Source organism: Macadamia integrifolia, chromosome 4, assembly GCF_013358625.1.
Source record: "Macadamia integrifolia cultivar HAES 741 chromosome 4, SCU_Mint_v3, whole genome shotgun sequence".
NCBI lineage: Eukaryota > Viridiplantae > Streptophyta > Magnoliopsida > Proteales > Proteaceae > Macadamia > Macadamia integrifolia.
This window is the reverse complement of record NC_056560.1, coordinates 23333108-23404938: the sequence shown is the minus strand read 5'-3', so window position 1 is coordinate 23404938 and position 71831 is coordinate 23333108. Positions and strand designations below refer to the sequence as shown.

At 36.8% G+C, this 71831-nt stretch overlaps 4 protein-coding genes across 7 annotated transcripts; 3 read left to right on the top strand and 1 right to left on the bottom strand.

The window, feature by feature from the left end:
* The first annotated feature begins 6716 nt into the window (after positions 1–6716).
* Positions 6717–15231, top strand: LOC122075793 (protein RETICULATA-RELATED 1, chloroplastic-like). The gene is made up of 8 exons (XM_042640960.1): positions 6717–7294; positions 10391–10555; positions 10664–10756; positions 10833–10948; positions 12566–12664; positions 12755–13057; positions 13180–13344; positions 14664–15231. Exons 1-8 carry the CDS (start codon positions 6872–6874, stop codon positions 14950–14952), a joined length of 1653 nt encoding a protein of 550 aa, XP_042496894.1. The 5' UTR covers positions 6717–6871; the 3' UTR covers positions 14953–15231.
* Positions 15232–16342: 1111 nt separating this feature from the next.
* On the bottom strand, positions 16343–23811 carry LOC122077041. The gene is made up of 7 exons (XM_042642789.1): positions 23389–23811; positions 23143–23184; positions 21066–21148; positions 20857–20958; positions 20530–20744; positions 17021–17115; positions 16343–16946 (listed from the first exon to the last, which is right to left on the bottom strand). Exons 1-7 carry the CDS (start codon positions 23528–23530, stop codon positions 16693–16695), a joined length of 933 nt encoding a protein of 310 aa, XP_042498723.1. The 5' UTR covers positions 23531–23811; the 3' UTR covers positions 16343–16692.
* A 2574-nt stretch (positions 23812–26385) lies between these two features.
* LOC122076901 (pentatricopeptide repeat-containing protein At4g35850, mitochondrial) lies at positions 26386–47575 on the top strand. 3 transcript variants are annotated; one of them, XR_006139610.1, is made up of 14 exons: positions 26386–26541; positions 26660–26795; positions 26870–27032; positions 27770–27835; positions 27967–28064; positions 30158–30275; positions 30418–30624; positions 36282–36358; positions 37943–38036; positions 42007–42072; positions 42178–42255; positions 42452–42553; positions 46786–47027; positions 47131–47575. XR_006139610.1 is itself a non-coding variant. In XM_042642522.1 (14 exons), exons 1-13 carry the CDS (start codon positions 26517–26519, stop codon positions 46879–46881), a joined length of 1326 nt encoding a protein of 441 aa, XP_042498456.1. In that variant the 5' UTR covers positions 26386–26516; the 3' UTR covers positions 46882–46911; positions 47131–47575. The 3 variants fall into 3 exon arrangements, 2 of the variants coding, with proteins under 2 accessions (XP_042498456.1, XP_042498455.1); XM_042642522.1 differs by having other exon boundaries at positions 46786–46911; XM_042642521.1 differs by having other exon boundaries at positions 46786–47575.
* A 10446-nt stretch (positions 47576–58021) lies between these two features.
* On the top strand, positions 58022–60546 carry LOC122075663 (junctophilin-3-like). 2 transcript variants are annotated; one of them, XM_042640781.1, is made up of 4 exons: positions 58022–58235; positions 58268–59179; positions 59868–60096; positions 60179–60546. In XM_042640781.1, exons 2-4 carry the CDS (start codon positions 58311–58313, stop codon positions 60341–60343), a joined length of 1263 nt encoding a protein of 420 aa, XP_042496715.1. In that variant the 5' UTR covers positions 58022–58235; positions 58268–58310; the 3' UTR covers positions 60344–60546. The 2 variants fall into 2 exon arrangements, with proteins under 2 accessions (XP_042496715.1, XP_042496714.1); XM_042640780.1 differs by having other exon boundaries at positions 58022–59179.
* Positions 60547–71831: the final 11285 nt, after the last annotated feature.

Sequence of the window (71831 nt, the reverse complement as noted above, 5' to 3'; positions counted from 1 at the left end):
ATTGGCCCAACCCCTCTGCTTCCATCACAGATCTCATAAAATTTCTCATTCGGGTCACCACCAAAATATGTCGGATCGGGTCAATCTTCAAAACGGGTCAAGAATTCGAGACAAACTTAACAAATCTTCACCTTGCCTTGAATTATCCTCCAACAGATAAACAAATAGCTAATATCTTCATCTTCTCCAATAGCCCTCCAAAGGGCTGAACTCAAACACGACAAACACCAAGTAAGTTCAAGCAATGCTCGAACTTACCAACACATAAAGGCTTAGTCAACATATCAGTTGTATTGTCTTCAGTACCAATCTTCAACACTTGAATATTACCTTGAGCAATTATCTCTTTTATGAAATGTACCGAACATCAATGTGCTTTGTATTCTCATGATACATTGGATCTTTAGTCAAGTGAATAGCACTCTGGCTATCACAATGGACAACAGTCACCCCATGATCCATGCTGAGTTCTTCAAACAAACCTCTAAGCCAAATAGCTTATTTAATTGCCTCAGTCACTGCCATATACTCTGCTTCAGTAGTAGATAATGCAACTGTAGCCTGTAAAGTAGCTTTCCAACTAACCGTACTTCCTCCAAGAGTAAATGCATAGCCTGTGAGTGACCTCCTCTTGTCAAGATCACCTGCATAATCTGAATCAACATAATCAGATAAACTATCACCATTCCTCCCAAACTCTAAACAAACACCAGAGGTCCCTTTCAAGTACCTAAGTATCCACTTCACTACTTCTCAATGAGCTTTACCTGGACATGACAAATATCTGCTCACCACACTGACAGCTTGTGAAATGTCAGGACGAGTGCAAACCATATCATACATAACGGAACCAACTGCACTAGAGTATGGAACATGTGACATGTACTTCACCTCTTCATCTGTCTTAGGTGATAGAGCAGTTGAAAGTCTAAAATGAGATGCAAGAGGAGTAGTTATAGGTTTGGCATCTTTCATGCCAAAACGATTCAATACCTTCTCAGTGTACTTTTGTTGAGATAGCCACAGTTTCCCTGCTTTTCTATCCCTCTTGATCTCCATACTAAGGATCTTCCTTGCTGCCCCTAAATCTTTCATCTTAAATTCAGAACTTAATTGTTCCTTCAACCTATTGACCTCATTCATATATTTTGCTGAAATCAACATATCATCAACATAAAGCAACAAATATATGAATGACCCGTCAGAGAGCTTTCTGAAATAAACACAACAGTCATATTTACACTTGGAGTATCCAAAACTAGCCATAACTGAATCAAACCTTTTATACCACTATCTAGGAGGCTGTTTCAAACCATATAGGGACTTCTTCAACAAGCATACATGGTCCTCCTTACCTTCAATAACAAATCCTTCAGGTTTATGCATATAAATCTGTTCTTATAGTTCACCATGTAAGAATGTTATTTTCACAACAAGTTGCTCAAACTCCAAATTATGCATAGCAACTAAAGCAAGTAGGACACAAATAGAACTATGCTTAATAACAGGTGAGAAAACATCATTAAAATCAATTCCTTGTACCTGATTGTAGCCCTTTGCAACCAAACGTGCCTTGTATCTAGCATCTTTAACACCTGAGGCAGATTCCTTCTTCTTGAAGACCCATTTGCAACCAATAATTTTCTTCCCTGTTCTCGGCTTCACAAGCTCCCAAGTCTGATTTTTATAAAGAGATTACATCTCCCCATTCATGGCAATCAACCATTTTGTATAATCAATTGAAGTAACAGCTTCACAATATGTTGCAGGCTCACTATTTTCAATTGTATATGCAACAGATAATGCATAAGCAACAAATTCAGTATGCCCATACTTTTGTGATTGTCTAATATTCCTCCTTGGTCTATCCTTGGCAATGTTGTACTGCTCTTCTTCTTGATTCTCTTGAGCATCATCTCCTTCAGTAAAAGTAGGCAGCTAGGCTAAAGTAGATTGTGCTTTGTTTGAAGATGAACCACCAATTTCAAACTCCACCTTCTCTCTAGATTTTTCTTGACCTTTATCACAATGAATAGGAGCTTCTTTCTTAGGATGCAACATAGCAGATTCATCAAAAGTAACATCTCTGCTAATAAGAAATTTTGGAGACTTTGAATCAGGACACCACAACCTGTATCCTTTCACTCCAGATCCATACCCAAGAAAAATGCATTTCTTATCCCTAGGTTTCAACTTTCCTTCATTTACATGTGCATAAGCAGGACATCCAAATACTTTTAAATTTGAGTAGTCTGCAGGTTTACCTGACCAAACTTCTTCTGGAGTCTTGCACTCAATAGTTGTGCAAGGAGATCGATTCACCAACAAGGTTGGTGTGTTAACTGCTTCTGCCCAAAACTCCTTGCCCAATCCTACATTTGATAACATACACCTCGCCTTTTCTAACAAGGTTTTATTCATACGCTCTGTCACTTAATTCTGCTGGGGTGTTTTAATAACTGTATGATGTCTTGCAATACCTTCATTTTTGCAGAACTCATTAAAGTCACATTCACAAAACTCTAGGCCATTATCGTTCTCAACCTTTTTAATTTGTTTCATGGTTTGCTTTTCAAGCAAATTCTTCCACTGTTTGAAAGTGACAAATACTTCATTTTTGTGCTTCAAGAAATAGACCCAAACCTTCATAGAGAAATCATCAATGAAAGTAAGTAAGTATCTTGCACCAGCCCCCTTTGAAGCAACTCTGGAGGGCCCCCATAGGTCTGAATGAATGTAGTCCAAAGTTCCCTTGGTCCTATGAATAACAGTACTGAAACTAACTATTTTCTGCTTCCCAAACACACAATGCTCACAGAACTCCATTGCTCCTGTACTCTGACCACACAACAAGCCCCTTTTACTTAATGATGCCATCCCTCTTTCACTCATATGGCCTAACCTCATGTGCCATAAATTTGTGATATCTTATTCAGACATAGATGATGAAGCTGCTGCAACAGACCCAGTGATTGTAGTACCCTGCAACACATACAAACTGCTAACCTTGATTCCTTTCATCAATAAGAGAACACCCTTGCTGATCTTCATGACTCCACCTTTAGCTGTATCCTTGCACCCATTTGAATCAAGAGTGCCTAAACTGATGAGATTCTTCTTCAAATCAGGGACATGCCTGACATTAGACAAGGTTCTGACAATGCCATCATACATCTTGATATTGATCGTTCACATTCCAATAGTCTTACAAGAAGCATTATTTCCCTATCAACACAACTCCACCTCGAACTAATTCGTATGTGGAGAACCATTCACGATTGGGACACATATGGTAGGAACAACCAGAGTTAAGAATCCATTCATCCTGTGATCTAACTTTATCATCAGTCACCAAAAGCATATCACACTCATTCTCATCTTCAGTAACACTAGCTTCTGCAGAATCATCTCTTTTCTGTTGATTTTGAGCACCACCACCTGCCTTCTGCTTATTTAAAAGCTTATAGCATTCAGATTTAATATGCCCATTTTTCTTACAGTAATTATAGATTAAATTCTTGTGCTTAGATTTTGATCTAGCCTTCCTTTTGTCACCATCTGGACCCCTTTCATTCGTTCTCCCTCTAGCTACCAAACCAACACCATCAGATTTATTGGTAGATGTCAACTCATCATCAATCTTCTGTTTGCTTTGCAAATTCATTTTGACATCCTCAATAGAGATTGTCTCTCTACCATAAATCATGGTATCCCTAAAATGCTTATAAGATGGACGCAGAGAACATAACAATAATAGGGCCAAATCTTCATCGTCTATTTTAACATCTATCATTTTCAAATCAGTAACAATAGAATTGAACTCAGATATATGGGATTTAATAGAAGTACCTTCACCCATATGAAGGGTATACAGTTGTTGCTTCAATATCAACCTATTGGTGAGGGATTTGGTGAGGTAGAGGTTCTCTAACTTCACCCATAACTTTGCAACCGTTTTTTCTGAGAGAACTTCATGTAGAACATCATTCGAAAGACACAACTGAATAGCTGAAAGGGCTTTATCATTCAAATTGTTCCAATCATCATCGGACATAGTTGCAGGTTTCTTCACCTTCCCAAATAGGGTTCTCTTCAAACCCTACTGTGTGAGAACAACCATCATGCGAACCTGCTATAAACTAAAACCGATGTTGCCATCGAACCTATCAATATCGTATTTCGTTGAAGCCATTGATCAAAGTAACCCAGAGCTCTGATACCAGTTTGTTAGATCAAACACCAAGAAACACGAATAATAAAGAAACAATAGATCCGTACGACACATAAATTTAATGAGGTTCACACACCGGGGTGGTGTGCTACATCCTTGGGAGAAGAAGAAGATGATTCACTATACAAAAGAGAAATTACACCTTAGCAGCGGCGATGAAAAACTCGCACTGAAACCCTAGCTGCGTGAAAACCCTGGAATACAATATCTTTCTCAACAAGCAAAAGTACATTATATATACTCCAAATCGTGGGTTGACCCATCAGATCGCGGTCGAACCATACCACGGGGGCGTAGCCCCCGCACCCCCATACGAGATCAGTGATGGGCTTCGGGCTTGGGCCTATCGGCCCAATCCCTCTGCTTCCATCACAGATCTCAGAAAATTTTCCATTTGGGTCACCACCAAAATATGTTGGATCGGGTCAATCTTCAAAATGGGTCAAGAATTCGAGACAAACTTAACACCAGTAAATGACTGTTGTGATTTTGTATATATGAAATCCTTAAAAATTGAGAACCTTCTTTTAAGAATTGTCTATATTTCACAATCGAGGAGAATAATTTCTTTCTTACTTTGCTTCTTTCCATTGTTTGGGCTAGGATTCACATCTATAGAAGAGTATTTACTATTCATGATTGAATTATCATTCGGTTGAAGTTGAAGAAAATCTCTCATTTGTAGTTTCTTTTCATACACTATGAAATTTCTATTTTAACTTTTTAAGAGTCACATCTAGATACTTGAATTAATATTTGAATATGTGAGCTATTCATGATAATGGTTAACTTGTTGAGACATGAAGCCTTCTTTCCTTCTATGCACAAAAGTATAAGAAATGTCAGAGAAATTCTTCGGATGAACTTCCTAAGAATCCAACATTTAACCTCCCTACTGAGATACCATATTTGTTATCATTTCACCTGAAAGCTTGAACTGTTAAACACGCAATGACATACCCACATGTAAATTTACTATATGTGTCAAACACTATATGGGAGAAAGAATCCTATCAGTTTGGTGTTGCCTCAAACCAAACATAAACGAGTGCAAAAACACCACGCTGCCTTACACTTTGTGGATTGAAGATGCTCCCACATATCCTCTCATTAGCTTGCGTTGATATTGCCTACACCCAATTGACAAGATTCTTTATTGCATATTATATATATATATATATATATTTATATATATATATATTTATATATATATATATATATATTTTTTTTATAAGTAACTTTGTGTATTGAATAAGATAAAGAATTACAAAAAGAGACAACCTCACCCACCGCCTTTAGACAGACCTAAAGAGGGGTAGATAAATCCCTTAACAAGCAGGACAGACCCTGCATACTGCCATGTAAAAAATTATACAATCATCTCTTCATTACATTACTTCCTAAAATAAATAGTGCGGTTGGCATCCAAGTCCACAAGACTTTGTAAGTCTTGAGGAAAATCTTTAGGCCGAATATTAGTTTCACCATCTCCTGTATCATATGAAGCCATAAAGTCAGTTGGACTATTGCTCTCCCTCCACACATTTATGATCACTTTCCTTCCAAATTCCCTTAGCAAATGTAGAATCTTGCTTTCAAGGGTTTGGATTTCCCATGGTTCTTCAACCTAACCATTTATGATAACCACAACTACCTTTGAGTCCGATCTAACTGATATGTGTAAAAGATTCAATTTTTTACATAAATCAGCCCCCTTTAGCATTGCCATGAGCTCCATATATAAAACTGACCTTACTACCCCCTTTCCTACAAAAGCCAGAATCAGTTGTCCACTGCTATCCCTTATAATTCCACCATAACCTACCCTATCATGTGTTAGAGAACCATCACAATGGAGTGCCCACATTTTATCTGATGGAGGTACCCATTGACAGGTTCGTGGGGATATACTAGTCCATGTAACACCCAATCTCCAATTGTTCACCAAAAACTGATTTCTGCCATTGCAAATAGCTTTGAACCCAATAGCCTTACACCTATTTGTCACATCATCCATAATACAAGATACAATCTGATCCTTAGTCTTACCTTTCTTTTAAATATTATTGCATTCCTTTCCTGCCATACATGCTGAATTGTAGCACATATGGCTAACCTTCCAACAACCTTAAGGTCATCTTCATTATAAAACTCATACTTCATCCAAACAACAATGCTGGCAATGGATAAATATTGAATCCCATTTTGAGAGCATAAGGCCATAATGCTCCGCTAGATGAAGGAAGAAAAGTTAGAAACAAGAAATGTTGGATATTGGAGTTTTGTTCTATCGCATATTATATAGTGTATATAGATATAGTATTCCTGAAAAAGTTATGGGATTGAGTTTCATTTATGGCTGTGTGCCCTCTTTTTTGGCCCATGACAGGGCAGATATGTCATTTCATAGAGGGAGGAAGAGTTGATTGAGAGGGAGATTCGGATAGTTTCCAAAACCGTTTTTTCTTGTATTCTACTTTTAAATCCCTATTATCAAGAAGGCCAGGATCCATCTCAACGAACCCTTCGCTGCATTTCCATAATTTTACCCTCTTAACTGCCTTCTCCGAAGTCCAAACTTTCAGCTCAGAATGAAAATTGAAGAAGAAAAATCTCCCTGAAGACCAAGAACAGAGAGAGATGTCTCGTGCGGTCCTTCAAACCGCTCAAATTATGTCTCTCAGCTCTCAAATCCCCAACAAGAACATCCCTTCTCAAATCCCCACCAAAAGCCTCCCTTTTCAGCATTGCCCTCCTCTCTTATGCCCAATGCGATGCTCTGCTCGATCGATTTCCGTCGGAAAATCCCGGAAGCTTGTCGTGGTTGCCGGATGTTCTTCTCCAGCTCTAGTAGATGGAGACCTCGCGGCACAGCTTGAACGCTGCTTCAGGCTCTCCCCTGACGTTTCTGATGCGGGCTTGCCTTCATCGTCGACGTCGTCGTCTTCTTCTTCTGTTATGTTTGCTCCTGTTATGAAGGGTCAGTACGGCGCGTTGGGAGCGGTGACTCTTGAGAAGTCAAAGCTTGATTTGTCGCAGAAGCTATCCAAGTCTAGTCCCGAGGTTTGTGCTCTTCGGTTGTTATTATCTTGGTTGTTTGATTGGCGATGGTGGAAATTCTTTTGGTTTATTGTTGATTGAATTGAATAGTCCGGCTGATTCTTTTTTTAGTTCCTAAGGTGTCAAATTTGGTTTCAGGGTTTAAAATTGCTTGGTTATTTTGCAATCTTTTTGTGAATGTGGAATGAGTCAGTAATGATTTTCTTTCAAATGGGGTTTTCTCTTACAAATTGTTGGAGTTGGGTCATTGGTTGCTAAACTATGTTTAATGGTCAACTGGATAGATATCAAATCTTTCTTTCTACCTATAGGTTTCCTTGATTTATATTTCAGTATCTATGATGTGTGGGGGCAGAATGTTGCGCAGTTGAGAAGTGTCATATCGAAAAGCTATGTGTAGCAGAGATGAGGATATTGAGATGGATGTGGGGAAAAACAAGTAAGGAATGAACGTATTAAAGCTGATTTGGGAGTTTTTCCGATCAATGACAAGTTCCGAGAAAGTCATTTGAGGTGGTATGGTTATGTTCAACGGAGGTTCGGGACGCCCTATTAAGGAAGAGTGATATGATTGCGATTGAAGGAGCGAAAAGAGTTAGGGGCATGCCTAAAATGACCATAGGAAAAGTTGTGAGAAATGACATGCATTGTCTAGGTCTTGTCTTAAGTATGACCTTTGATAGGGCCTATTGGAGGGCATGGATTCATGTAGGATGTAGCTGACCCCATTTAACTAAGATTCTCCTAACTTGTTGGGTTGTGCTTCTTTCTTCTTTTATTTTTTATATTTTTCATTTGTCATCCCATTTTCCTTCCCTCATTTATGCATCTCTTCATTTCCCCCCTCCCTTTTTACCTTAATTTCCCCTACTTTAGCTTTTTGCATGGATCCACGTAGCCAACTCCATTAAGTTGGGATAAGGCCGAGTCGTTGTTGTGGTAGGTTTCCCTGATTTATATTTCAGTGGGAGGTCACAAGGAGACATTTACAATTATTGGTAATTGAAAGTGATGTAAATAGTTATGGATGAGGGAAGATGAGGGCATTTCTATATGATAGTGCAACTAGTAGGACTGCGTTGAAGCCATATTAGGGTGTCGTCGCCCTTGGTTTATGCTAAACAAGCCTTGGGAATGTTGAATTTCTGATTCATGCAACTTCTTCTCCTTATATGACTAACTATTGATCGTTGTGGTACTTAAAAACCTTAATTTTGTGAGCTTTAAAACCTTTAATTTTGGAAGCACCTTTAGATACAAAGATATATTTATAGAACACAACTTAAGGAACTTTTGGGTATGGATCACCTTCTAGTTATTAGGTTTGGGAGCGGGTTTTATTTTGTGGAGCTTGGATGTGCATTGTGTTGAAAACGAGTTCTTTTAGAAGAGAAAAGTTAGGGGAAGAAATTGTATTTCTTTAGTTTTGTGGCTTTCAACGTGACTATGGAATATAGAGGTCCCTGATTTTTGTATTTGACATGAAAATTTGTTTAAGAAAGTTATATTTGGAGGATTATTTGCTTCAAAGATGGTGAAGGTAGCGAAATGCATAGTTTCTCAGCTTTGAGTTCAATTCACTTTGCGCTCTGTTCATTATTGATCGCTGTCGTGAACGAATCAAAATAAAACCCTAACTAAACTATGAGATAGTGGTAAGAAAGTGGTCGAATCCACAGAGAACTGAAAGGCTAAATTTACTAAAATTGATGTGAATATTGTTTTGAAAATCAAATTGCAAAATTAAGACTAAAGTGAGAATTTATGAGAAAACAACCTTTAGGTTTCGAATTCCCATTGACATGATTATTTAACTCTGATGCATACTCCGGTTCATTAAAACTACATGTCTAATGCAACTACAGAATGATTAAAAAATTTGGTTCATTCTAGGAATAACCTATCTTGCCGAGCACTATCGTCTTTCGCATACGTTTAGCGCGCTTAGTTAGGTCAGTTAAAGGCTATCGTCGATACAACCGAAATTTCGATGAAAACTATTGTTTGAATAGAAAATATGAATCACAGAAGCACAATCTCTAAACTAAATAATTCAATTAAAATCATCCACAAAGGGATGGAGAATCCTCAACATCAAACAATTAAGTATGCTTAAACGGTTAAACCATAATTCAAATAACAATAATCAACGGTTCATCTACACGGCAAAGACAAAGGGAACTTAGCTGCTCATGGTGCGAATCAGCGAAGGGCAGCAATGACTTCTTCCATGGAGACATGAACACAAGTGAAGGGATTCAGTGCCACGATGCGATGGTGGTGATGGAACCTTGGTGTGATGGCAATGATCTCTATGCAATGCTATCCAGGGAAATCCGTCCAGAAGAAGGTGCGATCCAAGAAGAAGGAAGAACCATGAAAAAGAGAGAAAAACCAGCAAGGGATAATGTGTGTGTGTGTGTGTGTGTGTGTGTGTGTGAGGGATATGTGAGAGGTCTATATGGGAAGGGTAGCGCATGTCCTAGAGAATGAGAGTGAGAGACCAGATAGGGAGACCGACAAATAGAGATATATGGGAGAGATATAGAGATTATAGGGAAGAACCGTGAGAAGGAGAGAGAGAGAGAGAGAGAGAGAGAGAGCCGTGTGGTTCTCAATTTCTTTTTTATTTTATTTTTTATTCTCTTCTTTGCTTGGAAATTCCAATTCTACCCTTGAAACCTTGCAACCACCATAAAATAGCAAAACGGATCAATTTAACCATTACATCCAATAATAATATCATGTATAATTATGACCCGATCAATTATTTGTTTTTCTTATTTTGGCTGGTGAATCCACTTATCTGGACTGGACTCTATATCAATACATTGAATTTGTAGCCATGGAACTTCATTAAGTTGAGAAGTCGATTTGCTTAGTTCAGTAGGACAACATCCTGTGTATGAAGTTGGTCTTTGTTAAACTTGAATCTTACTCAGTCCATTCATTCTATCTGATAAAGACAAATATTTGGATGTGAACCACGCAAGTGGGTATTGTGGTTTTATTTCCATTGCCAGTAGATATTTTGGCTTTTCTTTTAATTTTATTTATGCTATATCAACTTAGATCACTTAAGTTTTTGGAATGCTGCAGACTGCAATTGGGGGAGGGGGTGGAGATATTGGAAAGAAAAATAGTCATGGTGGTGGCGACGGGGGTGATGATGGTGGTGATGACGATGACTACATTGGTGACTTTGATGATGGAGATGAAGGAGATGAGGGTGGTTTGTTTAGGATGCGAATGGTTTTTGAGGAGGTACATAAATTCTGTATATATTTGAATTGGATTTATGTTCTAGAAAAGATGCAAATCTATCATTTAGAAGTACATCATCCAATAATCAATTTTCTGTACTTTTCCCAGCTTTTTGATAGGAAGTTTGTAGATGCTGTCTTGCAAGAGTGGAAAAAGACAATGAGGGATTTGCCTGCTGGGATCCGCCAAGCGTATGAAATGGTAAATTCTTACATATATTGTTTTCTTTAAATAACAAATGGCTACTAAATACAATTGGTTGTAATATGTTCTTCAGGGTTTGGTAAGCTCTGCTCAAATGGTGAAGTTCCTAGCAATCAATGCAAGGCCAACAACTGCTCGGTTTATTTCTCGAGCTCTACCACAAGGACTATTTAGGCAATTCATTGGCAGGTAATTATTAGAGATCCATCAGAAGTTCAGAATTTCATATAATTTTTTTTGGTAGAGGAGTAGATATGTTCTGATCAACGTATGTTTTCATTGCTGTGTAATCAATATTTAAGTTCTCACTAGGCAATTGGGCTCATTTGGTGTAACATTTGTGTGAGTTCTCACATGCATGCTTGCCTGTGCTTTTGTGCATGTGTGCATGATTTTATTTTGTTGGGGGCACAGGTGCTCTTCCAGTTCATGAATTTATTGGAGTTCCTTACTCGTTACTTGGCCTGATTAGGACTTAGTAATTGATCATACAAACCCTAGCCCTTCTTAAGTTGCCACTTCTTAAGTTTGGTTATTTGGTTATTGTAGCCAAATCAAACTATCTTAAATCCTTGGTCAAATTTCAAATAATTGTGGCAAGTCTATGTTAAGCTGAGTTAGAGTTAGTAGAGATATCATTAATAGGTACATTTCCCAAGGAAGAGACCTAAGTCCAAGGTTCGAGAAGTCGGTATCCACCAGGGTTTCAACGAATTTTTTTGGGTTTCACTCAGGTTTCAACTAAAATCTTTACCATTTCGGATGCAAGATTTGTTTGTCCGTTTCAGTGGTCAAATGACCATATTTTGGCCCAAAACTTCATGGAAACCCTTATTAAGTATTTCTAAACATATTGAACATTTAAATTATAAATATACACACCCAAAATGGTAGTTTGGTTTGGACCATAGGTTGCTAGTGTACGTTATACCCTGCTGTACACTTTTTCTGATATAGTCTATTCTTACCAATACTTAGTACTAGACAAAATTCGATTAAAATAACGAAAAAATAAGTATCGGTTTGTATCGTACCGTACCGGCTGATACCAATATGTACATATCAGTATTGGTTGGTATCAATACGATACGTAAAAACGAAAAGCAATTGTATCTTCCTTATATTGATCAATGTGGGTCTGATACAGCCTGATACAGGACCTAATGGATTGATGCAGGTAAGGTACACTCTCATGGAGTGCTCTTCGATGAAGCAGTTCATGGGATGCACTGTTTTTGCATGACTAATGATTGAGATGTTCTGATATGAGAAGCTTGGTTTACTTTTGTGCCTTGCAGCATTTTGCACATATAAGTTGATTTGGTATGGTCAAATATTTAGAAAATGAGACTAGAATTGGAGGTCATGGAAAATTTTATTTTAGACATATCAACAGTCGTCATAATACCTACCACCTGCACATAAAAAAGAGGTTCACCTTTATGAAGTCATTTATACGTGGGACTGTGATAATTTGGAGGTTTGGTTCCTCTAGTCCCTGTCGTCATGGGCCCGAAGGAGGTTCCCATACAGATAGGAACCTCTGTTTGGGTATACTGTTGGGGTAAATACTAAATAGCGATGCACAATATGCGCCCAGAAGGTGTTTGGAAGTTACCATGATGTGCCAACATGTTAACATCTTGGTTTAATAACATACTGTTGTACAAGCTGACATTTACCCTCTGTTTATTTAATATTGTCAACAATTGGTTGGTTGGTTTTCTCGGTTGCTGGTCCTTGAGTTTGTATGTTCTATACACTTCTTCACTCCACGGCTTCTTACCAAATCTTCTTGTTTTGCAGGATGATTGCAGACCCAGCTTTCCTATATAAGCTTATTTTAGATCAGGTCGCTACAATTGGCTGCACTATTGCGTGGGAATTGAAGAATCGTGGGGAAAGGTATTTCTTTTAATTTAATTAGGTGAAGGAAAGTATATCTTATCTGATGTGGTATTCACTTGATACGTCTTATTCATTTTAATATAATAGGCTCAAGCAGGAATGGGATCTGGCTCTTATTAATGTGCTGACAGTATCAGCCTGCAGCGCTGTTGTTGTATGGTCACTTGCTCCTTGTCGTTCGTATGGAAATACATTCCGCTTTGATTTGCAAAATACATTACAAAAGCTTCCAAACAACATTTTTGAGAAGAGTTATCCACTCAGAGAATTTGACTTGAACAAAAGAATCCACTCATTCTTCTACAAGGCTGCAGAGCTGTGTTTGGTTGGGTTAACTGCTGGAGCAGCACAAGCTTCTTTGTCAAAACTTTTAGCCAGTAAGAAGGGAAGGTAAACCATTTCTCGGGCTTGCTTTCTTATAACATTTTATATTTGCTGCTATTCCACCTGTATGGCTGGACTCATTTTTCTGCAACCATTCTGTATCTCAGACACCATTGCTTTTTATGCAGATTATCTGTGATAATACCAACTGTCAGTACAAATGCACTTGGTTATGGGGCTTTCTTAGGACTTTATGCAAACCTGCGATATCAGCTGCTATGTGGAATTGACAAAGCTCTCTTTGAGCGTTATGATGTTATTGGGGTGGCACTATTTTTTAGCACTGCATTGAGGTATCTGTTTCCCCTTGTTGGAACCGTCACCCATATAAACCTTATCTTGGTGCCTTTGGAGCTTTTTTGCTTATGTTAGTTGTGTATTCTTTTCAACTACTTTTGCCAAGAATTATCCTTGCATTTTGACGTGTTAGTTTCTTTGTTATATCTAAAGATGTTTTGAATTTTTCATAACTATTGCTGCTGACTAGTGGTTATGGGAGGTGATACTTTTCAAGTAATTGTTGTTCTTATGGTTTGATATTACACTGATGAGGTCTGATGGTTAATTTTCTTTTTTACTATTTGTAGTTATTTATTTGTTTATTTTAGTTTTGATTATCAACAAGAATTATGTGGCTGAAGGCCCACCAAAGGGGACTACCTTACCATATAATCACTCAGATCCAAATCAGCCCTCTTTTTTAGCTAATTCTCCCCCTTCTTTAGTAGTTTCCAGACTCGCTAAGTGTCCGGATGACATTGTCCAAGGTCAATTGCTGTGGAGGTGTTCTGTAGGGTCTCCCTGGTAATCTTGGGTTGTTGGGAGCAGATTGATGGCCTCTTCTTCCCCAGGGGGGTCCAGGGTTGTCTTCTATAGGAGCAGTAGATGTGGCTCTTTGATGTTGCTCGAAGATATCAACCTTCTGAGCTAGCTTCTGAACTATGTCAGTGAGCTGGTTGATAGAGGCCTGTGGTTCTTCTATGCTATCCATAGCTCTGATACCACTTGTGAAGTCTGAATTCATACTGGTGTAGATTTATGGTTCTTAGTTTCTCATTCTGAATTTTGGAAACTAATGTACAGAGTTAACAGTAGGGAAGTAATTCAATAACCCTCATGTCTTGGGCATAGGGAGAATTGAAAAGAATGGAGCAACAAGGACATGTTTCCATATTCACAATTGCACTAACAGGCTAAATTGAAGACTTCGGAGTATATGTTTTCTCTCGGGGGGAGGGGGTTGGTGAGTTGGGGTCTATGCTTGCTGGGATTATTTATTATACTGCAAGGACAAAAAAAGAAAAATATTGGTTTTCTTGAGGATTTGGTGATTTCAACAACTCTTAATTAACCTATCTTTCCTGGTCGATTCACGAGAAAGTCCCATGTGTAACTGACATAAGGTGGGAACACATTTCTAAGGAAAAGTGCAGGAATCAGTTACCCTGAATTATTTACCGACAGTTTGAATGTATCATGTGCATTTTCAGTTAAAGTAGAGACAAGCACTTCACTGCAAATGATGCATACATGCTCTCAAGAGTTTCTCTAGTGTAAATTTCACTATTTTTTCTTATACCATCATGAATCTTTTGTTCTGTGTGCCTTGCAGGATTCTGAATGTTCAAGTTGGAGAGACATCAAGGCTAGCTTGGCTTGGAGTAGAGGGAGATCCACTGATTCAGTCAGATAACCTGTTGAAGGCTTACAGCAGACCATCCAAGGATGTTACCACATCTTCTTCAAACTGGTTCATCTCTAAGAAAGCTATTGTTTCTGGGTTGGGTCTCCTTGGCATTAAGCAGGGGACTGGTGACCATGCTGCTGAAGGAGAGATGGCACCTTCCAAAGCACGGAGGAAGAGAGTTGTCAGGAGGAAGGTGACCGCAAGTTCAACGTAGCACACATTCTTTGATGGTATCACTATCACAGACCAATTTTGTAGCCGTGGAAGATTCAATTTTTCTCGATTAGGTGGTGCTATTTGTTGTTGCTTCGATGTAACGCAACTTAGTGGCATGGATTTGCTGCCTGCTTTGAAGTAAAAGGGGTGGGGGTGTTTGAAAGGTCTCTTTTATTATTACGGGAGAGATTTGAGGTGAGATTAAAGAAATTGTCTTTTTTTTTTATTACAACCACTTTAATTAATGGAATAGATAAATTTTTTTTTCCTTTTTTTCTATTATTTTCAAATATATATAGAAATCTTGTATCAAGTGAGAAGGTTTTCCTGAGAATCTTGACTGTTTACAATGGCTTCCTTTCAGTGGCTTATCCAATGAACCTTTGTGCTGTCCTCTTTTCTGTTTAATGTGCCCCTCTTCTGATTTGCGAAAGTCATATTAAGTGACTATGAGATGTAGGCGGCATACTTATTGAAATTCAGGTGTTAGCCAGCACAGTTTAGAGTTTGTTCACTTGTGTTTCAACCAAGACAGTTTAACAATGAAGCACACCACTGGCGGCATGCAGCCGGAAAAGTATATAACAGTAAGACGGTTTGGCCTGTGTAAAAATCCTCTACCACACTGCACTGGTGCGGTGAGGATCTGGACGGTTGAGAGCACCTTAGGGTGCGTGCCTGGGTGCTCCTAGCCACCCAGATCCTCACCGCACCAGTATAGTGCGACAGAGAATGATTGCTTGTTTGGCCTCTCTTTCGTTGTACACAATGATTTGTAGTAAAATAATTAGGTTTTGGACTCGAGTTGTACAACGATTTGTAGTTAACTAATTAGGTTTTGGACTCTGGAGTTAAGCAGCCTGGGAGAGGTCTCTTCGGAGTGATCGGGATTTCCCTTGGTGGCTCCATCTGTGTGAAGCTTGAGCAAGCTTGGTTGGGGTGGGTGTTAGTTGACGCAAAATCATTGTTGGAAAACCAGGTTTTCTGACTTGACTCGCCCTCTTCAAAATCTGATGACTTGGGTGAGTCATCTCATCTATTGACACGTTGGATGTAATACCTCAGTTGTCAGCGAGCATGGTGAGTGTGAAAACTTCTGAAAATGGGGTAGAGTCACCAGTCTCCGTCATCATCAACTCAACAATCAATGCAACCCATGGTTTCCCAAGTGTTGGGGGGAGTATCAAACTAGCAACCCCGAAATCTTTCGCAACAATTCAAACAAACCTAACAGGGATACCATGAAGTAGATAAAAGGGCTTAGGGTTTACCTAGTAATCCACAATTCCCTAAAACAGAAACATCAATTAGGCCATTCACTGCAAATAAATAAATGAATGAAAATTAAAAAATCTGAAAATATAGCTCAATGGTGTTTGAGAACAACATTCACTCAATCTGACAACTGTGATTTATGTAACCTTCCTGTTCTTGATACAGATGGAGTTTTCTTCACTTATCACATCTAACACTGATCTTAGAGGATCATCACAAAATATTAATATCCTTGCCTTTGCAGCCCCAGAACAATATACAACCAACCCACTTGTTACAAGCAGGCTCAAAAGATATAATTATTTCTCCTAATTCATAGTACTTAAACCTCCCTTCACCTACTCCAGTAAAAACTTCATGGAAATCTTCATATATCAACTTTACCATCTGAACGCAATAAACAAGACTAGTGTACATGAAACACTAATCCATATCATAGCAATAACAAAAAAGAGATCAGCACTTAGTTTCCATCCTGAGCAGGTGCATCAAGTAACCTCAAATTACGGGGAAGCATAAACTCAGTATGTATTGGATAGTGAGAGGAAGGGTAGAAGCCATCAATGTTATCATTCACCACCTCACAGGACACTGGAATCAGTGATCGGCCTCTGTAAAGAATCCAATCTATGTGCAGATCCTGAGTTTGCCGATCCCAGCAGAGGCAAAGTGCTCTGAACATTAACTTAAAGAATTCCATCGCTCCCTGTTTATCACCTGCAGCAACAAATGAAAACTGAGTACATAATTTCAACATCTGCCTCATGAGATTGTTAATCTAATTGGAATACCTTTGAATCCATGGTATGTACGTATCAAGGAGACATTTTTCCTCACCCGAGCATTGGGCCATGCATCCCTCATATCACCGACGACACCATGCTCTCTGTAGTTCAAGTGATGAAAGTGTTAGCAGTAGTCATCTTCACTTACATGCATATATTACACTTCCATTTAAAATTCTGGATGTAACTTCGTTGGGAAGCCTGGATAACTAGAAGGTTTCAAAGCTTGATGTTATTCAAGATAAATGATTGATTTCCTCCATGGCCAGTATGGAAGCCTTGTGGTTGGTTCTATATATGCAACATCGCAGTTTGCTTGGCAATCAAGCTTTCTAGATATGTTATCTGCATCACCTCTGCTCATGTACCAAGTTCAAAACCCGATCAGATCCAACCATGCATCAAAACAAAGGTTCGGAAAGTGGTTCAAAGGTTGATGTTTTGAGAAAATATGGACCACTGAAATACAACAGACCCCAACACATGGTACGGTATACGGTTGAAATATGTCTCTTTAAGTGTTAAATAGTTGGACAAGCTCCAGGATACCACTGGCTTCACCACTTGGAACATATAGACACCTGCGATGAAAAGCCTTTCATCACAGGAAATTTAAGAAAAAACATTTTCTATACTTATCCCAGGGCCAAGCAAATAAGGAATCTCTAACAAATTTATTGTTAAAAAATTAATCTACAAACAAAATATAGCAGTAGTAATACAAAATTTACCATAGCTAAGAAAGCATTAGTAAGAAAAAATTCCAATATGTGGGCCTATGCACTGAAGGCTCAGTAGTTGCTTCACTTGCTTCTTTTAAAGGTAATATTAATGTGGGAAGCCTATGTCACACAAAGGTGAAATAGGGAGTCCAACAATGACCAGAATCGCCGGGCTTTAATAGAACCAGAAGCGAAGAGACGGTAAAATATCTCACAATAGAATAATCAAATTGGGGAACAATCTTGGTCGTATGCTGGTCTTGTTATAAGAATCAATGTCCCAAAATTGGATGGAAATCCAACAGTTGGATAAAGAGATCTGATCTTGACCCAAGAAAATAAACTTTGAGAAAATTGATTTGTTTTTTTTTTAGGCCAACTAGGATGGCGTCCCAACTCAAGGAAGAGTAGCCTGGGAAAGGGGAGGGAAGGGGAACAAAGAGGAGGCTCTTTTTTTTGGGGGGGGGGGTAAACAAGCGAAATCTGATCTTGACCCAAGAATATAAACTTTGAGAAAATTGATATTTTTCATTTTTAATAGGCCAACTAGGATGGCAACCAAAGGCAGCCAGGGTGGTGTCCCAACTCAAGGAAGGGGAACAAAGAGGAGGTGGGGTGGGGGGAAGAGTTAAACAAGAGACCTCTCCCTACGACTTAGGCCAGCTCTCTACTTCCCTGACATCCACCACCATGCCAAAGGTGCTTACCCCAGAAAACTGAATTTAGGAGTGCAGATTGAGTAGCTAACAATGAACCAGAATCCAATTAAGTTTTAGAAACTTTCCACACCCAAACAGAAGTTCGTGACAAGAGTTGAAGCAATGCAAAAACTGAAGATAAAAAATAGTAATTAATTAATTAGAAAATATTCGACCTCAAAAGAGCTACTGATTATTTTTAAGGCCTGTAACAGAATACACAAGTCAGAAAAGAGGGAGTAAAGATCAAACCAGAATTAGAAATAATAATTACAAAATAGGTGTGATGTGGCTGTTGTTCAGAATATAGAAAAAATCCCACGAACTCATCAGATCACCGTGTTTACAGCAGAAATCTCCCATGAATACTGCAGATAAAGGAAGAACCAGGTTGCGGGACAGCAACCAGATTTGAAGACCAAACTCCAGGAAAAGGTCAATGGCAGCAGGATGATCAGAACTGAAGATTAGTATCCAAATCCCAAACCAGAAAATAGTCTTACCTATTGCAGGAACTATGAAATATTGTACTGACCTGATGTGAAGATTAGAGAAGAAGATGAAGGTTAGAAGATATGTAGGTTTCTCACCTATTGCAGAGATGGCATCCCACCTGTCTCCAACCTGAAATCCCACCCAGGAACACTGCTTCTGACATCCTAAGGGTTGCATGTGCAATCGTTTTCTAAAGAGTAAAAATCATTGGGTGCTGGAATCCCCCTCTTTCATTTCTAATAAGTGATGATACATCAATCAAATAGGAAACTCTTCTAAATAGAAAGAAATCCTTTTTACAATTTAGCAACTCCAAAAATTAGAAAGTCTTAGAAGAAAAACTAAGTAGCACTACTAGCTTAGGATAAAAGTAATCACCGATACAATTTAGAAACTTGCTACAAAGGTAAAGTAGAATATTCCAACAGCTATAAGGTATCCTCCAACAGCACTAGCCACTCAAGTAGGGTCCACTCACGCTGAGAACTAAGGCTGTTCAACGATACTCAGCCCAGTTGTCAAGCCCTAAACAGGAGCATGGCTGATTGGGCTTGCATCAAGTGGACTGGTTGGACCGCTGGCTGGACTTGCGCTACTGCAGATTGTTTTTTTTCTTTTTAAAATCCTTCCTCTTCCTTCGATCTACATCATAATAGTAACTAAAAAGTGAGAATCAAAATGACATCCTTGGCTGGGAAGAATTACATCTTTCTTTTTGGGGTGAATGTCAATAATTACATAATTTACATCTTGCATTCTTTGATCAAGTATACAAATTACACATAGCAATCACAGTTGTCACGGCGTCTAGGCGACCCAAGGCGTTGCAAGAGGGGGGACCGGGGGCCTAGATGGTGGATGCAAGGCGACACCAACAAGGCAGCCAAGACGACCAAGGCACCTGGATGCCTCGGTAACTATGATGGCAATAGTTTAGTGATCACAAGCTTCTAGTTGAAAATACCCCCATTCCCTCAAATATTGCATCTTGAGGCATCACCAGTCTAAGTTGAAATGTCCTGCTAAGCTTCCCAATTAAGAGCAAAGAATAGATAGTGGTGACTCCACATGCCTTTTTAAGTGGTTCTAAATGAATTCTAGAAACATTATGCTAATGATGATATAAAATTATTTATTATAATCATTATTAATAAATAAACAAATAGAATGAAAGATGAATACTCCAGAGCAAGCTTATAGTCACTTGCTTTCCTCCTGCATCTGCCCAAATCAATGGAGAAAGAATAGCTATGATGACCATGTAAGAGTTGAGCTAAATTGCTACAAATGAGTCTATGGCTGCTCTTCTGAATTACACATAATATAGAGACATGGGATAATGAACGTAGGATGAAAATGTGATAACAAAATAAAACGCAACATGATTCTATTTATCAATAGCCATTACTTTTGTTCCTAGTATGCAAGCATGACAATGAGTGAGGTCAGGTTTGAACATGGAGAGGTATCACCTGTCATACACATAGATTTTACAAACTTACCACACTAATTTTGATGTAGAAAACGGATATTTTGAGTTGGGTAAAGTGCAAAATATGAAAGAAGCCTTGATATATAAAACTAGTCAAATATTTCTTACCTAGATCTCCCAAGCAGAAAGCGTCCTGTTGTTGATTCCTTCTGTGTGTTAAATCCTCCACAGTATACAACTGGCAAGCCAGGAGGTAAGGATGCTATGTGTTGCCATGTGAGCAAAGCACTTCGTCTACGGGCACGAGGACTAAACTCATCCATGTTTGTGTTTACTATTTGGAAAGAAAAGCCTGGTGGCTCAATTCCTTTGAGTTGAAATGTGTGGAAATAATGTCAATGAAACAAATTATATAATATCGTCCCCCAGGGAAAAAAAATGGATATATGAGTGTAACTATAACTTATATAGGTACAATATGACAAAAAAGGATATCGCCCAAGTTGCAATACATGGAACATCTGATCCCCACGATGTGCTTCCAGGAACAGAGGGCGCCTCTGACAACCAAAAGGTTCCACCTTCTAGAAATTCTACCTTCAATGAGAGAGAGAGAATATATTAGTGGCAATTTTGCATCAAATTTATTTTAAACAAATCCATAACCACCTAGTGAAGATTTTGGAAGAGGAACGGACCCTTACCTTCTCTTTGTCATAGAAAATGGTGCAATGCTCATCTGTAGTATCCTCAGATCCTTTTCTTGAAATCCCAAATTGGTCATAACCTTGGAATTTTATTGTACATGGATAATGACCCAAAATGAACTTCAAAATTTTGCAAATTCGGTAGATGCAAAATGTGATATAACAACAAAAAGACATAAAAAAACACAATTTTGTTATAGACTTAGAAGTAGTCCAACAAATACCATAGAAACAAACTATACATATAAAAAACAATTACTTCCAAGACTCTTATGAGACCAGAAAAACTGATGAAGTGTTCAGAACCTTTTTCAAAAAAACATATACAAGTCTTTCTCTTTTGATCATTAAAAAGTTACAGCAATTCTTACTGATGATTATTATGACACAGGAACATGACAAAAGTGACAAGATATGCCACCACATTGATCACCAAAACCAAAGGAGAAAAAAATGAATAATATGATTTAGTGAAAAGGTAGTGGGCCTTAAGCAACTTAGAGGAGCATTAAGCTGCAAGAGGAAGAGGTTGAACATTCAACCTAATCATATGTTAAGATAGCTAGAAAATCACAGATGTAGACCCAAAAAGAGAAAAAGAGCAACCTAGTGCATGAAGCTCCTGCTACTGCAGGGTCCGGGAGGGGCAAATATACGCAACCTTACCCCTTTCTTCGCAGGAGAGGCTGTTTCCAAGTTTTGAACCTGTGACCAACATGTTGCAATAGTGCAATATAACCATTGCGCCACAGGCTCGCTCACTACATATGTAGATCCACTTGAGGAAAAATAATGTTAGAACCAACAAAATCTTCAAAACCAAACTCGGGAGGATCAGATTAAGAATTGTCCCACAACGAACTCTCTGAAAAAACGTACCACTCCACCAAATCAAAATGAAATGTCCATACTTCCTGACGAATACCTGAAGACTCCACTTCATCACTATGAAGGAAAAGGCAAGAAACCTACCGTGATAAAGACAATAGCAACAATGCTTGACCTCATCAACAATCAGAACATGCCAGGAAAGATTGGTGAGAAGAAATCATGATGCAAGAGCATCTTGCAAAGTTGATCAAAGCTTCTGATTGAGTGAATCATTGCAAGGTACATAAATGAAATCATACATGCATTCCTATAATTAATGTTCTAGTGATCAAGATCAGTTAGATTGTGGGCAATCTATGGTTCAGAATCTTGCATTAATAGGGGGTTAAATCCAACATGATCATCACTTCATAAGGAAGTGGAATCTGTTAAAGAAACAGGCCAGCAGCCTACATTGATTATGTGGTTGTTCTGTGCTGAATAAAATTTTGCAGACAAAGTGGGTCCACATCTACATGTGGATATCAAAATCAAGATCCGACACTGTTGATTCAATGTTGCATTAATATGGGTTAAATTCAACAGGATCGTTACTTCCTAAGGAAGTGGGATAGGTTGACTAAATAGGCCTGCCAACAATGATTTTGTGGCTGTCCTGTGCTGAATAAAGTTCTGCTGGACAATTGGTGCACATCTCTGTGTGGATTTTAAAAGAAAGATCCGCCACTTTATCTTTTTATGTCAATTACTAGAGGTTTAGAACCTTACATCAACTAGTAAATGGTTGTTTGGGAATATTATTCAACGGGTTAGATGAGGAAATGAAAGCAATGCAGTGGGGAGCTAGAACTTGGTTAGAATAGGAATGCCCTTCATAGGGGTTTGCCCTGTTAAAATGTCTCATTCTGTTCAATTACAGAGAATAGACTTAGTAGCTCAAACTTAAAGCATGCAAGATCAACCAACACAGACAATAAAAAATAAAATAAAATATAATCTGATGCTCAACAGACAGGTCATTTGAGATTTAAAGCCAAGATGTCATGTATTGAATCGCAAGATTTTTGACAATTTCAACTTTCTCCTTTTTGCGATAAAACTCTTGCTTAAATTCAATCGGAGATGAATCGACACAAAACCCAGCACAGAAAACTATAAAGCATTTCTACAGGATGTCTTTACTCAGAACACTACATTTCAAATAAACTCCTATGACAAAGCACCAGAGCAACAAAGCACTTACCAGTTAAACCCTGCTGAAGAAACTCCAACTGAGACTTAACACCTATAAGAGAAAGAGAACAATCTTAGTCATAAGCTGCACAAAACCCTGATCAACCATTGCAATCAAAAAGGAAAAGAAACAATTACTCAAAAACCAAGTCTAGCCAAAGCCAGATCAATAGTTGCCAAGAAAAGTGCAATACATAAATACCCATCTCATAAGACATCATTATACGAACACAGAAGATCAATATAAGATAAGTACCTTGTTGAGTGCAGAGAATCATGGGGGAATAGCTGGTAATGACGCTTATACACAGATCCCTCCTCTTCTCCCATGAATTTGGACTACCTTCTGGTTGATCGTCGAGAAGATTGAAGGTCATTACAGTGAGAGAAACACTCATTTTCTCAGAATCTCTGCTTTATCTTTACATGGTCAGACGATAGCAAGGAATTATACTAACAGGAAGAACATAGCTGCTTTTTCTCTGGTTTATTATTATTATCAGATCCAAAGCGATTTAGTTACACTAGTTGGACACGGAAAGTGGCTCTTGGACGGTGAAGAAGAAGAAGAAAGTTAAAAGACTAAAGAGGCACCAATCACGCGTTCATGTCTGAACCTGAAAGCTCAACAAATCTCTCGGAGTTGGAGCTTCCCCAATACTGTTTTGAAGCTCACACGAGAGCAGTAGAAAAGTTAACCAGAGAAGTCATAGGTCACGTGCGATGCACACACGTATACAACTAACATGTGTCCAGCATGCGTTGATTCAATAGCCCACTCTGGTTTAACCCCTCGATTTGGAAGCAATGGATGGTTCATCTGTTAGGGTTTTTTTCTTTTTAGATGGTTTATCAAATGCCAACCCTATGCCTTGCTCACATCCAAAGGACTCTTCTAAAGATTTAGTTGAAGATTTTGTTTTAGTGGTTGTTAGGTTTGGTTCTAAGATGAAAATTTCAGCATTTATTAAAATATTTGAGGGAGATAATATGGAAAGTGTTGTCATCAATATGGTTCACCATTTATGCGATACCCATATGGTTAGAATATGAGAGAGAATGCCAATGTTGATTTCATTCTTTATTATGTGAGATGGGTATATTGGAATGAACGGTGTATACTTCCTTTTTTCATATAAAAAGCTTCTTGGGTTATCAATTGTTCACATTTCGTTCTTGATGTCTTGTCATGTGTCAATATCGATGCTTTCTAAATAATATGAAAAACAATTTTATTTGAATAATTATCACTTACTTGTGCCACACATGTGATGATGTGAGGGTGATACAATAATTATTTTTTTAATCTACTATCCTTCTGGGTGCCATTGGCCATTGGTCAACCTATTGGGCACTAGTAGGGCCAATGGCCGCCTATTCCTACACACATTCACCCACTCATATATGCTTACAATGAGGTTTGATCCCATAACTTCCTCCATGGGCACCAGCTCTTCAAGCCGAAGCTGCCACCAATACTCTTTGATGCATGAAGGATCTACATTGGTCATATATCAAAATGGAGCACACTGTCACCTCATCATTGCCCTTTGCTTTCGCAAAGGGCAATATCTAAGTTCAAGAAAGATACTGGATTGGGTTCCAATATTTTACTCTCTCTCATAAGTTCCAATATTTTCAGGTTCAAGAAAGATACTGGATTGGGTTCCAATATCCAGTCACACCATATCCCTGAGTATACTGTCTTTTACCCTCTCTAATAACTTGGTCCACCCAAATTTGGGAAACGTTGGCCCATGTTTGATGGCAAACATGCTCATCTGTTTGAATATTGTGGTCTTGAAAGCACTTTTGCAACATGAAAAATGGGAAGAAGTAAAGGATTGTCCTCAAGCACAAATCAATTAATTAATGGTCAAAGGTAATCATCCTCCTCAAGTGTGCTAGGCATCATCAATCATCTTCAATGCTTTGCATAAAAAAAGTTTTTTTTAATTTGGGGGGGGGTTGATGGAGGGAGGGGGGGGGGTTGATGGAGGGAATATACACAATAAAAGAAAGAATAAGAAATGATCAAATTACATTTACTTATATTACATGACATAAAAAAACTTTACACTGATAAACTCAGTATAGTTGAGATGTAGATATTAAGACAAATGAGTGATAAAACTTCAAAAAACAAAATAAGGAATGGTCAACTTATAGCTGATTAGGATTTGCTTGAAAGGCTTATTGGAGCTATTTCATCTTGGAGACTGATTCACATATTACTTGGATTGCATCGTAACAAACGTCTACAATCTTAAAATGTATTTACCAATAACATGACTTGGCCTCACCATTTCTTAACAACTACAAGTTTTTTTTTCTCTAATAGATGAATTTATGGTTGTTCATTAAGCATTACTACACTGCAGTAAATCAAAATTGGTATCCATTTTAATCAAGATAAGTCACTTTCAAATTTCCTTCATGCTATTTACAACAATAGTGGATCCATTGAACTCGTGAGATCTTGCACGTACTCTTCCTTGTCCCATTGGATAAATTAGTACCTTTAGAATTGTTGGTTCAACCTGGTTTGATTTAGTAACACAACAAGGGTTTTAAAATCCAGAATAGGGATTCATATTGGTCTGGCCGACTTAGATCATAGTTTTTCCTAGGGGTGTCCATCGGTCGGGCCGGGTCGGTCTTGGTCGGGCTTAGCTGGGCCTTTATACTTGGACCATGACCTACCTATTTGAGGAATGAGTTGGTATTGTGTCGAACTCGATTAGATTTCAGGCTTTGATCGGGCTATAACCAGGCCTTAAACGGAGTAATATACCAATAAGGCCTTAAACAAGCCTTTACTTTTATTGGATTTAAGATATTTTAATTTATTTTGTTAAATCATCAACAATTTTGAAAAGATATTACACTTAATTGGAGTCAATAATTGATAAAAATATCAATATATACCCTATTCTATCCCAAAAAAAATTAGAATACCTATACAAATGATCGGCTAAACGTGTCGATCTGAGTTGGGCTTGTAAATGAGTAGGGCTGATCGGGAGGCCCATCGGGCTTACCCATTGCACCGTATACTACCTATTTATAAACGGGTCGGACTTAGGCCCGACACGTTTATTAAGCTGGCTGATCTAGGTCAGGCTCAGTCGGGCCTACCGGTGCGGGCCTGAAATTGACAACCCTAGTTTTTCCATACAAGATCGATCTGAGCCAGAACCAGATCGGGAAGAATCGAATCATCCGGTCCGAATTTTAAAACCCTAGATGCTACTAGTTCAGCCAAGACCAACCGGGTTCAAATGATTGTTATTTCATGTTCTTCCTTAAACCCTTGCAGGCCTTCCTGACCATCTTCTGTTACCGTTTCGACCTTCGAGAGTCGAGACCTTCGAATCTTCAATCATGAAGTTCATACAATCCATTACTGGTATTTTTCAATAGCCTAATCTCGATTTTCAGTCAATACATTGAATTCAATCTAAAACATTGCGTCAGATTTTGATTCAATCTGTTACTTATTTGGTTTCAATTAAATTTCATTACAGGGCATCGTCGAGCATTGACTCGAGTTCTAGGGTTCCGTACCTTTGCTGCTTCGACGGAAGAATACGCGAAGAGAAATTATGCAAACAATGTTTCAGAGTATAACACTGTTATGGGTTCTCTAACTGCTCAACGAAGGTCAAATTCACTTCACATTTGATACCCATTTTGTTACTATTGTTATTCGATTGAATGATTAATCTTTTCTTCAGGCATTTCTTGCTGAGAGATGTCTACGATGATATGCTGCTCGATGGAGTACAGCCAACCAGAGATACATTTCATTCGCTGATCATTGGCACTATGAAGGGAGCTCGTTTGCAGGATGCTTTTTTCTTCAGAGATGAAATGAAGTCAATGGGTTTGTTACCTGATGTAAGTATAATTTTAAAATTTTTAATTTACTAATAAACTGATGTTGCATTATTTACCCTAACAGGAGTTTGTATATCTCTGAAAATTTGAAGTGTTTGAAGAGAATACGAGACATTTACGCCTACAATTCAGCATCCACATTAGGGTGTAGATCATTCTAAGTTGTTGGTAATTTCCGTATAGATGTACTTCTGATTGTGCAAGAAGTCAACCACTGCAACTATCTTGTTTGCGGACCCATTTAATTGTTTGTGATTCAGCAGTTGTATTTGGTGTGTAATGTTGAATGTGTCTAAGTAGTATTCCTTTGCTTCAGCAGTATGTAATTTTTTATCATATTTAGGGTATTCACAGTTAACCAGAATACACTGATCAGGAGACTTCTAGTTGAGGTTGTAATTTGGTTTGAATTGGTGTTTTAGATAATTTGGTAACATTTAACTTTCATGGATACCAGTTTGGAGGAAACCAGAAGAATGCTGTTTCCTTTAACAATTAGCAGTATCTAGTGGTTGAGGTACCATAGGTTGGAGACAATATTAATTTTTTTTCTTCACCTGAATAAGCGAGGATTCCAATCCATTTAACCAAATCAAATCTCTAATAGTCTGTTACTGATCATTTAGTTTTTGTTGGTATTTCCACGTTTTTTCTTCCTTTGAAGCTTCACGAGCTAGTACTTGTTCGACATCAAGGTGAGTTTTTTTATGGCCATCAAGATTTTTTCTATGTTGTAGGTTTCTTTATACAACTTCTTGATTTCAACCTGTGGAAAATGCAAGAATTCTGACCCTGCAGTACATGTAAGGTTTACTGTTCCTCTTTTCATTTGAATTTTGTCTTTTTTTTTTTCAGTACTAGAAGTGTCAGGAACTGTTTCATTTTTTAATATTTTTAATTATCTTCTAACATTTTTGTAATCTCTGAGTTGAAGATTTTGGAAGAAATGAAGAGAAACGAGGTCAAACCAAATGGGCAAACCTACATCTGTCTGCTCAATGCGTGTGCAGCAACTGGCCGATTGGATCGAGTGTATGCTATTTGCTTCATGTTCTAATGCCACTGTTTTAGGTTTTTGGTGTCAAATTTGGTGGATCCCATCCCTGCAGTATATTTTTCTGATTAGATGTCTAGTCGGGTTAGACAAAGTGTGCAGTTCCTAGCCATCAAACTATCCAAGAGGAACTGTTCACCATCTTATGCAGTCTAGGGAATATGATTCCCCCTTGATCATTACCACTGAAGTGATATGTACCATAAATTCATCAGAAGCTGCATGATCTTTCATATAAAAATATCATTTGATCGGATTTTAATCAGTTATTCTTTTTTCACTCTTTAGCAGACGATTGTTAAAAAACACAGCATGCCACCCAAAGGCAACTGCCGATACTATCCGATATGTATTGTATCTTTAAGTCACTGATACGGTACCGAAAAGAAATTTGGTATTATTACATGTAAAGAACTTCATCCTTTATATATATAATCACTTGAAGCACTTGCCTCGTTGTATTTTGTTCTCCTATTTATATACTGTCGACAACTTGGTTGGTTAAAAAAAAAATAAATAAATAAACACTTGAAGTGTTCATAAAAATTGACTTTCCAACAAAATTAAAATATAAAAAAACATAGTTTGGCTTTCTAATGTGGTAAAAAGGACCTAGTGGTCATGGGTTTGAGTCTGGAAACAACCTCTTAGCGAAGCAAGGGTAAGGTTGCATGCATTATGACCCAGGGGTCCCCAGACCCCGCAGTGGCAGGGGTCCCCAGACCTCGCAGTGGCAGAAGTTCGGACTCCCCCAAGAAAGTTCGCTCCATAGGCGCCCTAATTGCCCTCAAAATTAGGTAAGATACTGCAACCAAGGATTAAAGTATCGGTATCGGTCGACTAAAATTAAGATACGTATCTGAGGGTATCGTATCGTATCGGAGATACGCTAAGATACGCTAAAGATACGCACATAAATGGATATGAAACACCTTTTTAAACACTTTTGCATAAAAATTTTGTTAAAAAAAAACTATTAATAACATGTATTATGCATAAACACTAAATTGAGGGTATCGCATTAAGAATTCAAGGTTTGTAGTTGTCCCATAAATGTAAAATCCTTGTTCTCAACCTTCATTTCCACTTTAGTTAGAGATAAATATGACTGGCAGCAATATAGGAACAAAAACCCCTCAAAAATTCGTGTTTTCTAAAAAAATATACTCATCTTGGCCATTATATGACCGTAGTGCACTGTATCGGTACATACCAATACTCACCGATATGTATTGATTGATACATACCGATACTCATCGATATGTACTGATACTCATCGATACGTACTGATCGATACATACAAATACTCACCAATACGTACTGATACATACTGAAACGTATATTTTACCTTGAATTCATATTTTTCATAGAGTATCAGTACGTATCGATAGTGTATTGGTGCATATCGATGTATCATAGGATATATATCGATACGAAAGGATTTTAAAAATTTCATGTATCGTATTGGTGTGTATCGTATCGATTGGCTAAATTTAAGATACGTATCGGAGGGATCGTATCGGTATCGGAGATACTTTAAACCATGACTGCAACCATATGATGGGCCTAGTTCTTCATCTTTCTACATTCACCTCTGTATCACATGTATTAGAAATCCAATGTTCTAATGGTGATTGGTGATCTAGAGAGGGGAAGTGGATAATGAGGGAAGGAGAAAGTGATACCTCTAACCCTGATGCTGTCTGTACTACTAGAAACATTAACAAGTTGCATGGGACTGAGTGGGTTGAAGCTTCTACATACACATGTTTCTTTTAGGAAAATGGGATAGTCATGTTGACCGGAAATTGACTTGAATGCATTTACGACTAAGCCAAACCCTCAAAATTGTTGTTGTGCTTGTGCTGGGATAGGTTTGTTGCATTGGAATTGCACCCTTAATGAGTGTCAACTTGTGCTGACTATTTTCATGTGCTTATGAGTGAAATAAATTCAAAATGACTCTAATTTTTCCTATTATTCATTGTTGTCCCACTAAAGTTTTTGCTGGTCCTGCGTAAATGCACTGTTTTAACGATTGATAATCTTGGCTGTCCTGCTGATGTTATAGATATGCAATTGTCCGTGATATGACTGCAGCTGGTCTTGGTTTAAACAAGTTTTGCTATGCTGGACTTATAGCCGCACATAGAAACAAGACACCAACAACAGATGATACAACTGCAAAAGTACATGAGATATAGTACCAATTTTTCCTTTACATATATTCTTACTTTTTGTTTATATTTTATCTCCAGCCCCCAAGAAGAAAGGAAAAAAAGGAAAAGAAAGGAAAACATTATGTTTCTAATGTTTGCTTTCTTGGAATAGATAATTGAGCTTGTTGAACAGTCGAAGGGCTGGTCTTCAGTCGATGCGTCCAGCGATTCTGCTGAAAATGTGATGATGGGTGTCCCCGAGGAAGAACTATATAATATCCCAACAGCGGAATTTGTGCATAGACGTGCATTTCTAAATAGGCAACTGACAGTTTATCATGTTGCATTTCATGCTTGTGCAGAGCTTAAGAGTACAGAGGTATGATTTTGACATCCATATTAAGCTTTATAACCTAGAATTTATTTGAGATTCAACTGTGCAATGAGAGAATAAAGACATTTATATATAAATAGATGTCCAAACATCTGGGATTATTTTCTGGTCTGGCCCGTTAGCCAACATACTTATTGCATCCAAGAATATAAAATAAAAAAAAGGGTGCACTAGCGCACGAGGCTCCCGCATGTGCTAGGTCTTTGGGGGGGGGGGACGAGAACTATGCAGCCTTACCCCAAGAATGTAAAATCATTATCAATTTTATAACTTATACTATGACTTCATGTTAATCAACTCCCACAATTCCCTTTTTTCCTGGTTCTTGTTTATGTTTGGAGCTACCATTGGCCTTTTTTCCTTAGACTAATGTGTGTTAATGTAATTAGGGTAGATGGGTTTTCAAAGTAGAGATAATAATAACAACAACTGCTTAGCACGCTTGGTGAGTTGTGGTGCACAAAAAGCCCATGCTCACCGGGAGATCTAGAGTTCGAGGCTCCTAGTTGTTATCTACTTCCTCTCCCTACCTATCAAAAAAATGTCAATACAACTAAGAATGGGAGCAGTCTGGGCTTCTCCTCTCGTTCTCTCTTTTGCCCTACTCACAGAAGGTTTTCCAAGTTCCAGCCTTATGGCTAGGCTGCTCCCCCTCTCTCTCTCACCCTTCCTCCTCCTCCTCTCATCCTCTCCCTCTCACCCTTCGCTGTCTTTTTCCTTTCCTCTCACTTTCTTTTCTTCTTCTCCTTCTCCCTCTCCATATCTCTTCTCTTTCCTCCTCTGTCTCACACAATCAAGAAGTTGTGTTCCACCCTTGCTGACTCCCTTGAGATTCCTTTCTGTCAAGCCTCAGATCGGGTGAGTTCTTGAGCTGCTGCTCATATATAGAGTGATATTGTGCTGCTGGCTTTGCCGCAGATTAGATCTGGACCTTGATGTCACCATGTTCTCCGCTCTCTGCATGCAGCTGCCCATACATGTGCCACTTTCTAGTTCGTGTGAAACTAGCCGGTGACCAAGTCGCTGTCCAGATCTGGATTTACCGGTCTCCATCTCCTCTCAAGTCAGTGTTTATTGCTTTGTTTGCTCCACCGGCGCTCTGAAGGCCAGCCACTCGCAGGGCCAGCAGCCCTCAAAGCTGTCAACTATGCTCGGCTGACGGCCGTCTTGCCGCTGCCCTCCGCAAGGCTGGCGCCCCTCCGCGACTGTCACCATCACTTGGCCAGAGCTACCCTAGGGCAGTGCCCTGCTGATGTGGCTGCCTTCTTGTCGATGGAGCTTCGAATCTCGACTTGGCTGCTAGGAGTTTGTGTGGAGAAAAGTTGGGTAGGGATTGGTGGAAATCTACCTGGAATTGTCCGGATTGCCCCTCTTCTTTGATTTGGGCTTTTGATTCTTGTCAATTAGCCCATGTGGGCTTTTGAGTGTTGCCCAATTGGGCTTGAGATGCACCCCTTATTGGGTTTGTAACTTCTCCTTTGGGGTTGTATTTTCCCTCCCCCTTCTTTTAATGTATTTGTAATTCACCAAAAAAAAAAAAGTAGAGATAATTGTGTATTGGGTGCAAAAGTTGTGACTACCAGCTATCCATAAAGTTGCATAAGATGTTGGTAAGAGCTGAATGGTGCAATGTTGAAGCAATACATTTTAGACCACAAATCAATCTGGTATTTTGTAGTAAAAGAATGTGGCGAGGGTAATTTGAACTTCAATGCTTCAGTCAGTGACTCAAGTCACATATGCTTCACAGTTGGAGAGGGACAAAGTGGTTTCTTATATGCTTGTGCTAATGTCCTTGTATCGAAGGAAACCAAGGATCGAAGGAAACCATATGTGAGGTGATGAAGCCTCTTGAGAAGTATAATACTTGGGAGATGGTTGACCTTCTTGAAGGATGTGTTCTTGCGGGATGTAGATGGGTCTTCTCTGTTAAAAACCATTAGGATGGCACCATTGAGAGATATAACGCTAGACTGGTTGCTAAGGATGCAGTCAGGTGTAAGGAGTTGATTATCAAGAAACATTTTGCCCCTATTGCAAAACTTAAGTCATGAGAGTTATCTTATCCTTTGCAGTGAATCAGGATTGATCCTTGTACCAATTGGATGTAAAAAATGCTTTTCTCTATGGTGAATTTGCAAGAAGTGTATATGAAATTCCCTTATGGTTTCAAAATTCTTGTAGAAAAAGGGAAGGCGTGCAAGTTGAAGAAGGCACTCTATGGTTTTAAATAGTCTCCGAAGGTTTGGTTTGAGAGATTCAGACTATAAGTGTTAAGAAATGGGTAAACTTAAAGCCAAGCAAACCACACTTTATTCATCTAACAAGGCAGTAGTAAACTCACAACCTTAATTGTCTAAGTAGATGACATTGTAGTAACGAGAAATGATCAAGAAGTGGGAAGGCTCAAAACTTACCTAACTCAACAATTTGAGATAAAAAACCTTGGTATTTTAACTAATTTTTTTAGGAGTTGAAGTCTCTAGGTCTAGAAAAGGGGTTCATATGTGTTAGAGGAAGTATCTCTTGGATGAGTTGGATCTATTGAAAGAGATAGCAATGCTGGATTGTAAATCGCATGAGCAAGGTTATTAAGGCGGTGAGGTGACCAAGGCATTTGAGGGTCTTTCGGAGCGTTTTAGCGATAGGGCGGGCATAAGGCGTCGCCTTATTGAATAAAGCGTTCCTGTGTTATTTTTTATACAACCATTCTATTTGACTCAAATCCTAGTTGAATCTTACTACTTATATGCTAAATAAAGATTAAAGGTCCATACTTCATACCAATGCAATAATACATAAGCCAATCTGATTCATAGTTTTTAACACGGTAAGGCGACGGAGGCGTTTAAGGGTCTTTCGGAGCGCCTTAGCAATAAGGCGGGCATAAAGCGTCGCCTTATTGACTAAAGCGTTCCTGTGTAATTTTTTTATAAAACCAATCTATTTGGCTCAAATCCTAGTTGAATCCTATTACTCATATGTTAAATAAATACTAAAGGTTCATATTCATACCAATGTAAGATATTCATCAAGAAAACAAATCAATAAAGTGAATAAAGTGAATAAACTAAGTTCATCTTCATCAATCATCAATTATCATAACATATTAACATATAATATAAATACATAATTATGAAACAAAATTATAAATATAAAGAAAAGAAGACATAAAAAATACAAGTATTTATTATACTCACCTCTATGATGCCAAAATGAGTGCCTAAGCCCTAAGGTCATCCACTATATTTCTATTCTTGTCAAAGAAGAATGAAGCTCACCGCTGCCGGAGCAAAATGGTCGCCTGGATTAGTGGTTCTTCCTTATTCCTTGATTCCTTCTCAAAGCCCTTTCTTAAAACCCTTGACAAAATCCAAACCCTGTTTGTGAATTGTGTTTTTGTTTCATTTATTTTGGTTATTTTGGGTGGAGTAAAGCTGATCCCATACATCTCAAGTGTTAAAAAAACCATACACCTACCAATAAAAAATCTATATTTAGAATCTTCATCAAGTAATTTTAAAATATGTTAAAAAAAAAAAAAAAAAAAAAAAAAAAAACCCACAAGGTGCCACTTCACGTAAGGCGGAGCATTGCCTTACCATCTCTAGACCGCATCAGCGCCAACTGGTGCTGATAAGGCGACGCCTTAAAAACTATGCGCATGAGTCTCCTATTGACCCAAATCACAAAATAGGTGACAACAGTGGTCATTCATTATTACCTGTGAGAAAGCTAATCTATCTTTCCATCAATGAGTCAATACATGCATGTTCCAAGGACTAGTCATTTGGAAGCTTTATACAGCATTCTCAAATATCTAAATTTGGTCTAGGAAAAGGATTACTGTATACTAAGCATAATAACTTGAGGATTGAGGCCTACACTGATGCAGGTTGGGATGGGTCTGGTGTAGGATCAAGAAACAATTTGTGTTACCAGGTCCAGTGCAAAGGCAGAACTTAGAGCAATGTTCCATAGAGTATGTGACCTCTTGTGGTTGTGGTTAAGAAAGTTGGTTCAGGAATTGGGATTTGGTATTGACGGCTCCATTAGATTATTGTGATAACAAGGTTTCCATCAGTATAGCCCATAATCCTGTGCAACATGATCACCTAAAGTGCATTGAGGTATACCATCACTTCATAAAGGAGAAGATCGTCTCTGGAAGTATCTGCAGGCCCTTTGTGAAGACAACAGATCAATTAGCTGATGTGCTAACAAAAGGACTCAACTCCTCTTCATAACCTTCTGAGCCAGCTGGGCATATCTATTCGCCAGCTTGAGGAGAGTGTTAGAATTAGGGTATTTTGGGAAATATATGTAATGGTATCTTATGGGGGGGGTGAATACTTAAGTATGTAAGGGTGTTTCGGGTACTTGAGATTAAAAACAAAATTTCAGTGAATGGTTGAAGTGAGATCATAACGCACTGAGGTCTTCTGAAACTCTCTTCTCTCTTTCTTCCTTCCTCTTCTCTTCCTCTCCTCTCTTTGGGACCTGCTTCTTTTGTGATTTACAACTTAACTACTGGATGTAATGAACCCAAGGAATACAGCCTTAGGTAGCATAAAGAGCACCTTTTTAAGTTGATATAGGGCTTCTCAGCCCTTAGTACTCTATCACTTGCCGCAGATTATCAATGTGATCGTCCTCTCGCTTAATATATCATCAAAGTAAACAGAAATGAGTTAACCACTGAAGGGGTGTACTACATGAGTCATAACTCGCATGAAAGTACTTTGTTCAGCCATCAAGACTGGCTACGCTCCTCTTTGTCCTTCATTAGTGAAGTAGCTGAACAAGGTGAGGTTAAATGTTCGTCGCCTCCAACTTCTTCTTCAAAGAATGAACTATGGAAATCAGTACAGAGGCTTTAAAGGATAAGGTGTTGGTGCTCCTTTGATGTTGTTTGATTTTACTAGGAAGTTTTAAAATGGTACTTAACCTGTGGGGGTGCCCCTGTTTTTTCTTTGAGAGATTTTGGATCCTTGAGGAACATAAATCCGTGTCCCTGATTAGGGTTTGACAAGTTGCGGTCAAATGCATAGTTGTCGAGGTGGCCTAGGTGTCCAAACACCTTGGATGCCTTGTTGGTGTTGCCTTGCTTTTGGACCCTCTCAAACGCCTTGGTTCGCCTAGACACCGTGTCAACTATGGTCAAATGTGCAAGTCAAAAATTGATTTTTCTGTGTGAAGCATTTGAATCTAAGGTGCATTATTGATACCCTTCGGTAAGGGCTTTGCAGGAGTGAATGGGATGTATCATTGATGACAGAATGTTCGGTTTTCATTGCTTGGGAAGAAGAGCATTAGGGGTTGGATTGGATTTGTACTGGTGAAGGAAAGAGGAATGGCTCAAACAGAGGGTGTGAGAGTGAGATCCATCAATTGAAATCCACTTTACAACATGATTCTAACTAAACAAGGTTTTTCATTTTCAAATTATAAAATGAGGAATGGGGAATGAAAAACTATAGCAAACACTGCCTAAATGTTTTCCTTTTTCTTTTTTGGGGTTTTGATGTTGTCCTTAACTTTATTTTGAATCACTTTATAATTATGCCCTTCCTTGTTAAATATGTACTTTTCTTTTTCTTGTTATTGCTGTGTTAATTTTGGGTCTTTATTTGTAATCTTAGACATTGGAAACACTTTTGGAGATGCTCAAGAAGGATGGTAAAACTCCTGATGTATTTATAGTGATGCAATCTATGAGGTAACTGATCATAAATTGAATTTTGGATTGAACCGAGGTTCCAGGGAACTGTATATTCATATTTTATTATTAAAGAGGTCTAAAGTCATTGTCATTTTCCATTTTTTTTTTAGTTTTATTATTGCGGTCTTAAAGTCGGTCATTTTTCATATATTTGTGAGTCATACTTTTCATTACCTGACTGGGTTCCATTGCCTGAGTTGTCATGAGTGTTTTGAGTCTCCGATTAATCAATCTGCCTATGTCTCCGTATATACCAAATGCATTTGTTATGGTTCTAGGACCTACTTATCTCTCCATTGGTGCCGAAATTGTAATATGATCTGTGATTTCAGTCCTTTGTAACATCTTGGTTGAGTGACACTATTTTGTTGAGTTCAGGTCAGGTAGTCCCTTAGGTTTTGCACTCATAACTCATCAATCATCATTAGACCAGGACATGATACTTGAAATAAGTGGTATTCTAGTCAAAACTCATGGGAGAAAGTCCCATATCTATTTTCCCTCTCTGGAACATTACTGGCACCTTTTTTTGACGTGCTACTTGATGGAGATGACTAATGAATGCCTGACGGGCTAGATTAGCTGATAGGAACTCACTTTTGAAGTATTTTTTTGCCATTCATACTGCTCAAACCTCTTTAACCTGCCAAACCTGGCCTAATAAATGATTGGGCTCTAATCTGGTTTAACCCATGAGCCCCTGTATGCAGTTTGTGACCTTTGGGTTATGGCTTGATGTGGCTGAGTTTCAGTTGGAAACTTCTGGCAGCCTTTGAATCCCAAGGCCGAACTCCACAATTGGATTCACTTTTAAGCAAGGTTCCAGCCCTTAAGTAACAAACCAAAAGGACCAGGGTGCTGTACTTCCTATAATTAATGACACAGCAATGATTAAAATTTGTAATGCCTTGTGACGCCCCAAGGAACAAGCTCACTGTTATGTCCTAGGGTCTCCCCATCTCCATCATCTCCCCCCCACCCTTGATGTCTTCCTCCCTGTGGAGCCCCTGACCTCTCTCTTCTTGAGCTTGTATCTTCTTTGTTAGGGCTGGTCCCTTTTGTCTCCCCCACCATCTTCACCTTGTATATTTTTTCTTTGGTAATAAATTTATTTATTCATCCAAAAAGAAATGAAAAATTGTAATGCCTGAAGTTTCTTGATTCTCCTATGAAAGAAGGCTTGATTCTCCTATGAAAGAAGGCTTAAGACTCATCATATGTGTATTCTTGCATTGTTCCATTATGGGTGAGTAAAAACCTTGATGTTTTTGTGCATTAGATTCCCTCAAATATGCGACAAACTAAACGGAGTCTAGTTTGGTGAGAACTTTTATCGTGAATTGGGAGACTTATTCTTGGGTTTCACAGCACAGTATGCTCAGTTTTCACTGACCACCAGAAAATGATTAGTCGGCATAGACCTATTATATTCCTGATGCTTCATGGCTAACTCATGCAAGATGTGTGTTCATGTATTTGGTCTGATCAGTGTGTTAAGAAGTGCAAGAATGGCTGTTATCGACCCTAATTTTTACTAGTCATAGTTCCTTCTTTGGTATTAATATATGACATTTCAAGCAGGTGTTATTTACATTCTGGAGACATTGATCATGGGCTAAAATTGTTTGAGGACTACATGAGTTCAGGGAAGCCGCCAATGGTTGAACTATATGTGGTGAGTTCAGTAGTAAATAAGCTCAGTTACATTGCTAATGTCTGTTAGCCTTTCTGCTCACCATACTTAATGCTCATGCTTCGTGCATTTAATGTCTGCAAGGACATGAATTGAGATTTTCTAAAAGTCAGTATCACTGAAGTCACAATATTTATTAAGAGTAGCTTATTTAGAATTGAGTTTTTAATGATGAAATTCCATAACATCTAGCCTGTGAAGCCCTAATGCCCTATATCTCTCAGACTTCTCTTGGTCGGCAAAGATTTTTATTCTAGTTTGTTGTCTTCTTTAGCTCATATAAGGGGCCATTGCTTTGAGCAGTTGCAAAAGTTCTGGCTGCTGGGGCAAATGCCTGGGTTCGAGTCTTGAGAGCAACCACTTTGTGCGAAAAACACCAAAGGTTAGGACTATCTCCAAACTCACCCCTCTCAGGACCCTTCATAGGTGGGACCAGCTGATGCAGATCTGGGGTTCTGAAACCTCACTCGGATTGCTTATGGCCCCACCCAATCAACAAAATAGTTCAAATATCATAACCAGTGGCTGATGTAGATGCCTTTGCTTGGTTGGACTGAATTGACCCTCTTTGAAAGCCTAAGCCAAGACGCAACCAAGCCAAACCAGTTTTCTGGTCTAAAGGGGGTTGGTAGTTTATAATTAGGGATGCAATATTTAATTTATTTGAGTTTCTTTGTTTTAGAAGGTTGGTTTGCTTGGGTAGATACGTAGGACTTTTTTATTTCCTAGAATACATAGTTTCTATTTTTTTGTTGGGTTTCTATTATTATGCTCATGGTATGAAAGTACGGTGCATATCATATCGGTATTAGTCGACAATATCGATATGATACATACACTATTAAATTTTTATTTTTACACCATTAAATTATTTTAAATTTTTTTTTTTTGGTATCGATTTGTACAATATGGGTAGTTATGTACAGATACCCAAACATTTAAAAGTCCTATTGGGGCTCATGGCATCTAGAATAGACTATTACTACATGTAAGAAACCTCATTCTTTATAACAATTTCAATTGAATGCACTTGTCTTTCAATACGATGTTCTCAATTTTAGTGTTTATGCATGATACATGCTGTATATTGCTTATTTATACTTTTTATTTATGCAAAAGTGCATTTCCATGCATATCTTGACCATTTCTGTGTGTATCTTTAGCGTATCTCTGATACGATACAATACGGTTTGATACATCTCTTAAATTGACCTGACCAATATGGCGACCGATACCGATACTTTAATCCTTGAGTCTTCGATCCCTTACACTGAAATGACCACTCTTCCCTAGGATTTGATATCATGGACCATAGAAGGCATTGAAAATGGTATTAAACACGTCAGTAGGACGTGCAAACCTTAAAAGTGATTTAAGAACCTCCTATCCATGAACAATAGATATCGAGATGAGATCTATAGATCTTGTTAGTCTAGGAAGGTTTGCCAACATGCTGACACAGTGTCAGCTGTCAAGGTCCTCTTACCATATACAATGGTAAAAACACCTTTTGATGCATTTATATTGCACTGACCAAAATGCTCTAATAAGTTGATAGCTGTACTGGAGACTATTAGACTTGCAATAAAGGGCAGTGTTGAAGCTACGCAACAAGATCTGTTGGTTATTCTCTTTGAGGATGAAATTAATCCTATAGACATCTTTGAGCTGTAAAACAAGCGTTCAGAAATACACAATCATATATATTTTAATAGTTATTGATCATCTTAGACCATTATACATTATCGTAGTTTTGCAATGGCTTCTAAAAGCTATTGCTGGTTATTCTACCAATGCATGAAGTTTTGTCTGATAATTCCATCAGCTCCATGTAGTTTCATGGAATAATGATGTTTGCAGGTAGATATGTCAACCTGTCAGTTCCAATATGGTTCCATTGTAAGTATAACACTATCTGGCCATGCCCTAATCTCAATCAGTTAGCTAATCGGTCCTGCTTGCTAGAACTGGAACCAAAACCCTAATCGGTCTGGTCTGGTTTGGTCCTTCAATGGTTCTGGAATTGGTCCATAATCAGGTCGAACTGTAAAATCAGAAAAATTTCACTCAGATTAATGCTAAAAAGAGTCCACTATCAGCAATCAAGAAAGTGGGTCAACAACAACAACAAAGCCTTATCACAACTAAGTGGGTTGGTTACATGGATCCTTGTCCTCCAATCAGCTCTATCTAAAGTCATATGTGGTGGAAAGGCCTAAGCTATGCATATCTTTCCTCACCACCTCTCTTGGGGTTACATTAGGCCTGCCCCTGACTCTTTTAGATCTTTCAATCTGAGTCAAATCACTTGGAATGGAGCATCCAAAGGCCTCTGTTGAACATGGCCATGCCACCTCAAACAACTTTCTTGTAGCTTACCATGTATCGGAGCTACACCCATCTCAACTTTAATTTGCTCATTCTTTACTTTGCCCTTCCTAATTTTGCCACACATCCATCTCAGCATCCTCATCTCTGCTACACTTAGTTTATCTATATGATGCTTTTAAATTGCCCAACATTCTGCACCATACATCATAGCTAGTTGTATGAGAGTCCTATAAAATTTCACTTTAATCTTTAAAAGAATACGTTGATCACACAACTCTCCAGTCACATCTTTCCACTTCAACCAAGAAAGTGGGTATGACCGCTAAACTGGGCAAAGAGCACTTATCTTTTGGTACTGTTTCTGAAAACACTTGAGACCTCATGTCCTTTCCCAAATGTTTGTGTTTGCATTTTTCTCCCTTTTCCTCCTATCAGTGAACACTTTGAAACCCTCATTCCACTTGGGACATTGGTTAGCTTAGGATTTGGTGGATGATTTTGCCAAGCAACAACCAACAAGTGATGAGACTTTATCTATAGTGGGAACACAATTCCATCATGATTTATTGATTTATTTGTTTTTGTGATGCTGTGGATTTTGGTGGATGATTTTGCCAAGAAGCAAGTGATGAGACCAAAAATCTATAGTGGGAGCACAATTTCATTATGATTCATTTGTTTCTGTCATGCTGTTTTATTTCTTAATCTTGAGCACTTTTTACCTTAAGTACCCTCTGATGTAGACAAGTCACTTAATGAGCTTATTTTATTGCAAATATAAGCCTTGGGTTAGGTTATGTATGTGTTGGGCTTTTGATCCCATGGGTTTTCTTTGTAATGGACCACTTTAATGGACCTTAAATATGGGTAGAAAGTAGAAAAACGAGATTTAATTCATTAGCTTAGTTAGAGTCCTGTTTTGAGTCTATTTCCTTTGTTATTTCAGTTTTTAGTTAGTTTAGGTTTCCCTATTAGTGAATAACTAGTTAGTTACCTACTCTATGTTGGAGTTCTAGTTTAGTTCTACTTGGAGTCTAACTTCTAGTTAGGTTATGATTGCTATTCTACCCTCTTTATATAGAGGAACTAATGTAATCTAATTTCACTGATTTGAAGAATGATGAATTGAGTTAATGTTTGAGAGCCTTAGAGCTGTGTGTGATTCCCCTTCCCCCTTTCTTATGCGATTTCTCCTTCCCTGGTTGGATTTGCGCAATATTTGATTGTGTGATCCCTTCCTTTCCCATCTATTCTAGTTCTTCCCTTCTTCCCTAAGGCTTCCTCCTTCACCCTCCTTGGGAGAGTTTTATGTATTTTGTTATAAACATCCACTTCCAATTGCAAAAGGAAGAAAAAAAGGAACCTAATAGAGAGAAGGAAATACTAGATAGGAGTCATAAAAGCCTTAAAGAGGTGTCCAACTGAGCAAAAGAGGAAAATGGGTCTGAGGGCTCTAAGTACCCCCCTATAACATGGTTTGTGGGGCTACCAGAATCATCTATGCCTTTGTTTATATTATTTATAGGGAATTAATTTTGAATCAGATGCCACTTGCTTAAAATGTTGTTCTGATCTGTTTAATGTAAAACTAAATAAGGATGTTGCATTTCTGTGGCTGTAGACACTTGTAGAAGGAGCAATGGTTGGGCATACTCCTAGGGGGATGCAAATAGCTCAAGACACCCTGGTATGATTGATTTTTTTTGGTTGTTGATCTGGATTGTTCTCTTAACACTGGGGCCATTTTCTTGATTCTATACATCATCCTTCATGCTTTCACTTCTATGTGCAGGAAAAAATGACTTCCAGAAATTTCTTTTTGAATCCAAGAATGGGTAATGAACTCCTCCTTGCGGCATCAGGTGAAAAGGTACATAATTATTTTATCTAATTGCTGGACTTGTCCTGGCCATTGGTTTATTGCTGTAATCCTGTTCATGTTTTTTAAAGGATTTGTTTCTTTGCCCCTCCCAGACCCTGCAGTAGTGGGAGCCTCATGTACTGGGTTGCTCTTATTCATTCCTGTTGGTGTTCCTCTGAATTATTGTTTTGATGATTTTGTGCAGACTGGTGGATACACGACTGCTAACTACATTTGGGACCTGATGCAAGCTCGTAACATTACCCCTTCCCTGCCCGCTGTGGAAGCCTATTATAATGGTTTAAAGGTATGTCACCTTCTGTTCTCTGCAAACTGGAATTTTTATTTTCATTTGTACCATTATGCCATTACTGCTGAGACTCTGCCTCTTCTGTGCAAGAATACAAAGATCTATTAATCTGGTCCAGCTATGAGTTTTCCAACATGCCTTACAAAGATCTTTAGGCAATCTGGGCAGTTGTTCCAATGAGTTATATTTAAGCACCATCAGTGCTATTATTGGCATGTCTGAAGTAATGAAAGCAATTACTGATTATCAATAGCACGTCTGAAGTAATGAAAGCAATTACTGATTATCCTAACATGCGTATTTTTTTTCTTCTATGCTTCTAAAGAAGAATAAGGAGTGGGGTCAACTGTCTTCAGCAGCTGGATCTACAATCATAACATATGTTGTCACAACACTAGCAATTGTCCTAAACAGTTCCGCTAATCTGTGAGGACAAATTTAAGAAACTAACCCATAGGACAGAATCTCAGTGATCCAGATTTAGAGAACAGTAGGGCAGAAATAGAGATAATCAATAATTAAAGAACCAGCCAACTGATGAGGCTAAAAACTGGAAAAGTGCTAAAGAACCAGCTAACCGATGAGGCTGAAAAACTGGAAAAATGCTGGCCTAAACCTGCTGTACTTGTGGCTGAAATATAATAGAAACCAATGGTTAGATGGTGAACAACTACAATGGACAGAATAGAATCTTTCGGAAAACAGAAAATAGTGACTTACTAAAACATGTTGATCTCCCAAGTTCCAGATCTGATGCTGCTGCAATTGTAGACAGAAGTAGTACTATTAGGTAGGAAACATCATATTCAAAATTAGGTTCAATTGGTGGTTTGGTGTGGTGGGCTAGAAATAGCCCTATTTGTTTGACGGAGAAAAGTGGAAAAGGTAAAAAGGGGTGGGAAACTTGTACTTGTTTCCCGTAAACTACCACAAATATAAGTATTTGGAAAAGTGGGGTGGGAAACTAACCAGATAAGTTCATCAAGTGCAATTACTGTTGTCTGCTGATGTGGCACTCAACTTTTTCCCACCCACAACCTTCCAAACTTTGACACTATTCATGGAAAAGTTGATTCTGTCTCCTATTTCCTCTTTTTCCTATAGAATCCCACCCCACTAAAAATTACGTCTTCCATTATTTCCTTCCCTTTCCTTATCAACCCAACCCAACCCAACCCATAACATGTGGGACCCACCCTCACAAGTTTCCCACCTCTTTTTATCTGTCAAACAAACGGGGCCTAAGAGAAGATTGAGAAGACAAGTGGACAAACATGGTATGCAGGAACAAAAACTTGGGAAGAAGATAAAATCATAGAGAGAAAAACTAAAATAAATAAAAAAGAATGCACACAAGGAAGGTGGAATCGAATTCGCAAGAAGATGGATGCAGTTTACCTTGTTAGGCATCCACACACTCACCTTATAGCTTGTTGAAACTTAGAACAAGATGGAGAGAAGAAAGAAAGGAAGGACATGACTTTTGAATCACCACCAAACCCTATCATGGAATCACCACCAAAGGGGTTGGAGCTGCATCACCACAGTCCAAGGACAACAGCTTCACCACTGACCAAAAGAGGGATGTTAAGATGTTTACCACGATAGAGGGAGTGCCCCTATCATGGTTTCCTTTATTGCTTTATGTCTTTAATTGTTAGGAGTTAAGAGGAGTTAGTTGCTAGTTTCCTAGTCTAATTTAGACTAGGTTTAGTTTGCTATTCAGGTTACTATTGTATTTACGTGTTTATAAATGAAGAGACCGACCTATGGTAGATCTCTGAAGTCTGAGTCTATTCTGTATTCTTCAACTTCTCCATTCTCTCTCTCTCTCTCTCTCTCTCTCTCTCTCTTGGTTTGCTTCTTGTTTGCTACCGTTTCACCTAAAAGCTTGAATGTTAAGGAATGACAGTGTCAATGTTTACATCAACTCTCCCCAGCACGTGCAGACCAAGACCCCGTGGAGCTCATGTGGCACCGAGGGAGAAGAATTGTTGGGAGAACTCTTCCGATGCACTTCCCAAGAGTTGAACACTTGACCTTCTTGCTCTGATACCATGTTCGCTACTGTTTCACCTAAACGCTCGGACTGTTAGGAAATGGCGGCGTCAATGTATACATCAACACTTCTTCACAGGTTCTTGTGTTGAGATGAGATTTTGTCACATGGTATCAAAGCTGTAACCAGTACTTGTCATCCTTGCTATTTGTTTTGGGAGTGATCCTAGGGTTTCGGAGTTATAAAGAAGAAGAAGAGGACAAAGAGGAAGAAAAAAAATCTGAAAACCACTTGTTGCTGAAAAAAGAAAAATCTGATTCAAATACGTGCTATTGCTTGTTGTTTTTGCTGAAGTTTGTTTTTTGGACATGGTATACTCTTTCTCGCATAAAATCAGTACCCTGCGACACTTCATAAATCTTCCGTCCTCTGTAAGGGTCCATCGATGAAGAGGATTTGAAAACCTCAAAATCCAAATCGTTATCTCCAAAACTGCTGTTTGAAATTCTGAAGTTCAAAGATGATGTTATCTGCCACTGTTACCGTCTTCAATGGGTCTCAATCGAGCAGATTGATTCTCTTCTATTTTGAGGTCCCTAAGGCTGTTTCATTGGAGACGAAGGTTGGTCAGGTTCCAAATCTGACGGATATGGGAAGCGGATGAGAGAAGCTGCTTGGTTACCTGGTTTTTCAATTTTCAGCCTTTGCACATCACGCTGGTGGTAACCTCGCTACAAGCAACCAAAATCGAGAAAAAAAGGGGTTGTGAGTTCTTAATGAAGTTCTCTTCATGCTCACTAGTATCTACAATTGTATTCAAGACTCTTGTTGTTCCAAGCTGGAGCCCATGATGTGTGTACTCCAGCTTGAGGGTGGGCGTGCTAAGATACGTACCATGATAGGGGAAGTGTCCCTGTCGTGCTTTCCCTTATTGATTTGTCTTAATTGTTAGTAGGAGTTTGGAGTTAGTTGTCAGTTTCTTAGTCTAAATAAGTTTCTTGTTTATACTAGGTTTAGTTTTCTAGTGAGATTACAAATGTATTATAGGTTTATAAATAAAGGCACAACCCTGAACCCATGGTAGATCTCTGAATTCTGAGTCGATTGTGGGTTTAGCAACTTCTCCATCGTCTCTCTCTCTCTCTCTCTCTCTCTTTTGGTTTGTTTCTTTTTCATAGCTTCTGGTGTTGAGGTTTTGTCACAAGGGGAAAACCCAATTTATAAACAACTCAATTCATAGGGGATATTTGGGGCCCCTCTCCTTTACAACCTAAGTTTCTTTTTAAAAAGTGAACTCTTCTAGAGTATCATAGAATAGAAATAAACTACTTAATCCCATATAGGACATAAACCTAATATTTAGGCTTATAAAATTGGCCCATCACAATAGAAAACTCAAAAATACTTAGCCCGTGGCCCATAACCCATGGGGCACTCAATTAAGCCCAACTTGAACATAGTTTCAGTTGGGCCTGATAAATTAAACCAAATCCAAAACAAGCCCTTCTTCTCTTCTAGCTGAAATTATGCATCGGTTGCAGTGGCCTTGAGCTTGTTTTCTTGTTTCCTTTGATATTTATTTAAGAAAATGATTAACGAGTTTGGCCTGATAAATTAAACCAAATCCAAAACAAGCCCTTCTTCTCTTCTAGCTGAAATTATGCATCAGTTGCAGTGGCCTTGAGCTTGTTTTCTTATTTCCTTTGATATTTATTTAAGAAAATGATTAACGAGTTACAGAACTCCAACCACCTTGAATTCTGAGGATTGGACACAGCTTAAATGCCTCACACAATGCTATTTTTTAAAATTGATATATCTATATGTGCAATAGATGTTTCAGAGATGATATCGCTTTGTGGCTTTCCAATTTCTTTTCTGTTATTTTTTTTTGGCGCGGGGTGGGGGGGGGTGTGGGAGATTCAATCTATAGCAGTTGCTGTTTGTACTTTTTGGTTCTGTGTAGGAGGCTCGTTGATTTTCTGGTGATATCGGTTCTTTGTGCTTTTATCTAACTCCATCAAAAAATTTCCAACCCCCACATCCCCACCCACCCCCCCCCCCCCCAAAAAAAAAAAAAAGAAGAAGAAGTTGCAGTTGTTTCTGTTTGAAGTTGCCAACTTTGTCTTAATCTGTATCTGAATGTTCCATGTTGTGTCAACCTACATTTTAGCTAATTTGTGTATATGTTTCTGCATCCCCTTACTTGTTTAACTCCTAATATTTTCAGGAGCGCGAGATACCTGCAGATGACCCACGGCTCTTACTGGTCTCTCGGACATATGAAAAAATGCGTCCCAGGTCTGGACCAGCCAGATTATCTTAGTTGGAAGGATGCTGATTTGGAATATTGCATGTAATAATGACATTTCCGTCTATATATTATCAATGTTTCGAAAGAGTAGCTTTTCCTATTAGAGTTGCATGTGTCAGAATTTTTACTGCTCTGCTCTGGCATGAATCCCTTGATATGTAAGATCTTTCCTCCATCTCCTCACATTCCCAAGTTGTAGGTTTAGGCATAGAAAGTGATACATTCCCAAGTGATCCTTGTAATGTTGTAATGGATGTGCAGGGTGAAGTAGTGAACCCTACTGGATTTCTTTTAATAGCCAAGCCAGAATCCATAATGATCTTCAGTGCAGGATAAGATTGCCCAATATTGTCTTTCCTGATGAAGCAGCGAGATCAGAGTTGTGACTTGTGAGAGATCAATTGCTTTGGATCCCCTTGAAACTAATTTTGATTCTTCACCCTCATATTTGTTGCATCACAAAGAAAGTTGCAGATGATCTGCTTGTGGCTTGACATGGATACACTGGTACACAGTTTGTCTTTAACATGCCCATGCTCGATTGACAGCTTGTTAAGCAACCATCTTTTACTCGACTCTTGTATTAGGTTACTTTAGAGAATGATGGATAACATTTGAATTATTTCATGTCAATATGTTCTGCCCCTGAGAGCTATTACAATGCATATCAAAGTGGTCTTTGAGAAATCTAAATTTTTGAAATAAACCCTCTTGTCAATGTATGATTAGTTACTTGAAGTTTTGCTATAGCAAATCACTACATTATGATATACAATTACTTTCGTAGTTACAGAAGATGATGCAGGAAATCACATGAGCCTTGGATTAGTTTTTATATATGTTGAGCCTTTGGTATTGATTTTCATTGTTATATGTAATTTATTATTTTTTTATTTTTTTATTTTTTTGGGGTGAATGTAATATGGAACGTTAATTGGCGTAAAGTAAAAGTTGGATTAAGATATCAGATTCACTTTATCACTTAATTTAAGTTGTAAGTCCTTGTTAGAATAAGAGTTGTTTTAAGCTTTTTATTGGCCAATTATGTATCTAGCTTGATTACTTGCTGTGTTAGGTTATTTCTAGTCATGACTCATGAGTCAGATTTTGAGTCTATACCTATGTAACCAGCCATTCAGGCATATGAGTGTTGAGTCATTGTCTAATTGATGCAAGTCATTCGTTACCCCAAAAATAAATAAATAAATAACTAAAAAAAATTGATGCAAGTCATAAATGAAAGAAATGGCTAGGTTTCTTATTGAGCAAAATTCACTTTTTTTTCCTTAATTTCTTTTACAACCAAATAGAAATAATGATTTTTGTAGTGAGCTATGGGATAACTGTATAAGTTCAAAGTCCATGGTTAAAAACTTAAAATAATAATAATAATAATAATAATAATAATAATAATAATAATAATAATAATAATAATAATAATAATAATAATAATAATAATAATTATTATTATTATTATTATTATTTTGTGTAAATTATTATTAATTATATTTGAAACCACTATTGGATATCGTTATTCCTGTGTAATAACTTGTAACTCGAGAAAAATCACATTCTTGATGATTTATATAACATCTTTAACTAATTGGATGTCATTTCATAGCTTATTATTATTATTATTATTATTTTATTTGCTGTCAATTTTTAGAAGTTTGGGGCATACTTTCGTTGTCAATATATAGGGCCCAACTTATTTAAATGGTTAAATTATGTGTATATATATATATATATATATATATTTTGTAATTTTCTATTCATATATGTTGAAGATAAGCAATAGGTCATATTCATCTAAAACCCTTTTGAAAGAAGCCAACACTACATCCATAGGCAACCAGGTACAGCAACGATGGGGATGATCTTCTAGCTCGGTAACAAGCCGTTAGGTTTAGGTTTAGGTTTAGGTTTTGGTTTTGTTTTGTTTTTGTTTTTGTTTCTGTTTTTATTTTTGTTTTTTTTGTTTTTCTTGTTTTTTTTGCTTTTTTTTTTTTTTTTGTTTTTTTAAAGAAAGTAAGCAGTTATGTAGTTAAATACTAGCGTGAGTTCAAGGAAGATCACTGGTTTGACTCTCTTCAATCCGACCTTTTTAAAATATAATAATATTGAATTATAAATTAATAATATGTGTGGTGTAATGACCCACTGGCTGGGCCCTAGTGGGTCCCTATATGGTCCCAGTGTGGGTCTTGCACCAAACCAAAAAGAAAAAATGGAGTCGACGCAAGGAACAGCCCAGCTGCCCGTATGATCTTTGCCAGGCGTGGTTGGGCTATGGTTGTAAAAGACTTTGGTGCCCACCTGGTCCCACAACATTTCATGGATAACCACCACGTCATACATAAAAATTATAGAGCTCTTTTTATTTTTTTATTTTATTATATAATATTGAGTTCTAATGTATGTTGTTAACCACAAAAAAAAAAAAAAAGTTCCTATGCTTGTTTATTGCAGTTGGTTTGATAACGGTTCTGAAAAATGTTAATACGGTTCAATTATTAAAATAAAATAATAATTTCTTATTATAATTTAAGAATTTTTATTTATAACAAATAAAATGTCATTTACGTGTGATACAAGTAATAAATCTAGTACACATATTGTATATATACATGTTACATCAATCAAGTCTCAATCCTAATCAATATATTTTTTAGGGATTGAGTTCCTGCCTATATGCGTAGTGTAAATTAGCATCTCTATGTGTCTATTTTTTCTTTTATAAACACAATAACGGATATGTATACTATCAAATAAACACAATAATGGCATAAAATACTAATTTATTAGAATATATTATATTTAAGTCAACAAAACACAATGGAATAACAAAATTTTAGTTAATTCATAACCACCTCAAAAAATGTTATTAAATAAACAAAAGAAAAGATATACACTAGATTTGTTTTTGTTTTATATAAATGAATATTGAAAAATCCCAGAAACTCTCATTTGAGATTTTCTAAGCTCCCGACCCATTTTCTAACACATTTAAGTAAAAACAGTAAATAAATTATTATTATTATTATTTTTTTTTCTGGTAAAAAATTCCTTCTCTTCATTAGTTTCATGAGAAAGTTGAACAGAGGATGTTGCGGACTGTCAGGACATTATGTCAAATGTTAAGAATTAATAATTTGTACAATGCCTTCTTCATCAAGCAATACTTTCAAAGGAGAAAGGAGAGATGGTTGAAGGTAGAAAGATCCAAGGAGAGAGAGAGAGAGAGAGAGAGAGAGTCCAAGTGGAAGGAATAGTTTGATGGGGGAGAGGGAGACTCAAGAATATATATATATATATATATATATAAAACGAAGTATACGCGACATATTTTATATACTTACGCCTTCTTATACAATCTCTCTCCTCTTTTAATTAATATTTGTGAGCCTTTGTTATACACTTCAACACCCATCAAGAGAAACGTCCAGTATATTTGAAGTCAATCAATGCTAGTGTATGAATCCCTCCCCTTCAATATATATATGATTTTCTTATTAACATCTTTTAAGGTGTCTAGTATTATTGAGATTTTCTTATTGACATTCCTCAAGATATCAATAATTTGTAATTTTACTTCTTTTTTTTTTTTTTTTTTCATATTAGTGTTATACACAATTTTTGTCATTTCACATATGCATGGTTTTAAGTATCGGTGCGTATCGTGCCGTATCGATCGATACATATCCGTATCGGTAGGCATCAGCACGATACATACCGATATGCTACGGGGAATTTTGGGCCATCTTTTGTGTATCAGTGTATCGTACGTATCGTATCATGCGATACCATATTGATACCGATACGTACGATACGGATACGCTTTTGACTTTTGGTATCGACGTATCGGTACCGTATCGAGTGTATCGTGCAGTATCGAGCCATATCGTACCGATACGTACCGTATCGGTACGATATGGCTACTTAAGTGTGAATATGCCTTTTGTTGTATGAAACAAACACTTCACAATCTCACCAATAGTTTTCTATATTTTGCTTCTTTCTTCCCCTTTGATTCACTCACATTTTTGGAGACTCAAATGGTAGATTGAAAGAAACATTGTGGAAGTGAATGGTTCAAAGAAGGAGAAAAACATAGTCCAAGAAGAACCTTGAAGGCTTGAACTTGAAAGTTCAAACATTTGAATAGTAAGTTCTTGAATCTTTACTCACTTTTTCCAACTTTAACCTTAGATTTTCAAGTTTTTTTAAAATCTAAGGTTCATCATAAGTTGAAACATTTTGTGCATCATTATTAAGTTCTTGAATCTTTACAAACTTTTTTCAAGAGAAAATGAGGGTTTTCAAGTTTTTTCAAATTTCTTAGATCTACTAATGCTCAAATTTCTTAGATCTACTCATGCTCAAAATATTGTAAGAAACTCAAACCTCATCATTTTGAACATTTTCAACTCAATATATTTGTCTATCAATACGATACCATCTACTTAAGTATTTATGCATTCTACATGTTATATATAGTTTTTTTTTTAACTATTTTTTTATGCAAAATGTAAAAAACTCAAACCTCATCATTTATGAACATTTTCAACTCAATATATTTGTCTATCAATACGATACCATACCAATACTTTAATCCTTGCACATATGTATTCGAAAAATATATACGAAAATGACATTTTTTTGATAATGATATAACGATTTGTCACTTTATATATATATATATATATATATATGCCTCTCATACATTTTCTCTCATATATTTTAATTAATATTTGTGGGTCCCTCTTGTACACTCCGACACCCATCACAAGAGATGGTTTCCCCCTTCATTATATCTGATGCTAATATAAAACACTATTAGATAGATCCTTCTCCCTACATATATATGGTTTTCTTGTTGACATCTTTTGAGGTGTTCAATAATATATATGGAAAAAAGAACCATAAAGGCAGAAGTCCCACCACTGTTGATGCTTCCATGTGTGTTCCCATTGGTTTCTATGCTAGTGCAGATGCCACGTTGCCTTTACGAAACCTTCTCCCTTTATATATGGTTTCTTATATATATATATATATATATACTCTTTCTCACACATTCTCTCTCCTCTCTCTTCATTAATACTTGTGAGCCCCTATTGTACACTATGACACCTAGACATTTTCCCTTTCCACTATATTTGTTGCTATCTACAATGCCAGTTTCCATCTATATATATATATGATTTTAGGAAGAAAGAATGTTACCTGATAATGTGTACTTGTGCCAAGATACAGTAGGTGCAAAAATACCACGCTATCTCATGCTGAAGATGCTCGTGCACGTCTTCTCTTTCGTCGTGGGCATTGGTGTGTATGTACACCATCGAGTAGCGTTCTCTTGTCTATAATTTTACTATTGACATCTTTTAAGGTGTTCAATATTTTGTAACATTCTTTAATTTCCCTTTTATAATAATACATTCTTTTTCATTAGTAATAAAATATTATTATTTTATATTTATATTAAAAAAAACGTGTGAAACAAAGACAATCTTTATAGTAGCAAAGGGTAAATACACTTTCAAGTTATTTTGAAAATAAGAGATCATAGACTTTACAAGCAATGCCGCTTTCAAAATAAAAATACATTAAAAATAAATGAACGACAAAAAAAGAAAAAGAAAAAAGAACTATATATTATAAAATTTTCCACATCAGATTTCCGCAAAACGCTTCTTTTGTGATTTGTATGAGTGAGTATTTTTCTTGGATAGCATGTCCACAATGAAATCTATGGATTGCATACCTATTTGTTCCACGTGGCATGTTAAATAGGTTTGACTTCTCATGAACATGTAGACTCCAATCTTCAAAATCTTTGATTACATGACATGGTTCAACCTTAAGGAAAAACCAAGTGGCAAAAATAAAATACTGAAAATTTTAGTACCATTAAGAAAGTGCTCCCCAATGCTTGGATTACCTAAAATGTACATTGCAATATTTGAAAAGAATATATATAATTGAATTTGAGTCAAAATTTGACATTACTAAAAACATTACAACTTGGGCTATAGGTATTTTGATAGAAGGAAAAATTCAACTATTAATAACTGATTATTTGTTCACAGAAAACCATATTGAAGGATGCGCCAAGGTTGTTTTTATTGGAGCACAACATGCACAAAGGAGGGGATGAGTTTTAAAGGAGATTTGGACAAACTCGAAACTGCTTAAACAACTTTTGTTTGATTTAGACACTTTTTGCTGGCCCTTTAGTGTGGCTCCAATCTTTTTATCTATATATAAACCTTTGCAGCATATTACTTATAGATGTGTCCTTGAATCCAGTCAAGTATATCATTTTGTAACCTTAGCTAGAGAATTTATGGGGGCAAGTGACATTACTAACATTAATGCCCTATCTAGCCATGTTAGCTGTTCCTAAATATTTTATATAGTTTTTTCTTGTTCTCAAAAAAAAGAAAAAAGAAAAAAAAAAAAAAAAAAAAAAAAAGACCCTCATGACCAATCCTTAGACATTCAATGTTTAGAGTTGCCACTTCACTCCACGTGGTATAATTAGTGTGAATATAGATTTCTTGAGGGAAAAAGGGGAAAGGGTGGAGGGTGGAGGGGGGGAGGGTGCTACATCAATGCATTTACAAATAGGAGAAATGATCATTGGAGAAAGTTTTCATCCGTCGCATAAAATGATTCACCACACCATCATTTTTTTTTTCGTGTGTGTTTGCATGCAAAAGCCCCTCAAAAGATTCATAAAGCCTAATGGGGCAAGAATTGCTATGCAAAGTGAAGAAGGTACTCAAAAACGTAGATAGCAAAAGTCCCAACTACCCATCTAGAAATAAAATGGATCAAAACATTTTCCACTCTATATACATGATAGAAGCAATAAGAGAGAAATCTAGACTAGTGGATTTTATATCCTCAACAATTGGAGAGAGATCTCCATAGAGGCATGATACAATTCAAGCGTCAAGCACTATCTTAGGGTTCACAAATCCCCATGAAGTTTTAGTATGTTCCCCAAAATACCCTTCCACACGCATTTGAAGTCTTGTGGTCAAGGGATTCTTTTTACAGATAATAAATGAATAATTTGAGACTCAAATAATAACATCATGAGATGGTTAGGCTACTTCTATCAATAATAATAATAATAATAAATAAATAAATAGAAAAGGAAAAGGTTAGGCTATGTTTGGAAAACTAAAAAAAAATAATAGGATAAAAATAACGGTGAGACTAATTAAAAAAATAAATTGATACGCCCATCTATATTCTCTTTTTAAAAGAAATTAATTTTTTCTTGATTTCCAAACACAACCTTGTGTAACCGTATCAGGTCAGACACCTCATTTTTCTGTGACAATCAGCTGCTCAGGCGTACCGTACCTTTGTTCTTCACAGTTCTTACACTGTTGAATCCACATGTTGAAAAAGATTTGGTCCAAAGTCAGAAGTCAAAGACTTAGTAATATTATCTAGCTCTGATCAATAACTTACTTAGGTTCTCACTTCTCAGCTTCCTTAACCATCAAGAGAGAGACCCTTAAAAACTAATAGTTTTCTTAACCACCAAGCATATCCATTTCATCAATTGTTTATTTGGAGGAGATGGGTTGAGTTAAAAGGACCAGTAAATGGCAAGTGCAATTTAAGTTTTACTTATACCCAATTTAGGAAACAAAGGATTTAGATCTTCTCTAGTATCTGAGAGAGTCTAATGCACATTCAACGACTGAGAGTACCTTGGGATGCTTGCCTAAGGTATTTCCAAACTTGGATGTGATTGGGCTCTCGACAGTGTTAGAGATGATTAGAATCCAAAAAACGAGAGTAACCTGAAAATCTTCTTGTAGCATCTCTAAAATAAGGGTTGAAATCATCTGCAATTCCGATCTCGTACAATTTCGTGCAATACCACCTTCAGGCGGTACCATGTGTATTGATACCAATACAATGGCCCAGATCTTATTTAAATGTCTTTTTACTGATTTAATGTTTTATTAATTGTACCAGATCTGGGCCATTGTATTGGTATCAATACACGTGTCACCGCCTTAAGGTGGTATTGCACGGAATTGTGCGAGATCGTCGCTAAAATAAAGACTAAAAGACATGCCACACTTTTTTTCCTGTATTATATTGTTCAAATCTAAATGCTTTGAACACGTATTATTATTTTTTTAAAGTATTTTATCATAATTTTTACTGACTCATTGATTCGTTTAAAACACTACTCTTACCATGGTTTCAAGTATCGGTCTAGGATCGGCCATATCGGTTGTATTGGATCGGTATCAGTTGAGAGCAATCCCTGATCCAATACTGATCTTGATTGGTTATCCGGATCATTTCAAGGGTAAAATAGGAAAAAATATTACGTTTATAAAAAACAGGGGCAAAATATATTGATACCCACCGATCCAATCTAGATCAATATCAGCAGACACTGATACCGATACCGTCCCCTAAATCCTTGGCACTTACCAAACACCATTTTTTGGCAGTATGATCTGGGAGCATATTGGTGGTTTATTTAAAACCCCCACCCCCAAAAAAAAAAAAAAACTAAAAAAAAGATGATAAGATATGACTTTGCAAGGAGCTTATCCTGAGTTGACATGAATCAGATCCACCTAGTAGTTGATAACTTCAAAAACATAAACTGGATATAGTTTAGAAATTACTCAACTTCTCAACAATAAACAGGTTCAATTAAACAGCTCACATGACTAACCTAATCTGTTGTTAATCAATGACCATTTGGTGGCTACAGATCATTTGTTTTCACTTATTAGGAAACTCTTGCACTCTCAAGATGGTATGAAAGTGGCACTCTAATCTCCATGCTGATTCACTGCCAGACTGATCCTGCTTTTCTCCTTCCTTTTGAGATACCTGCCATTGAGGATATTCAACTGCTTCAGTCTTGCCTTGTTTTCCTTTCCTTTGGCCATGTTAATAGAGCAGGTAACAATTGCCAAAAAAAAAAAAATTAATAGACAACTGTATTTTCAACTCGACTCGACTTGCCTTTTAGAAAAACTTGGTGGTTCGACATGATCAAATAGAAAAATGAGAGAATTATATATCATTGAATTTTGAGCTAATGTTATTGTAAACATGTTTAATATTAGAAGTGAACTATTGAAGTAGTGAATCAGTATGATAGTATTTAAAAAACGTATAGACTTACCGAGTTTATGATGACTCAGGTAAAAATACCCAATTTTATTTGATTAAGACGATTCATGACCAAGTCTTGTCATTTTTTATCTTGGTTGAGTTTATATTACTCTTATCCAAGATTTTCAAAATTTTGACTTGACGCAAGCTACTTGCTTGAGTCAAAACCTAGTTTTTCAATCATAGACTATTCAAACATAAAAAAAAAAAAAAAAAAAAAAAAAAAAAAAAAAAAAAAAAAAAAAAAAAAAAAAAAAGAAAAAAAGAAAAAAAAAAAGAAGACATAAACTTTACTAGAAGTTTGAAATTGTATGAAAAAAAGAAAAAAAAAAAAGAAGACATAAACTTTACTAGAAGTTTGAAATTGTATGAGACTAGTTCAAACCTAAGGATAGGTTATAAATAAAGGGAAAACCCCTCAATATACTTATGGGTCCAAATATCAAGGTTCAATAGGGTAACTTGGTTTAACCAAATTTCAGGCCAAATTTTTAAATCATTTTGTAAACACGGTGTGACATAAAATCAAATTTAACTTACAAGGCCTACAAACTGATGCCCTAAAATTGCATTTGCTCCTACCTTAAGAGATAAATCATTATGTAAACATAATGTGCCAATGAGAGCATGTATTAGGGCATTGCTATGGATGTAATTTCTAATTTTACAGGGACAAGGTGATAATTCTCATGCTTCTTATCTAGGTGTAGGCGCCGCATAACCAAGCAATGTTCTTCTCTCCCCTCCACCCAAAAAAAAATGTTATTTGATAGGAACCCTTTCCTAATGCTATGCAACTTGGCCTTTTCACTAAATTCATTCATCTACCATCTAAGGACTAAAACAAAATTGCATCTGCTCCTCCTACCCAAAGATATGGCAATCAAGTTGGAGCACCAACTTTTCTTTCAAATACCAACTCCTCCCCTATGAACAATCGAGTTGCTCAACTGATTGAGGCATATCTTGTCAAGTATGCTTGGGCTTTGGTCACTCTCTGAAGTACATTTTGATGTTGGCAAATACTGCCCTCCCACCCAAAAAAAAAATTAGACAGAAAACTTACACCAAACCCTAAACCCTAAACACAGGAAGTGGTCAAAGTCCCCTACAAAATCAAGTCGGTCTTGGATCCACCATTTTGGCCATGTAAGTTAGATCTGGACTAATAACATCTCGGATCTTGATTCGGACTTCCATAACCCGACCCATGATAAAGCCCCTTGCTGGTCTTATTGCATGGTTGGGTACCATTGATAACCCCCCACTAGCTATACAGCAACAATATTTGGTGGAAACTCGAAAGCATCGTTTTCACAAGAATCACACCACATGCTCCACACCCCCCATCAAGCTGTGAAAAGTTAAAATACTCTCTCTCTCTCTCTATAGTATATAAAATCTCCCATGCACTTGATACCAAGTATCAATAATGCAGTTCCATTGATAATATAGTCCCATGACTACAATACTACCATAGCCCTCACCTATACACAAGTACATCATTCACTGATCATTATTTTTTAACCGTTCGATCCATCGCAAACTTCTTATCTCCGGATATATTTATTATTTACAGGTTAAATATTAAGTAGAACTCTGATCCAAAGTTTGGATCAATGGCAATCAAGAAAACGGGCTATGACAACACAAGGAGCCCAACACATCTAGTTATTCCCATAAACTAAGTCTATGGTCAGATCGCACGTGCCGACCTGTAGAAAAGAAACGGAAAAGGTAGAATCAGAATCTAGATCCAACGACCATACCTTCCCGTCAAACAAGTTTAAATCCAACGGCTAAAAAAATAATATCAAAATCTAGCCGTCCAAATTTTGACTTGTCCAAGGGGCAAAAATGTTCAACCAATCCAACGCATCATAACGGTTAGATTTAATCTAGCGGTTAAAATTAAAAAAATCAGATCGCTCTTCTTAGATTGAAATAAAAACGGTTCGTTTGGGAGATTTTTTTTTCTGCTGTGAGAGACTTTCTACCTTCACAGCCTGCATCGTCGTCTTCTCTTTTGCCCTTTTTAGCTGCTTCTTAGCCTGCGCACCTCTGACTGCTTATTTTGCGCACCATCTGCCATGTCTCTGAGCTTTACCAGTTCAATCTTCGTGATAAGAATCTCACGTTACAGAGAAACTCTTTAAGGGGGGGTGGGAAAAGAAATCATATAAGAGAGTGACAGAGAGAGAGAGAGAGAGAGAGAGAGAGAGAGAGAGAGAGAGAGAGAGAGAGAGACCCAGAAACGAAAATCAACCATGGAAGGTCAGAAAAGCCAGGCGAAGCTTACGAGAACCCAATCTTCTCTTCTTCGTTCACCTTCAACTATTCGATCTTCAATCCATAGTCTCTCATCTGTACGAGACGAAGAAGCTGCAGCAGAGGAAGAGAAACCCCACAAATCCGTTTCAGGAGCTTCGAATCGTTATCCGATTCGTTGGAATCGTCTAGTACCTGTTCTGGGTACGGCGTTCTTGAGTTTCTCTTTTTTCTTGTTCTTTTACTTCTATCTCAGAAGGAAAGAGATACCCACTTCAGAAAACTTCTTGTTAGCTCTTGTTTTCATCGCTGTTGTCCTTTATTTTGGTGGGAAGAAAAGGAGTTTTATCATCCAGACCTCATTGTTTCTGAAACAGTTGTGGGATGAGAAGAGCCGGAAATTGGGGGCTTCAAAGGGCAGAAATGAATCGGTTGAGTGGTTCATAGGTAACGGAGGCTCATCCTCTTTCAAGAAAGAAAGGAAAGATGACAAGATTATCAGAGAAGGTGTGGAGTTTTACAGCAATGGTGATTTCTATGAAGGTGAATTTCACAAAGGGAGGTCTAATGGGAGTGGTGTTTATTACTATTTTGTGAATGGAAGGTATGAGGGAGATTGGATTGATGGGAGATATGATGGGTATGGCATCGAGAGCTGGGCGAGGGGAAGAAAGTACAGAGGGCAGTATAGGCAAGGTTTGAGACATGGATATGGTGTTTACCGGTTCTATACAGGGGATAGTTATGCAGGTGAATGGTTCAATGGGCAGAGCCATGGTATGGGAGTTCAGACCTGCTCTGATGGGAGCTGTTATGTTGGTGAATTCAAGTGTGGTGTCAAGCATGGCCTTGGTTGCTACCATTTCAGGTAAAGTTTCATTGCCTTCTGTTATCTTTCTTTAATCTTGAAGAAATAGTCTTTTAGCCCTAATAATGTCCTTCAGTTCTGTTAAATGTATCAATTCAAGTTTTTGAAATTGGAAAATCGTGATTGAATATTGATGAAAATAGTAAATTTGTATTCTTGGAGGCTAAACTGCTTCTATTCTTGTGTTGCTGTGGGATTTCATCCTGTACCTAGATGAATAGAACTGTAATTTTTTTGCTTGTTATTCAATTAGGGTTCCTACTTAATTTCTTGGACACCCGAATGGATTATAGTGTTTGATGTTCAATTATTTTTGTAGTTATAAGATAAGTTATTGACTGGTTACTGAATCATATTGATCTTAAGTTTGGAGGCCGAGGGGGTTTCATTTGTGCTTCAGAGTATTGATGGATTAGTAGTCTATTGAGTTATCTCGATGATCTGTGACTGAATTTGGATTTGTAACACTGTGAGGGAAGAGGAGACAGTGATTGATCTTCTGTTAAAAACTGTTGGGCTTTTTATTTATGAACTTTGTTAGTGTATTTTTAATTTGCTGGAATGAAGAATTCAATCCAGTGTCAATATCAATGTACTGATTCAGTGAATCATTGTCTGCTATTATGTTTAATTAAAAAGATCTGTTTAAGCGACGAATTATTAATGGCTTCATCTGGTTGTGATTCAGAAACGGAGATAGATACGCTGGAGAGTATTTCGGAGACAAGATCCATGGGTTTGGAGTCTATCAATTTGCCAACGGCCACTGTTATGAGGGTTCATGGCATGAAGGTCGAAAGCAAGGTTTTGGTATATACACTTTTCGAAATGGTGATCCCAGATGTGGAGAGTGGGACTCTGGAGTCCTTAAAACCCCCTTACCCCCATTTACGGATGCCATTCTCCGAGCAGTCCAGGTATAATCATTCACATTAATATTTCATTTACTGTTTTTAGTATGCTTTAATTCTAACTAAGACTTTTCTTTTGGGACTTCAGTCAGCTAGAAAAGCAGCAGAGAATTCAATTCGTCTTGTTCAAGTGAATGAACAAGTGAACAAGGCTGTCATGGCTGCAAACAGAGCTGCCACTGCTGCTAGAGTTGCGGCGATCAAAGCTGTTCAGAACAGAATGGACGGGAAATTTTGTGACACAGATGTTTAAGATGCAAGTCTCCCCCATGCACTGTAATTTGACTGAGTTATGTATTTGAGAGGGCAAGTCTCCTCTCCTGGTTGCCAAAAGCTGGCCCAGAGAGAGAGAGAGTTAACAACAGTAGATGTTGATCTATTTGATCACACTGTAACATGTACATAAATCCATATGTATATCAATGAAATGAATTTTCAAGAGTTGTTTCAGTCCAATTCTTCTTTGGCACATTTTCTTTCCACGACTTTGTGGGTCACATATTTGGATTCTTTCCCCCAATTCCATTCAAATTCAAATTCAAAATGGTGCAAATCTCAAGAACTCATGAATCTCAAGGGTGTAAAATAGGTTTTATCACAATTTCTCCCTTTCTTAAGTAAAGGGCTGCTTCTATTGAAGGAGTTGATTCTGGGAAGAGAAAGCCTGATGCATTTTGCAATTTGAATTAGTGACAAAACCCTCCTCTCAAGACTCTCAACTCCCTTGTCTCCTTCCTTTCACTCTCATCTGGGGTTGGAAATTGGGATCTACCAAATGAAAAAAGCTGCATTTTTAGTAGAAACAGAGTCATTTGAAAATAATATTTATGGAATTCATTTCCTTTATTCAGAAGTGAAAATCATTTCAGAGAAAAAACCATCATCCATCTATGGGTACAAGACAAATTGTCATTGTTTTCCTTGATCTCCAAATCTCAATCTTTGAATATGGGTCCTGCTGCAATCAGAGTAGGTGACCTTGTGCCGTACCCAAGAGGAAATTGAGTGAGTTCAAGTTGGAAAACTAATGAAAGTTTACTTCCTTAGCTTGACAGAAAATGTAACAAATTGAGGATCATGTGGAGGGATCAGAATACTATATTTTCCAAAGTCTCTAAGTTTAACTAATTTTAGAAGGCCATGTACATACTTTCTTTCTTTCTGTAGAAAATGTTGGGTTGGCATTAGTCTGCACTTATGGAAGCACATGGAGTGGGAGTGACTCTGTTTTTTTTGCATTTTTTATTTTAATATTTTTTTGGGCGGATGGGATGAGGTGGGGGTTATGTGTTTGAACAGTAGCTTTTCATGCATGTTTAGATCTACACAAACACTTGCTTCCATTTTGAAATCTTTTGGGTGTTTTGAAGCTTTTGGGGTTTTCCCTTTTGTTATACATTTTATTACTTTTTCTCAAGTTACTATGAGATGTGTTCCTTTGAATGGAAACCAGAGCATCTTTCCATGCCAATCTGAAAAAATCGAACCACTCCCACCTGCATTTCACAATAATAATTCAAGAAAGTGGGGAAAGGAGAAAGAGAGAGGGTCGTGACAGGCGTTTGATTAAGGATTGAGTTTTTCTTATGGTTTAGAGAAATCTTTTGATCGTGACTCGTGAGGCTTTAGATGCAAGCGAAAGGGTATTTTGAAGAATATACTAAAATCTTGCCAGGGTTTACAAATTCTAAGATAATATGATGAACTTTCATGCGCAATGGAGGAAAATTTTCTTCTTTCATTAAATATTAGATGGGTTTGGTTTGAAAATCCCTAGAGATGAAGGAGACCTCACCATGACTGGGTAAGCCCAGCATGTTTTATGATTCAATAATGGATAGTTCCAAAACATATGAATTATTTAAAAAATTATTAAGATACATTAATTTTATTCTTGTTTTTTTTTATTATGTTGTGTGGCATGTCCCTACAACTCCCTATATAATTTAAAAATTACAGGTTTTGAGTATTCTTTATTTAGGATACACTTGTTTATTTGACATCTATTACTAAAATAAAGGGTTTGTTCTTCCCCATTTGGTTATTATGGTGGGATCTACATAGGACTAGTGGGCACTTATTTGAAAAGGAATATGTTTTAAGGTTTGTTTATTATCTATGGATCTCTGTTATGGTCAATTCATTTGGGGGAAAACCCATAAGATGTTTAGTAAAGATTTGAGCTGCATAATCTCTAGGAAAATTAATTAAATTAAATTTAGAGCTTAATCTTATGCAAATAAAACCTTACAAATTTTGGATTTACTTCTAATGCTTATTGTTTCTTATCTATCTTTGATAAGTTTCCAACAAGGCCTGTATTGTTATTATAGTCATTATCTTTGTGACATTGATTGCCTTTTCTTTTCCCCCCATTTGAAGTATTAGTTTATAAGATTCAATTTTTATCTTTTTTGGCAACATCTTGAGAAAGGTCATTTCTTTTAATCTTTATTTAGTCAGAACTTCCTTATTTCCCCTACCTTTTTTTTTTTTTTTTATACCTTTTTTTTTTTTTTAAATAAAGTTTGTAATTTATGCTTTTGAAATGAAAAAGAAAAAAAAAATGATTTTCAAGCTATGATTTGTGTTATTACTTTTGACGTGCCAAACCAAATTATTACTTGCTATTATATTCAAGTTGAAGTGAAACATTTATTGCTTTTGTTTCATGTTTTGTTGGTCATTTACCAAAAAAAAAGGATTTTATCTCTCTCCTTGCCACACTTTTGGGCCCTAGGTAGGCATGATTTTTTTTTTTGTTTTAAGTAAGAATTGCAAATAAAAATAGATTGTTAAATGGGTTCAATTTTTATAGATGGTCAAAAAATTATGTGTCATATGGTAGTTCTGTCGGGTTTAAAATTTGTGATTATGTTGTTCATATCAACATTCAATGTTATAAATTCATAGCAATCTAATTTCTCTATATGGAGATGTAAATATTAGAAAATTAATTAAAACATAAAATTCAATTATTCCTAATTGTTAAAATACAAGGTTAAGTATCCTAAAATAATGGATTCTCGGCAAAAAGAAAAAAGTCTTAACTTAAGGATCTTAACTAAGTACAAGATGGTGGATAATGAGTGTACCTAAGACTAAAGTTAAGTTAGTGTGTGGCTCACCAAGGTGGACCTTCCCATTCAATCATTGGCTAGACAATAGAAGCCCTCTTTATAAATTGAAAAAGGCAAGGCCATATAGAGAAGCTCCCTATATGGGATCATATAATGAAGATGTACCCCAATGATGTAAGGGTAGGGTTGTATTATTGATAAATAAATATATATATAAATAAAACCAATAAAAAAAGGACAAAGTAAGAGGGATGATTTGAAAAACTTTCTCCAATGTTCATAACATAATTTTTTTTTTAATTTACAATTTAGGTTTTTTCAATTTATTACTTTTCTATAAATTTCAATACCTTAATTTGCCACTTTGCAAAATTGAGTTGGACTGAAACTTGACAAATGAATAAAATTTCAGTTTCATTTGAACTTTAAAATTATAATTAAAAGATCGATGTACTATCTGACTTTCGAGTGAAAACGTATTGATTTTTTTTTTCTGCAGACCCCGTGTGAGTGGCCCAAGGTGTGCTCAGTGGGAGTCGAACTCAAGACGAACGAGTTTACGACTCGTATCAAATTCGTTGCTCATCAACTGCACTACCCCCTTGGTTGAAAACTTATTGATTATATACACATATAATCATCTATCATGATCCTATCCATGCTAATAAATCATTATAGTTACAATTTTTTATTATACTTTCTTTTATCATTTTTCAGTGATGCATGCATTATGCTTGGTTAAATTAAACTCCTACTATTATTAAAAAAAAAATACAACAAGAATCATACTCTATGACCATTATTGAAATTAATTTCATGTAATAGAATATTTAATTTTTTTTCTAGATAAATATGTAGTTGTTTCATCGTTCATTGTGCATGACATCTGATAAATATTGGTGCAATATTATATGCTATAGCATGTTCATTATTGCCATTCCAATATTTCTAGAATTGACAAAATATATATATATATATATAGCTTTAGGTCCTAGATTAGGGTTTGAAAGGACTTTGGAGTTAGTGCATTATTAATATCTTAATTAAAAATTAGTAAAAAAGAAATCCAAATTTGTTGTTTACTGAGTCAACATGGTTAGGTTTCAAGGCAGTGTCTGTAAAGATCTAGGTTCATATATCCCCGATGACATTGGAAGTTATGCAATTATTAAATACTTTTAGGATAGTGGGATCTAAGTAATTGCTTGTTGCATCTGTTTGATCTAACTTTCTAGTGTTCCAAAGTGTGTCAGTGTGTGGGAAGACGAGATGAGATGCCCTGAAAAATCTAGGTAAAATTATCAGATTGTCCAAAAATGGGTTTTGATTATAAAATTATTCATCGATATTTCATTTAATCAAATTATTGAAAAATAAAGATACATATTACAAACATGCCTTAACGTTTGTCTGCTCTACAGTTCCTCCTCATTTGTATATTTTGGCCCTGATCATTGTTAAAAAAAAATAAAAAAATTTGAAGGATTGTTAGTTATCTAAATACAACGACAATCAAATTTAGATATTCTTTAATTCTTAATAATGCAATTTTCTCTGTGCATGAGACACTTTGTACATTTTCAAAATCCAAAAGTTGTAAAAATTTGTGGTTAAAATGGATTTGAATTTCAAAAAACTTCTACAACTGTTAGATTTTGAAAATATAGCTAGAAGTATCGCGTGCAAGGAGAGAATTGCACAAGAATTGCCCGATTAAGAATTGAAGAAGACCAAGATCCACGAAAGGTCATAACAAGTCCAAAGGAGGAGAGAGAAAATAATAGCAATTGTGCTTGCATGATTAGCATCTAATTCACATAGTTTTGCTGTGACGATCATCGAGGCAAAAATGCCAAACATGTCTACTGATAAAGGTTTGCCATATAATAGATTTTTTTTTTTTTTTGATAAAGTTATTGTAGAAATTATTAAGGGCATCTCAGCAGTACTTTGCGGGTTGATAAAGTTATAGTAGAAATTATTAAGGGCATCTCAGCAGTGCTTTGGGGGGGGGGGAATAATTTGGTTAAACGAAAGATTGGGTGGATAAATTGGCAAATCAAAACCCTATTTGGATCCCGTGGATTTAATTTGCTTCCTCAAACCGTGGATGTAGACATTAGCCTCTTTTTATTTTTTCTTAAGACAATCAGTATATTTAAATAAAAAAGGGAAAAAAAAAGGTTAAAAGAATATATGTTCAATGTCTAAGCATACCCAGACGAATACACAAAACAATGAAGAAATGGACATTAGCCTTAAATCTGAATGAATTTGTCTAATTAAAATGTTGAGTAAAGTGGATTATGATACTTAAATCCAAAAAAAACATACATTCCACATCTAAACATGGCAGGCCCTACATTTATTTAGATTCAGATCTGCCCTAACTCTGATCCGGTTTGATGACCATGAACCAACAAAAAACTAAATAATTTAATCATTATGGATTGGATCCAGGGAAGTGTTCATCTAATCTCCATTTTAATAGTCTTTAATATATATATATATATGCAAATCATAGAAGAGGCCAATTTAGGCCAATTTTTTATTCACCATGTCCAATCTTATGGTTTTTCTATCTATCACATGAACAAGTCTAGGGTAGATCGGTGTTAGTAACTATACATCCATCTCACTAGTAAAATTTAAGTATAGAAGTTTAAAAATAATATCATAAAAGAGAATGAATATAAACAACAAAATGCCAAATTGTGACTTTGTGAAGTTCTAACGTTGGGTGATTTCTTCTTCTCATATGAGCCTCGGGTTGAGCTCAGCATAACCCAATAATTTCATAATACTTGGGCTAAGGTTGGGTACGCTGCCTGCTCTAAATAAGCTAGTAGGCAATAGACAAATGAGAGAGTGGAGAGAACTAGACACATGAGAGAGTGAAGAGAAGTAGACACATGATAAGGGTCAGCCATGGGCTAGAGGTTTCATTGGGAAGGAGTGAGAGGCAAACACACGGCGGCTCCACAGTGTGTCTAGCCTTTTCCTATATTAATTATTACATATTGATGATGTATCATTTTCCTCCCCCTTACTTTTTCTTAGTGCATATATGGGCACAAATGATCTCCAAAAAATGGTTAGCCAAGGTCATTGAGACCAACCAGGCCCTAATTTTGAAGGCCAACCTTGCCCAACCCAACTTTATTAGAGTCAATCAGGACCAAACTAAGCCTCTAGGGTCTATTACTCCCATTAAAGGTTGTGAAAGTTTTTTTTTTTTTTTAAGTAAAATGTAAAAAAAATGATCCATAGTGTGATGATATAGAAATTTTTCCATTTTTTTTCTTAGTTCCCCCTGTCACCCACCCTGGGAGTGAGAATTAATTTGAAACAAACGCATAATTAAGGGTGTAATTTCTCAGGAATTCTAGAAAAAGTCTTAGAGAAAATCGTCTGTAATCAATGCATCAATGCAATGAACATCAAACGACTAAAAACCTCTTAAGATATATACCTAGATACTCTCAACCATTTGACGTTCATTACAGTTCACTCACTGCACAAGTTAAACACTCTCACTCTAAAAATTCTTAGGTGGAACCAAGGATGTAATAACTCAGGATTCTTAGGGAAGAGCCTCATCATCATCCCATCCATTGGACAGAGCAAATGTTATTTAAGAGCTCAATTCAAAGGTCGTCGGACAACAATGTCTACAGACCGTTTCCTCTTGTCCCCTCCCTCTACTCTTTTAAGGCTTAAAACTTCTTTTTATTCTGTAGGGTCCTTATTATTAATTACCCCACTCACCTAATTCGGTGACTTTGAAGTTGTAAATCCCTTTCAATAGTACAAGTAGAAGGGAAGTTGGGTCCGAGTCAAAAGCTGTGAGTTAATGCGAGTTTGACTACTGTACTCTGTTCCCATTTCTCCCAACAATTTTAAATTTTAAATTGAAAACAATCTTTATTGCTTACGTAGATTTAGTGCAAGGTGTTGGAACCGGTATGGTCGATATTTATCTCCCACAGTATCGCTCCGAATCGGCTGTAAAATTACAAAGACGTCACCTTTTTGCTGCACCGTGTCAATGTTATGTATTGATATTGAATAGGGGTGACATAGGGTAGGGTTGGGTTGGGTTGGGTTGGGTTGAATTTCTTATCACCTCAATTCAATATTAGATTTTCAAAATTTAACCCAGGCTTAACATAACTTTATCTGGTTCACAATCAAGGTTAAGCCAAGTTGACCTTTGTCGGTTTTGTATTTTTTTTTTTTATAAAATGTCACACATGTTAAGCCTATATTTACTAAAGGGGGTGAAAAGATATTAAGGCACCATTTGATAATATTTTTGTTGTTTATGTGTCTAAAAACAATAAAAATGGCTTTTCACGTTTCTTAAAACAAAAATGAATTTTTTGGTGTTTGATAAACTTATTTTTCTAAATATTTTTTACAGACGTAATACTACTAAAAATCCCAATAGTATCATCAGATGCCCAAAAGGGAGAGGGGGTTCGATTGCCTCTTTTTAGGTTTAAATAGTTGAGAGATTTATCGGGTACAACAGCCTTTTTTCTCTCAAATTCGTTTTTAGAAACGATGTCGTCAAAGTCATTTTTAAAATTGTAAATAGGCATAAATTTTGATTTATGTTTCTAGAAATGGGTGAAATGGAACAACTTTTTCAAACACTTTTTAGGCTGTTTCTCATTTTTTAAGAACAAGAAAACGCAGAAACAACAGAAATGGAACATTGTCAAACGATGCCTAAGACTATGGCTAGCCCTTTTTCACCCCTAAGTCATAAATTTGCGGCATGCAAGGTTGTCAATTTGGTTATAAGGTAGACCTTTTTATCGTTTAGCATCACCACATTTCTTAGAAATTAGGCAGGCCAAATTTTGACTCAATTTTTCATGATTGATACTGTATCTAAAGTTTATATCAATACATGATAAGAGATACAAAGACAGCCTATGTAAAGAAAGATGGAAAATAGTTTCATCATTTAGTAGTCTTAGCTCAGGTCAACACATATGTGGGTTGAAGTCAAGCATGTTGTATAATGCTTGCGTAACACATGATGTAGCCCTAGGGAAGGGAACACTATCACTAAACACAATAATAGATCAAAGTTAAAATATGGCCAAGTTGAGCCGAGCCTAGGACCCAAGCCTAACCCGATCAGGCTAGGCCGACTTAACCCTTATAATCAGGTTAGACAAGATTCAGGCTTAAGGTGGACTAAAGCAGGTTTAAGTTATCGAGACCAAACTTACACTCCTAATATTAATTGTAAGAGATACTATGATCAAACATCGATACTTAAATCCATTGTCTACCTAGTCCATCACTCCATACAAGTGTAAAAGAAAAGATTTTCAAATCACACCAATAGTGATAAAGAAAATGATATTATCCATAAGATTGACACCTGTAATATTAGTGCGGCAACTTTCCCATGGCACATGAGTGATGGAAATGGGGCCCTTTTGTCCGCTGAAATTTCGGTACCAATTCACACGACAGATAAGATAATGTTGTTAGTAGAAAAGTGGGTGGGCCGTGGTCTGGTGATTCTTTTGTTCTTGCTATAATGCTATGTATTATATTCATTTCTTTCTCATTTAAGATCAGATCAGTCTGAGACGAAAATTCTCGTACAATGATCTTAAGAAGTTAGATGCAACAGCAAAAATTTGATTATAAAATCTCGCTTCCTGAGGCGGAGTACCATATTCCTTTCAAACCACCTGCTTTAACCCCTTCTCATTAATCATTACCCAAAAGGAAATAAATTATATTCATTTTCATTTTTTTTTTCTTTTTAAAAAAAGTTCTATCTATTTCCTCTCTTGAGGCAATAACATAGTCTTTAAATTGGTCAAAATTTTTGGTGAAAGGTTTCTTATTCTTCTTAGACCATATAAGATTAAAGAGTAAGTTTTTCTAATTGTAGGAGAAGGAATAATATAGTGTCATCAATGGCCGTCAAATTTTTACACTGGGTGAAGAAAAACTCATTCCTAAATTTATTCGATTTGTGTGGCACATGAAATAGTGATATAGAAATTTTAACCAATGAATATTAGGGAAATGATATGTACTTGTGTAAATCAGGTAAGTTTTTCCTTTAGCATAAAAATGAAAACCATTTTACGATCATTTAAGAAGAAATTTTACCAATTAGATGGGTGTGGGTCTTCTATCATAGCATATAATATCATTCATATACAAGGAATGTCCACATGACAGGCTGTAGCTTTTTAAACTTCAATAGGCATGCAAAGGATGAGCTTCTAGCTCAATGGCTAATAGCTAGGCAGTTGAGCTCTTACGTAAATCTGGAGAAAATCGTTGCTTTAACCTATTACCCTTGTACCTTCTTAATAAAATAATAATTATCTTGCAATGAACCCCCTTGCTGGCCCATCAGTGGATCTTGTCACTCTCGATGTAGTAGCTAGCCCTTAGAACTAAGGAAAAAAAAAATCATTGTGAACATTAAAAAGAACCCCCTCTTAGCTACATATATGCATTTCTAATTTCACTAAAAGCAAGGAAATCTACATTAAAGCAATTTAACCAAAATCAATGAAATCAGAAATTATAATGAACTTTTTATTGGCCTCTCCATTGCCATTTTTAGTTCCAATTTCCATATCAATATGATTATACATCTAATGAACTAACGAATAATCTTTTCTTTTGGTGACAATAACTTATCATCATCCTATGTTGCACACAAGAAACAAAAACCCCATCTCAAATGAGATAAAAACCATTGAAGAGAGTGGCTTATGGTTGTCCAAAATATCATATATTGTATTAGGTTTTATGCCAAGCTGGATCTAACCAATGTGGTAAAACCAAGCAAGACTCCCTCTTTTTTTACTGAGCAACTTAGTTTGTTATGACGATCAGTTCATTGGATCCGTTCCTTTCCAATCAGTCATCCAATGGCTTGAAGGACACAGATACTTATCCCAACACATAGGGTGTACATCCTTAGATCCATTCAGCCGTCCGATGACTAATTGGGAAACCCAGTAATTAGAGAGGATATTTTTCCTAATCAAATTTAGGGTCATCATAGTAATGCTCTATCAAACAGTTCGAATTGCAGAGAGGAATTAATGATTTTGAAGTTGAGTTATTGGTTTTAAGTGGATTGATGCTTGCTAATAAAAGGATAGTCATGAATGTTAACTTAATTCCAATTTAATTTGATTACTGTTTGAAATTTAAAAGCAATCACAAGTGTATGGATCAGTATAACTAACGGGTCGAACACAAGGAGAGCAGCCACTTTATTTTAGGCTTCTTCTACTAATGCGAAAGTGCACAGATTCATTATGGTGATCAAATTTTAACTACCGACCTAACACAAGTGCATCTAAAAGTGACCTAATCATTCACATCTAGGAATTTAAATACTCAAATCACGCAATTAAAAAGCAAATAAATGAAAATAAAAGTGCTAAAATATAAATAAATAAAATAAAACGAGAAAAAGCTAGAGAGAGACACATAAGTAGGTATTTCTACCGAGCCCGAGAGATACACCATAAACAATAAGAGCTTCCCTACTTGACCAGAGAGTACTCTTATAAGGACTTTTCTACTTGGCTTGAGGGGAAAGGCTAAAAAGTAAAAAAATCAAAATGAAAGGATGGTTTCATAGTTAGAGAGGGGCAAAACCAACACATGCATCTAGCAAAGGACCTTGGGAGAAAGGGAAAGCATCAAAGTAAAAACTGAAATTTAAATCCTACTTTAAGAATGAAGGGGTAGCAAGAAGAGGGAATGAGAGAGGGGTGAGAAGACTACTGAAGGAGCTTACTTACTTGAACTTCAACCCTTGAACTGAAAGCTTGATCGAGTTGAGATACTACCAGTACTAAAAACTAGATCTAGAATAAACCAAATCTGAAAGTTCTAGTATTAGAGAAAACAAATCTGAAGAAAAAAATTGAATTTGAAAGACATGTTCCATAACTTGTTCTTGTCACTTAAAATTAAGCCTAGAACTAGAACTTAAAAATTACAACTTTAATTGCTTAAACAATAAAAATAAGAGATTGAATAAAAAAACAGAAGTGCTTGCATTAATTGAATAAAAAGAACTTACAAAAGTGTTTAAAACAAAAACCTAAAACTAGAGCTAGAGAAAGAGGAACTACCAAAAAAAAAAAAACCTAAGAAGAGAGAAGTAGAGAGGAAGAGAGGGACAACCCTTTAGGGTTTTGTGGACTTCATAGGAAGGGAGTAGAGGAGGACGTCCAAGTTAGAAGTAGGGAATCTCCAACGATTCTTTTTCCTTTTTTATTTTTTTTATTTTTATTTTCTTTCCTATTTTCTTTTTCTCTCTCTTCTTCAAAACGTTGGTAGCCTCTTGAACAATTTTTCTTTCTTTCTTTTTTTTTAGCCAAGAGGTTCGAACTTGAGGCCTCCTAATAAGGAAGGGATTTTACACACCGCAACTCACCAACTACGCTAGGTAGCTGTTGTTACAAACAATGAATCTTCAACCACTTAAGAGTGTGATTCATCGATCATTGTTGGCATTTGGAATATTCCTTGTACCTATGAGACAACGGCAAACGGGTAGGTTCTGCATCTCGGTTCAGTTATGATCCATTATTCTTTTTCTGGCCCGAAAAGAATAATCACTTGTACAGGTGACCAAACGGA

What these genes read in the sequence shown, in the direction of transcription:
- LOC122075793 (XM_042640960.1), top strand. Translation starts at nt 6,872, where the DNA reads ATGTCTCGTGCGGTCCTTCAAACCGCTCAAATTATGTCTCTCAGCTCT. An exon ending in TATCCAAGTCTAGTCCCGAG is followed by an intron (nt 7,295 to 10,390) that starts GTTTGTGCTCTT and finishes GGAATGCTGCAG; the next exon opens with ACTGCAATTGGGGGAGGGGG. An exon ending in TGCGAATGGTTTTTGAGGAG is followed by an intron (nt 10,556 to 10,663) that starts GTACATAAATTC and finishes TACTTTTCCCAG; the next exon opens with CTTTTTGATAGGAAGTTTGT.
- LOC122077041 (XM_042642789.1), bottom strand. Translation starts at nt 23,530, where the DNA reads ATGAGTGTTTCTCTCACTGTAATGACCTTCAATCTTCTCGACGATCAA. An exon ending in TCTTCAGCAGGGTTTAACTG is followed by an intron (nt 21,149 to 23,142) that starts GTAAGTGCTTTG and finishes TAAAATTCCAAG; the next exon opens with GTTATGACCAATTTGGGATT. An exon ending in CATGTATTGCAACTTGGGCG is followed by an intron (nt 20,745 to 20,856) that starts ATATCCTTTTTT and finishes CATTATTTCCAC; the next exon opens with ACATTTCAACTCAAAGGAAT.
- LOC122076901 (XM_042642522.1), top strand. Translation starts at nt 26,517, where the DNA reads ATGAAGTTCATACAATCCATTACTG. An exon ending in TCTCTAACTGCTCAACGAAG is followed by an intron (nt 26,796 to 26,869) that starts GTCAAATTCACT and finishes TCTTTTCTTCAG; the next exon opens with GCATTTCTTGCTGAGAGATG. An exon ending in ACTGGCCGATTGGATCGAGT is followed by an intron (nt 28,065 to 30,157) that starts GTATGCTATTTG and finishes CTGATGTTATAG; the next exon opens with ATATGCAATTGTCCGTGATA.
- LOC122075663 (XM_042640781.1), top strand. Translation starts at nt 58,311, where the DNA reads ATGGAAGGTCAGAAAAGCCAGGCGAAGCTTACGAGAACCCAATCTTCT. An exon ending in CTTGGTTGCTACCATTTCAG is followed by an intron (nt 59,180 to 59,867) that starts GTAAAGTTTCAT and finishes GTTGTGATTCAG; the next exon opens with AAACGGAGATAGATACGCTG. An exon ending in CCATTCTCCGAGCAGTCCAG is followed by an intron (nt 60,097 to 60,178) that starts GTATAATCATTC and finishes TTGGGACTTCAG; the next exon opens with TCAGCTAGAAAAGCAGCAGA.